This window comes from Heterodontus francisci, chromosome 48, assembly GCF_036365525.1.
Source record: "Heterodontus francisci isolate sHetFra1 chromosome 48, sHetFra1.hap1, whole genome shotgun sequence".
Classification (NCBI taxonomy): domain Eukaryota; kingdom Metazoa; phylum Chordata; class Chondrichthyes; order Heterodontiformes; family Heterodontidae; genus Heterodontus; species Heterodontus francisci.
In genome coordinates this window covers 2,720,947-2,781,894 of record NC_090418.1, presented here as the reverse complement: position 1 = coordinate 2,781,894, position 60,948 = coordinate 2,720,947, and the positions used below count along the sequence as shown (strand labels likewise).

General features: G+C 50.8%; 2 protein-coding genes across 2 annotated transcripts; one reads left to right on the top strand and one right to left on the bottom strand.

Moving 5' to 3' along the window:
* Window positions 1-3,821: 3,821 nt before the first annotated feature.
* LOC137357327 (rhodopsin kinase GRK1-like) lies at window positions 3,822-29,008 on the bottom strand. The gene is made up of 7 exons (XM_068023581.1): window positions 28,310-29,008; window positions 26,614-26,741; window positions 19,855-20,012; window positions 18,533-18,616; window positions 12,893-13,017; window positions 6,761-6,962; window positions 3,822-4,102 (listed from the first exon to the last, which is right to left on the bottom strand). Exons 1-7 carry the CDS (start codon window positions 29,006-29,008, stop codon window positions 3,822-3,824), a joined length of 1,677 nt encoding a protein of 558 aa, XP_067879682.1.
* Window positions 29,009-46,134: 17,126 nt separating this feature from the next.
* Window positions 46,135-59,910, top strand: LOC137357326 (sodium/potassium-transporting ATPase subunit beta-2-like). Its single transcript, XM_068023580.1, has 5 exons — window positions 46,135-46,350; window positions 57,366-57,494; window positions 58,632-58,736; window positions 58,866-59,071; window positions 59,815-59,910. Exons 1-5 carry the CDS (start codon window positions 46,242-46,244, stop codon window positions 59,908-59,910), a joined length of 645 nt encoding a protein of 214 aa, XP_067879681.1. The 5' UTR covers window positions 46,135-46,241.
* Window positions 59,911-60,948: the final 1,038 nt, after the last annotated feature.

The following is a 60,948-nucleotide window of genomic DNA, read 5'->3' as shown; positions in this document are numbered from 1 at the left end:
CTCTACACTGTCCCCATCAAACACTCCCAGGACAGGTACAGCACGGGGTTAGATACAGAGTAAAGCTCCCTCTACACTGTCCCCATCAAATACTCCCAGGACAGGTACAGCACAGATTAGATACAGAGTAAAGCTCCCTCTACACTGTCCCATCAAACACTCCCCAGGACAGGTAGAGCATGGGTTACTTCATTTGAGTTTTGTTTTATTTATCTCTTATAAGAATGAAAAAAAAAACAGGGTATAAAAAAAAACGGGGTTAGATACAGAGTAAAACTCCCTCTGCACTGTCCCATCAAACACTCCCCAGGACAGGTATAGCACTGGGATTGGCTCCTCTGTGATTGGGAATACTGAGTGCCTCAACGAGGTGTAGCTGATAGTGCTGCAGTCAGTTGCTGGAGAAGGAGTGTTGAGGAGACACTGCAAAAACTTTTCAACAACTTTTGCTGCAGAGGAGGAAAGACTTTTGGATTAAGCCTGTATTTCGAGGTGGGTGTTGAGCACCAGACTCTTACTTTATTTGGACTGTTGTGGGAGGTGGAAGAGGCCAGAAGAACAAGGGGTGGGGGCTATACAATTCTGCAGGGAGCTGTGCAGTTGCGCTAAAGTTGCAGGGAAGCTCCCTCTCCACCCCAATTGCCCAGCCTGAGTCAGCTGAAGCTGCCTGGCTAATATACAGAAGGGGATAAATAGTGCCTGGGCAGCTTCAGCTGACCCAGGTGAAGACGACTCCCCCAACCAGAAGACCAGGAGTGTTTACAGTGCTCAGGGTACCACCCTTTAAGGAGGAAAAAAAAAGCAAAGCCATTGCTTTCAGCCTGTCTTTCCCCTTTCCTGTATACCCTCAGCCTCTCCCCAAACCTCCTAGTTGGTTTGTTTGTTTGTTTGCCTGCAATTTGGGGGTGGGTTTGGCTCTTGAGCCATGGCAAGCCCATCATCACCGGTGGCAGGGCCTTCTCATACCTATGCGGCTGTAGCCTCTGTGGCCACCCGTGTGAACCTGTCCCCTTTTAAATTAATTACTTCAAACCATGGGGTAAAGAGCTATCCCCACCCCAATATGTCTATAGAGGCCTGTGTAAAGGCAATGGCCGAGGTTGTCGGCCCCTCGGCCATTGTGGCAGCCTCAAAAATGTATGGGAAGGCTGTGTTCTTCCTGAAGACCGAGCGGGCCGTGTCCCTGGCCCTGAATAAAGGGCTCACTGTGGGTGGGACTTTCCTGCCGGTGGACACTCCAGGGGCCACTGCGCAGCGGTTAATGTTATCAAACGTCCCGCCCTTTATTCCCAGTGAGCTCCTCCTTCCCCACCTGCCCCACATGGGGGAGGTGAGGTCAGGGATCGCCCCAGTCCGGCTTGGTCTTCGGGAGCACAGCCTCCAACATGTTTCCTGTACGGGCTGCTCCTGCACACTCTCCACTTCCTCGCCCTCGTCAGCCGGCCGGACACGCCCTGGCAGTCTGCGTTGCCATCTGGCGGTGAGGGGAAACCCCGATGGAGGTCTCTCTACGCGGGCATCTTCCCCCTTTTACATTGGGGACCTGGGGTGGAGGGTGCTGCATAGAGCAGTCCCGTGCAATAGACTTTTAAGTAGGTTCACGGACTCCCAGGCCGCCTGTACTTTCTGTGGCCTGGACGAGTCCGTGTTCCACGTTTATACGGAGTGTGCGAGGTTGCAGCCCCTGTTTGAGTATCTGAAGGGGCTGCTCCTCAAATTCTGGCTGCACTTCAGTCCCACGCTCCTGATCTTTGGGCACCCGGTGCGGAGGGGCTTGGGCCGGGAGGAGGATCTCCTCGTCGGTCTGCTCCTGGGCCTGGCCAAGGTGGCAATTCACAGGTCCAGGTTGCGGGCTGTCGGGGGTTCCGTCCTCCCTGATTGCCTGCCCCTCTTTCACGGTTACCTTCGCGCCCGGGTGTCCCTGGAGAAGGAGCATGCAGTGTCCGCTGGTACGCTTGAGGCCTTCCGCGACCGGTGGGCACCGCAAGGACTGGAGTGCATCGTCGACGCCGAGAATGGCATTTTAATTTGAGTTTTGTTTATTTATCTGGTTTTAATAAAGTTATTTTAACATTATGTATATAAAGGGGGCCTGAGGAATAAAGGCCCCTTCGATATAGATTTTAAAATAAACGGGGTTAGATACAGAGTAAAGCTCACTCTACACTGTCCTCATCAAACACTCCCCAGGACAGGTACAGTACGGGGGTTAGATACAGAAAAAAAAACAGGGTTAGATACAGAGTAAAGCTCCCTCTACACTGTCCTTATCAAACACTCCCCAGGACAGGTACAGTACGGGGGTTAGATACAGAAAAAAAAACAGGGTTAGATACAGAGCTCCCACTACACTGTCTGATTCTCACACCAGCATGAAATTTTTTGCATTGCTCACACCAACTATCACACAAAAAAAAAGATTTAAAAAAAGAAAGAAAAAAAAACGGGGATTAGATACAGAATAAAGTTTCCTATAAACTCCCACATCAATGTATGTCTCTCTCAACTGTACCAGCAAGAGATCCTTCCAAATGGATTATCCTGTGTCCACAGGGCTTGGACTGTCACTGGCCCACATCACTTCAGGTAGCCCCAGCACAGTGGCTGTAGGATGCAACTGATGGTGACTGAGTGGCTGTGGGACTGGACTTGGCTTTGACACTGACAGCCGTGATGAAAAATATTGGCAACAACACAAGACACAGAAGAGAGTGGGAACAATGTAATTTTATTATTAACAACAGACTTTTGTGCCTTGGAGCTTAGTGCACTTAGAAAACTGAGCTCGCCTCAATTGGGACTGATCTCACCAGTTACTCTATAGGTTGTGAGTTGGAGTTTCACTCCAGAGATTTAAAGACAAACTCCAGGACAAAACTCCCAATACTGCAACTGAGGGAGCGCTGCACTGTCGGAGGGTCAGTACTGAGGGAGTACTGTACTGAGGGAGTGCTGCACTGTCAGAGGGTCAGTACTGAGGGAGTGCTGCACTGTCGGAGGGTCAGTACTGAGGGAGCACTGCACTGTCGGAGGGTCAGTACTGAGGGAGCGCTACACTGTTGGAGGGTCAGTACTGAGGGAGCACTGCACTGTCGGAGGGTCAGTACTGAGGGAGCACTGCACTGTCGGAGGGTCAGGACTGAGGGAGCGCTGCACTGTCGGAGGGTCTGTACTGAGGGAGCGCTGTACTGTCGGAGGGTCAGTACTGAGGAAGCACTGCACTGTCGGAGGGTCTGTACTGAGGTAATGCCACACTGTCAGAGGGTCAGTACTGAGGTAATGCCACACTGTCAGAGGGTCAGTACTGAGGGAGCGCTGCACTGTCAGAGGGTCAGTACTGAGGGAGCGCTGCACTGTCAGAGGGTCAGTACTGAGGGAGCGCTGCACTGTCGGAGGGTCAGGACTGAGGGAGTGCTGCACTGTCGGAGGGTCAGTACTGAGGGATTGCTGCACTGTCGGAGGGTCAGTACTGAGGGAGTGCTGCACTGTCGGAGGGTCAGTACTGAGGGAGCGCTGCACTGTCGGAGGGTCAGTACTGAGGGAGTGCTGCACTGTCAGAGGGTCAGTACTGAGGGAGCGCTGCACTGTCGGAGGGTAAGGACTGAGGGAGCGCTGCACTGTCGGAGGGTCAGTACTGAGGGAGTGCCGCATGGTTGAGTAATATTATGAGGCTTGAGTTAAGGGATTGGGCCTATTGACTGTGTAATTATGTTGAGAGTTTTTGGCCACCAGCACAGATCATTTCCCTGTAGAGTCCATGTGTCTGTTTGTCTGTCTCCCTCTTTCTCCCACTCGTTCTTCCTCGCACTGAAAACTGCACCTTAGATGAGGACGCAGATCCCAGAATTACTGCGTTCAGAATCCTCGTGATCACTTGGGAGTATCCCTTTGTCGCCCCAGACATTCAGTTCCTCAAACACGCCTGTTTCTATCATCTCTTCCTGCCATGGGATAGGCATTTTGCCAGAGGCAAACTCCTGATAAAAGTCCTTGTCGCTGTCTGTGAGGACAACGCCCTTGATGGTGGAGAATGTGCCCACATCAGCTATGTCCTTGGCATACACTATTTTCGGATCAGGGATAAATGGTGCATCGACAAGACCTACACAAACAAGAAGATTTCTTTAGTGCTGTCAACATCCGGTGTCATGGTACAGCTCTGATTCTGAAAGGCAATCCATGGCTCCCAGTCAACGCCAGGTGACACATTGAATTACATTGAGACTAAAGCACAGAAACAGGCCATTCAGCCCATCTGCTCCGTGTTGGTGTTTATGCTCCACACGAGCCTCCTCCCACCCCTCTCCATCTCACCCTATCAGCATATCCTTCTATTCCTTTCTCCCTCATGTGTTTATCCAGCTTCCCCTTAAATGTATCGACACTATTCACCTCAACTACTCCCTGTGAGAGTGAGTTCCACATCCAAGTTTCTCCTGAATTCCCAATTGGATTTATTAGTGACTATCTTATATTTATGGCCTGAGTTCAAGTCTTCCCCAGAAGTGAAAACATCTTCTCTATGTCTACCCTATCAAACCCCTTCATAATTTTACAGACCTCTATCAGGTCACCTCTCAGCATTCTCTCTTCTAGAGAAAGGAGCCCCAGACTGTTCAGTCTTTCCTGATAATCTGTGTCACAAGATCTACAAAATAATATTTGCTTTTAGAGCAAATACAACAGATGCTGGAAATCTGAAATAAAAAACAGAAAATGCTGGAAACACTCAGCAGGTCTGGCAGCATCTGTGGAAAGAGAAACAGAGTTAACGTTTCAGGTCTGTGACCTTTCAGCAGAACTGGAAAGAAGCAAGTCTTATATTTCTATAGCGTTCTTCACACCATATATGGCTACCACCTGATTCATTAATCTTTGAAAAGTGGCTGGGGCATTTTTTAGCCTAAATGGCATCACCTGGCATTGATAAAGACTGTCAGGTGTTACAAAAAGCTGATATCTCTTTGGCTCAAGGAGTCAAAGGGACTCACCAATATCCCTTTAACAAGCCAATCTCGGGAAGAAACCTAGCACCGCCCACTCTGTCAATACAGTCTTCTAATCGAGGAATTGGGTCGGAGTCTGCCTTTGATACCGCATTAACTTTTCTGTAGTCTATACAAAACCGGGTTGACCCGTCAGGTTTAGATACTAGAACTATTGGTGAACTCCAGCTGCTTTGACTAGGTTCAATCAAATTGCTTACCAGCATGCACTGGGTCTCCGCTTTCACTTGGGCCTGTTTGTCCAGACTTAAGCGGTAAGGACGTTGTTTTAAAGGGCCAGTTCCCCCTATATCCACATCATGTGTGTCTAAGGTTGTACATCTTGGCTTATCCCTACAAACTCTTTTAAATGTTGTGAAAAGCCTGGTTTGGTCTTCACGTTGTTTTGCCTGTAAATGCAAAAGCATGTTGTCCGATTTTTCTCGCCATTCTGAATTCATTAATCTGATAGTTGGAGGTTCAATCTGAGAATTGTCTAGGCCTCCTTCTGCCTCATCCTCACAATCCTTTTCCCTCTCAACATTCCCCATTACCTGACATACCTGGACTGGCTTATCCTCCTCCCTGCGGTAATATTGCTTTAACATATTGATGTGACACAACCTGTTCTTCTTCTGGCGATCAGGAGTGTCAATCAAGTACTCCACCTTACCCACTCTTTTGATCACCATATATGTTACGACCGAGGTGGGAGCAATGCACTGTCAATTCAGTCCCGTCACTCCATAGGTCGCAGCATATTATAAAAGTGTTCCCACCTAACCGAAAACAGCCAAATTAAACACTCTAGTAACCCCCAGAATAAAACAGCCTAACCAGGTATCTCTAGTCAGCAACAAATTAATTATTTATTAAAACTAAATCTTAAACACTATTAAAGTAAACCTATGTCTAAAGACCTGATAACTTCCTATTTTAACCAAACTCCCTCATTCACACACATACACTCAAAAATAACAGCAGTTAACTGGTTTTAAAAGTGGTGTTTTTAACATAAGCTGTTTCTTAAGAATAAATAAACAACTAAGTCTTTGTGGGTTACGTTCCTGATGGATGAGGTATTCTAATGTGGAAATAATCAAATGCTACTCGAAGTCTTCCCTTGGATTTGATGAAGCAGTCTGTTTTGATAGGCATTCAAACTCTTCAGCTGCAGCAGGCATCAACAGTTCCTTCAGCAATACCAAATGGTCTCTTAAAAGGGTTATTTCCTCTTTAGGCAATTAATTTGGCCTGTAGCTCCTTGTAGAATTTCTGCTGAGAGAGAATGGACAGCACTTTTCTCTTCAATACACTTCGCTGGTAAGTCTGGTTCATACCGGTTTTTGCCAATTTTACACACAGTCAAATCAAAACATATACCATGTGACATCTCTCTCTCCTGCTGTTGTCTAGGTAACAAAATGCAGCTGTGGCTCACTGTTCTCAGAAATTTAACTTCTCTCCCTGTCTGAAAGGTGCACTTTTTTTTTAACAGTGTCTTAAAGACACACTGTTTCAATCCGAAGAGAAAAATAATTGCAGTTCCTTGACACTCAGTACTGACCCTCCGACAATGCAGTACTCCTTCAGTACTGAAGCTGTGACAGTGCGGCACTCCCTGAGTACTGCTCTGGGTGTGTTGACCTGGATTATGTGCTCATGTCTCTGGAGTGGAACTCAAACCCGCAACCTTCTTACTTAGAGGTGAGTGTTACCCATTGAACCACACCCTACACAGAAATGCCAAGTCTTTCCTTATCTCTATCTGTTACCTGCTTCCAGCCTCCCCCAGTTGAAGTTTTTAAAGAATTGGTGGTTCTTCACCTCCACGCAGTTTCCGTCTTTAAAGCCAAGCCGCTGTGAGGCATCTTTGGCCATCAAGGCCTCACACAGAGCCTTGCAATCCATGCTGAATGTCTTTGAATATTGCACTGGGTCATTCAGGATTCGCCTGCTCACTTCCTCATTGTCCACCTTTAAACACAAGGAGGAAATCTTACTGTTCCACAGCACTGAGGCACAGCCAGGACAATCAAATAGGGGCAATTTATCAGGCAGAGTTTCTGCTCCTTATCATGACCACACAACTCACAATTATATAGGATCTTCAACGTAGGAAAACATCCCAAGGCACTTCACAAGAGTGCAAATGAGACAAAAATTTGACACCGAGCCACATGAGATATTAGGACAGGCGACCAAAAGCTTGGTCAAAGAGGTGGGTTTTAAGGAGTGTCTTAAAGGAGGAGTGAGAGGTGGAAAGGTTTAGGGAGGGAATTCCAGAGATTAGGACTCAGGCAGCTGCAGGCACGGCTGCCAATGGAGCGATGGGAATCGGGGATGCTCCGAAGGCCAGATTTGGAGGAGAGCAGAGATCTCGGAGCGATGTCGGGCTGGAGGAGGTTACAGATATAGGGAGGGGAAAGGTCACGGAGGGATTATCGCATTCCTGTTTGTTAACACTTCACACCCACAAGTTTGCTGCTGCATTTCCCACATCATGAAACAGTGACGACACTTTAAAAATATTTAATTGGCTGTAAAGCACTTTGGGATGCCCTGAGGTTGTGAAAGATGCTATATAAATGTAAATCTTTCTCTTTTTATTTGTACATATAAACCTCCCAAGCCCCTTGATTAGATTTCAGCCTGCAACTCACTCCTGGGTATCAGAGAGTAGGAATAAACAGGACATTCTCAGGATGGCAGACTGTTATTAGTGGGGTACCGCAAGGATCATTACTGGGGCCACAGCTGTTCACAATCTATATAACTGATGTGGCGGTGGGGACCAAATGTAATATTTCCACATTTGCTGATGATACAAAACTAGGAGGGAATGTAAGTTGTGAGGAGGATGCAAGGAGGCTTCAAGGGGACTTGGACAGGCTAAGTGAATGGGCGAGAACAAGGCAGATGGGCGGCACAATGATTAGCACCGCAGCCTCACAGCTCCAGTGACCCGTGTTCAATTCTGGGTACTGCATGTGTGGAATTTGCAAGTTCTCCCTGTGTCTGCGTGGGTTTCCTCCGGGTGCTCTGGTTTCCTCCCACATGCAAAAGACTTGCAGGTTGATAGGTAAATTGGACATTATAAATTGCCCCTAGTATAGGTAGGTGGTAGGGAAATATAGGGACAGATGGGGATATGGTAGGAATATGGGATTAGGATTAGTATAAATGGGTGGTTGATGGTCGGCACAGACTTGGTGGGCCGAAGGGCCTGTTTCAGTGCTGTATCTCTAAATATAAAATAAATAAAAATAAAAAGAATGTGAATAAGTGTGAAGTGATCCATTTTAGTAGAAAAAACAGAAAGACAGAGTATTTTATAAATGGTGAGGGGTTGGGAAGTGTTGATGTCCAAAGAGACCTGGGTGTCCTTGTTCATGAGTCACTAAAAGCTAGTACGCAGGTGCAGCAAGCAATTAGGAAGGCAAATGATATGTTGGCCTTCATCGCAAGGGGATTTGAGTACAGGAGTAAAGATGTCTTGCTGCAATTGAATAGAGTCTTGGTGAGACTGCACCTGGAGTATTGTGTACAGTTTTGGTCTCCTCATCTAAGGAAGGATATACTTGCTGTAGAGGGAGTGCAACAGAGGTTCACCAGACTAATCCCTGAGATGGCGGGATTGTTTTATGAGGAGAGATTGAGGAAACTGGGCCTGTATTCTCTGGAGTTTCGAAGAATGAGAGGTGACCTCATTGAAACTTACAAAATTCTTACAGGGTGTGACAGGGTAGATGTGGATAGGATGTTTCCTCTAGTTGGTGAGTCTAGAACCAGGGGACACAGTCTCAATAAGGGGCAGGCCATTTAAGACTGAGATGAGGAGGAATCTCTTCACTCAGAGGGTGGTGAATCTTTGGAATTCTCTACCCCAGAGGGCTGTGGAAGCTCAATCATTGAGTATGTTCAAGACAGAAATTGATAGATATCAAAGGATATGGGGATAGTGCGGGAAAGTGGCATTGAAGTAGATGATCAGTCACTATCTAATTGAATGGCAGAACAGGCTCAACAGGCTGAATGGCCTACTCCTGCTCCTATGTTCCTATGTCCTAGGCCCACGGCAACGCAGGTCCACGGCAACTCAGGTCCACGGCCACGCAGGTCCATGGCCACGCAGGTCCATGGCAACGCAGGTCCATGGCAACGCAGGCCCATGGCAACGCAGGCCCATGGCAACACAGGTCCATGGCAACGCAGATCCATGACAATGTTCAAGACAGAAATTAATACATTTCTGGATATACGAATAACATCAAAGGATATGGAGATAGTGGGGAAAAATAGCGTAGAGGTAGATGATCAGTCATGATCTGTCTGAATGGCGGAGCAGGCTCGACGGGCCGAATGGCCTACTCCTGCTCCTATTTCCTGTGATACTTCTTTGGCCTCCTTGTCTTGAGAGACAATGGGTAAGTGCCTAGAGGTGTTCAATGGTTTGTGAAGCAGATCACTGTGCAACTATGATCTATTATTCTATATATAAACCCCCCAAACCCCTCGATTAGATTCCAGTCTGTAACACACTCCCGGGTATCTGTTATTCTATATATAAATCCCCCAAACCCCTCGATTAGATTCCAGTCTGTGATACACTCCCGGGTATCTGTTATTCTATATATAAACCACCCGAACCCCTCGATTAGATTCCAGTCTGTAACTTACTCCCAGGTATCTGTTATTCTATATATAAACCTCCCGAACCCCTCGATTAGATTCCAGGCTGTAACTCACTCCCGGGTATCTGTTATTCTATATATAAACCCCCCGAACCCCTCGATTAGATTCCAGTCTGTAACTCACTCCCGGGTATCTGTTATTCTATATATAAACCCCCCGAACCCCTCGATTAGATTCCAGTCTGTAACTCACTCCCGGGTATCTGTTATTCTATATATAAACCCCCCGAACCCCTCGATTAGATTCCAGTCTGTAACTCACTCCCGGGTATCTGTTATTCTATATATAAACCCCACGAACCCCTTGATTAGATTCCAGTCTGTAACTCACTCCTGGGTATCTGTTATTCTATAGATAAACCCCACGAACCCCTCGATTAGATTCCAGTCTGTAACTCACTCCCGGGTATCTGTTATTCTACATATAAATCTCCCAAACCCCTCGATTAGATTCTGGTCTGTAACTCACTCCCGGGTATCTGTTATTCTATATATAAACCCCTTGAACCCCTCAATTAGATTCCAGTCTGTAATTTATTCCCGGGTATCTGTTATTCTATAAATAAACCCCTGAACCCCTTAAATTGGATTCCAGCCTGTAACTCACTCCCGGGTATCTGTTATTCTATATATGTACCACCCCGAACCCCGCGATTAGATTCCAGTCTGTAACTCACTCCCGGGTATCTGTTATTCTATATATAAACCTCCTGAACCCCTCGATTAGATTCTAGTCTGTAACTCACTCCCGGGTATCTGTTATTCTATATATAAACCCCTTGAACCCCTCAATTAGATTCCAGTCTGTAATTTATTCCTGGGTATCTGTTATTCTATAAATAAACCCCTGAACCCCGCGATTAGATTCCAGCCTGTAACTCACTCCCGTGTATCTGTTATTCTATATATAAACCACCCCGAACCCCTCGATTAGATTCCAGTCTGTAACTCACTCCCGGGTATCTGTTATTCTATATATAAACCACCCCGAACCCCTCGATTAGATTCCAGTGTGTAACTCACTCCCGGGTATCTCTTATTCTGTATATAAACTCCCCGAACCCCTCGATTAGATTCCAGTCTGTAACTCACTCCCTGGTATCTGTTATTCTATATATAAACCCCCCGAACCCCTCGATTAGATTCCAGTCTGTAACTCACTCCCGGGTATCTGTTATTCTATATATAAACCTCCCGAACCCCTCGATTAGATTCCAGTCTGTAACTCACTCCCTGGTATCTGTTATTCTATATATAAACCCCCCGAACCCCTTGATTAGATTCCAGTCTGTAACTCACTCCCGGGTATCTGTTATTCTATATATAAACCACCCCGAACCCCTCGATTAGATTCCAGTCTGTAACTCACTCCCGGGTATCTGTTATTCTATATATAAACCACCCCGAACCCCTCGATTAGATTCCAGTCTGTAACTCACTCCCGGGTATCTGTTATTCTATATATAAACCCTCAAACCCCTTGATTAGATTCCAGTCTGTAACTCACTCCCGGGTATCTGTTATTCTATATATAAACCCTCAAACCCCTTGATTAGATTCCAGTCTGTAACTCACTCCCGGGTATCTGTTATTCTATATATAAACCCTCAAACCCCTTGATTAGATTCCAGTCTGTAACTCACTCCCGGGTATCTGTTATTCTATATATAAACCACCCCGAACCCCTCGATTAGATTCCAGTCTGTAACTCACTCCCGGGTATCTGTTATTCTATATATAAACCCTCAAACCCCTTGATTAGATTCCAGTCTGTAACTCACTCCTGGGTATCTGTTATTCTATATATAAACCGCCTGAACCCCTCGATTAGATTCCAGTCTGTAACTCACTCCCGGGTATCTGTTATTCTATATATAAACCCCCCCCCCGAACACCTCGATTAGATTCCAGTCTGTAACTCACTCCCGGGTATCTGTTATTCTATATATAAACCCCCCGAACCCCTCGATTAGATTCCAGTCTGTAACTCACTCCCGGGTATCTGTTATTCTATAAATAAACCTCCCGAACCCCTCGATTAGATTCCAGTCTGTAACTCACTCCCTGGTATCTGTTATTCTATATATAAACCACCCCGAACCCCTCGATTAGATTCCAGTCTGTAACTCACTCCCGGGTATCTGTTATTCTATATATAAACCCTCAAACCCCTCGATTAGATTCCAGCCTGTAACTCTCTCCCGGGTATCTGTTATTCTATATATAAACCCCCGAACCCCTCGATTAGATTCCAGTCTGTAACTCACTCCCGGGTATCTGTTATTCTATATATAAACCCCCCGAGCCCCTCGATTAGATTCCAGTCTGTAACTCACTCCCAGGTATCTGTTATTCTATATATAAACCACCCCGAACCCCTCGATTAGATTCCAGTCTGTAACTCACTCCTGGGTATCTGTTATTCTATATATAAACCACCCCGAACCCCTCGATTAGATTCCAGTCTGTAACTCACTCCCGGGTATCTGTTATTCTATATATAAACCCCCCGAACCCCTTGATTAGATTCCAGTCTGTAACTCACTCCCAGGTATCTGTTATTCTATATATAAACCCCCCGAACCCCTTGATTAGATTCCAGTCTGTAACTCACTCCCGGGTATCTGTTATTCTATATATAAACCCCCTGCCTGAACCCCTTGATTAGATTCCAGTCTGTAACTCACTCCCGGGTATCTGTTATTCTATATATAAAGCCCCCGAACCCCTCGATTAGATTCCAGTCTGTAACTCACTCCCGGGTATCTGTTATTCTATATATAAACCCCCTGCCTGAACCCCTTGATTAGATTCCAGTCTGTAACTCACTCCCGGGTATCTGTTATTCTATATATAAAGCCCCCGAACCCCTTGATTAGATTCCAGTCTGTAACTCACTCCCGGGTATCTGTTATTCTATATATAAAGCCCCCGAACCCCTCGATTAGATTCCAGTCTGTAACTCACTCCCGGGTATCTGTTATTCTATATATTTACCCCCCCCCCCACCCCGAACTCCTCAATTCGATTCCAGCCTGTAACTCAGTCGCAGAATCACAGAAAGTTGAAGGCACAGAAAGAGGTGTCTGTGCCTGCCGTAAAAAGATCCACATATTTTAATCCCACATAGTCCCAGGTATCTGTACCCTGCCTCCTGCCTGCCTTCACCCACTGTTGTGTTTAGTCTGGATTTAGTCTGTGTTTATTCTGTACCTTCTCTCCGCGGACTCGGAACGCCCCCTTGGCTGCTATCATCTCATACAGCGTGACGCCAAGCGTGAAATAATCCACACTGAAGTCATAGGGTTCCCCTTTAAGCATTTCTGGTGCCATGAAACCTATTGGAATGAAGACAACAGAGTCAATGTTTAAGAATTCAGATCAAAATGTTGGAAATATTCAGCAGATCGGGCAGCATCTGTGGAGAGAGAAACAGAGTTAACGTTTCAGCTCTGTGACCTTTCGACAAAACTGGAAGAAGTTAAAGTTTTAACAGGTTTTAAGTAAATGCAGAGCCAGAGAGAAAGAATCAGGAGAGATTAAACAATAAAAGGGAAGATGGTGCAAGGTTGAAAGGAGATGGAAGTGGGGCAAGTAAAGATGTGTTCAGAGAGGTTTTAGACTCATAGGAAAATTGGGACAGGGGGAGGCCATTCAACCCCTCGAGCCTGTTATACTGGAACATGAGAAGACCATTCAGCCCCTCAAGTCTGTTCCGCCATTCATTGAGATAATGGCTGCAGCAATCACATGGGCTGGAAATGTTGGCCAAGACACATTACTACTTTCCTCATCTCTTGGATCAGATGATAACTCTCAGTCCCCGTCTGCCCTCTCGGGTGGATGAGTTTCCTACATTACGTTACGACCAGCTGAGAAAGGGGTCTAGGGTTCCCTTTCAACCTTCACCTGGTCTTACCCTAACAGGGTTTAATTTTAAACATACCATTTTTTTTTTGGTTCCCCCTCAGTGACTCCTTGTTCACTAACTTCCAATTATAAGGCAAAGAAACTAGCCAAACAGGTTTTCTAAGGTTAAAAGAAAAAAGGTTGTACTTTATTAAACTTACACTCTAATTCGGTTAACGCCTATGGATATGTGACGCGCCCATGCTAGCATGTATATGCTATACACGCATGCAGATAGAGACAGAAAAGAACAGAAGAAATAAAGTGAAAAAGTTTGAGGCAATATCTGAAGATGGTTTTTGTTACTGTTCTTCGAACTCGCTGTAAAGTCCTTGATTGTAGGTCTTGCTTTTCGTTGGGGCACAGTATTCTTCTTAAAGCTTGTTCGATGTTGGAGACTTTTCTCTCTTGCGGTTCATGTGTCCTCAGTGGGTCCACAGGCTTGTGAGAAAGAGATGGGAACAGACAGGAGAGGTCTTCTCAGTCCAGGAGAAAACAGTCTTTCTTAGTTCAAAAACTCTGTGGCTAGTTCAAAAAACCCTGGACCAGCCAGTTAGTCATGTGATCAGCTGGTTTAACCAGTCTTGGCTTTTGTGAATTGTATCACCTTAGCAGTCTCTGGAATGCTCTTCCTTACACCTTCAATGTCTGATGATCAGTATATTCTGAAGGGGAAGGGTGGACAGTCAGAGGCTGTGGTACACATTGGTACCAACGACATAGGTAGAAAGAGGGATGAGGTCCTGCAACAAGAATTTAGGGAACTAGGTCTCAGAGTAAAAAGCAGGACCTCAAAGGTTGTAATCTCTGGATTACTCCCGGTGCCACGTGCTGGTGAGTATAGGAATAGGAAGATAGAGGAGATGAATATGTGGCTGAGGAGATGGTGCAGGAGGGAGGGCTTTAGTTTCCTGGATCACTGGGTCTGTTTCTGGCAAAGGTGGGACCTGTACAAGTTGGACAGGTTGCACCTGAACCGGAACGGGACCAACATCCTTGTTGGGAGGTTTGCTAGTGCTGTTGGGGGGGGGGGGTTTAAACTAATTTGGCAGGGGGATGGAATACAGAATGGAGTTACAGTAGGGGTGATGCACAGTCAAATATAGAAGAGAAACTGAGTCAGTCTGAAAGGCAGAGAAAATATCAAACTGTTAACGCACAAGTGTAAAATGCAAGGCTGGATTGCAACGATTTTAATGCAAGGAGTCTTACTAGTAAGGCAGATGAATTGAGGGCGTTGATTAGCACATGGCATTGTGATATTATTGCTATCACAGAGACATGGTTGAGGGAGGGGCAGGACTGGCAGCTCAATATTCCAGTGTATAGAATCTTCAGGCATGACAGGGGAGGGGGTAAAAGAGATGGTGGTATTGCACTGTAGCGTACATTAATGATTTAGACGTGAATTTAGGAGGTATAGAACATAGAACATAGAAAATACAGCACAGAACAGGCCCTTCGGCCCACGATGTTGTGCCGATCCTTTGTCCTCTGTCAAGGACAATTTAATCTATACCCCATCATTCTCCTTTATCCATATACCTATCTAAAAGCCGTTTGAAAGTCCCTAAAGTTTCTGACTCAACAACTTCCCCAGGCAAGGCATTCCATGCCCCGACCACTCTCTGGGTAAAGAACCTTCCCCTGACATCCCCCTTATATCTCCCACCCTTCACCTTAAATTTATGACCCCTTGTAACGCTTTGCTCCACCCGGGGAAAAAGTTTCTGACTGTCTACCCTATCTATTCCCCTGATCATCTTATAAACCTCTATCATGTCACCCCTCATCCTTCTCCGTTCTAATGAGAAGAGGCCTAGAATGTTCAGCCTTTCCTCGTAAGACTTATTCTCCATTCCAGGCAACATCCTGGTAAATCTCCTCTGCACCCTCTCCAAGGCTTCCACATCCTTCCTAAAATGAGGCGACCAGAACTGCACACAGTACTCCAAATGAGGCCTTACCAAGGTCCTGTACAGCTGCATCATCACCTCACGGCTCTTAAATTCAATCCCTCTGCTAATGAACGCTAACACCCCATATGCCTTCTTCACAGCCCTATCCACTTGAGTTGCAACTTTCAACGATCTATGCACATAGACCCCAAGGTCTCTCTGCTCCTCCACATGCCCAAGAACCCTACCGTTAACCCAGTATTTTGCATTCGTGTTTGTCCTTCCAAAATGGACGACCTCACACTTTTCAGGGTTAAACTCCATCTGCCACTTTTCAGCCCAGCACTGCAACCTATCCAAGTCCCTTTGCAGACGACAATAGCCCTCCTCGGTATCCACAACTCCACCAACCTTTGTATCATCTGCAAATTTACTGACCCACCCTTCGACTTCCTCATCCAAGTCGTTAATAAAAATCACAAACAGGAGAGGACCCAGAACTGATCCCTGTGGCACGCCACTGGTAACTGGGCTCCAGGCTGAGTATTTACCATCTAAGACCACTCTCTGCCTTCTATCAGTTAGCCAATTCTTAATCCAACTGGCCACATTCCCCACTATCCCATGCCTCCTGACTTTCTCCATAAGTCTACCATAAGTATGATCAGTAAATTCGCAGATGACACGAAAATTGGTGTCGTAAATAGTGAGGAGGAAATCCTTAGATAACAGGACGATATAGATGGGCTGGTAAGATGGGTGGAGCAGTGGCAAATGGAATTTAATCCTGAGAAGTGTGAGGTGATGCATTTTGGGAGGACTAACAAGGCAAGGGAATATACAATAGATGGTAGGACCCTAGGAAGTACAGAGGGTCAGAGGGACCTTGGTGTACTTGTCCATAGATCACTGAAGGCAGCAGCACAGGTAGATAAGGTGGTTAGGAAGGCATATGGGATACTTACCTTTATTAGCCAAGGCATAGAATATAAGAGCAGGGAGGTTATGATGGAGCTGTATAAAACACTGGTTAGGCCACAGCTGGAATACTGTGTACAGTTCTGGTCACCACACTATAGGAAGCATGTGATTGCAATGGAGAGGGTGCAGAGGAGATTCACCAGGATGTTACCTGGGCTCGAGCATTTCAGCTATGAAGAGAGACTGGATAGGCTAAGATTGTTTTCCTTAGAGCAGAGAAGGCTGAGGGGGGACCTGATTGAGGTATACAAAATTATATGGGGCATTGATAGGATAGATAGGAAGAGCCTTTTTCCCTTAGCAGAGGGGCCAATAACCAGGGGGCATAGATTGAAGGTAAGGGGCAGGAGGTTTAGAGGGGATTTGAGGAAAATAATTTTCACCCAGAGGGTGGTTTGAATCTGGAACGCACTGCCTGAAGAGGTGGTAGAGGCAGGAACCCTCACAAAATTTAAGAAGTATTTAGATGAGCACTTGAAACACCATAGCATACAAGGCTATGGGCTAAGTGCTGGAAAATGGGATCAGAATAGTTAGCTGGTTGATGGCCAGCACAGACACGATGGGCTGAAGGGCCTATTTCTGTGCTGCATAACTCTATGACTCTGACTCTATCCAAATCCATTGTGGGTTGAATGGTCCTTTTGACTTCACAAACACTGTCTGTTAGTAGGCAAATGTTTTTCAGCTAAGTGTCTGGCAGCCCTTGTAACAGGCCTTCCCTTCCTCCCAGCAAGTTTAAAATCAATGTTGATATGACAAAATTAATATGCCTCATTCTTGGCAGGTGCGGCCCGCATGACAATTACAACAGTGACTACACCTCAAAAAGAGAAGTACTTCATTGGCTTTGAAGCAACTTTGGACATCCCTAGGTGGTGAAAAGGCTGTAGCGTAAAGGTGTGTCTTTCCTTTACAGACCCACGTCCCATCATCGTGTGGGGGAATCACAGACACAGACCCACATCCCATCACCATGTGGGGGAATCACAGACACAAACCCACGTCCCATCACCATGTGGGGGAATCACAGACACAAACCCACGTCCCATCACCATGTGGGGGAATCACAGACACAAACCCACGTCCCATCACCGTGTGGGAATCACAGACACAGACCCACGTCCCATCACCGTGTGGGAATCACAGACACAGACCCACATCCCATCACCGTGTGGGAATCACAGACACAGACCCACATCCCATCACCGTGTGGGGGGAATCACAGACACAAACCCACGTCCCATCACCATGTGGGAATCACAGACACAGACCCACGTCCCATCACCATGTGGGGGAATCACAGACACAAACCCACGTCCCATCACCATGTGGGGGAATCACAGACACAAACCCACGTCCCATCACCATGTGGGGGAATCACAGACACAAACCCACGTCCCATCACCGTGTGGGAATCACAGACACAGACCCACGTCCCATCACCGTGTGGGAATCACAGACACAGACCCACATCCCATCACCGTGTGGGAATCACAGACACAGACCCACATCCCATCACCGTGTGGGGGAATTACAGACACAGACCCACATCCCATCACCGTCTGGGGGAATCACAGACACAGACCCACGTCCCATCACCATGTGGGGGAATCACAGACACAAACCCACGTCCCATCACCGTGTGGGAATCACAGACACAGACCCACATCCCATCACCGTGTGGGAATCACAGACACAGACCCACATCCCATCACCGTGTGGGGGAATTACAGACACAGACCCACATCCCATCACCGTCTGGGGGAATCACAGACACAGACCCACATCCCATCACCATGTGGAGGAATCACAGACACAGACCCACGTCCCATCACCGTGTGGGGGAATCACAGACACAGACACAGACCCATCATCGTGTGGGGGAATCACAGACACAGACCCAGGTGCAATCAGGGTGGTGCAGTGTTTGAGCGTTTTAACGATTCTGTGACAAGGGGACTGAATCTCACTGGGGAACAGCTCGCTCGCTGCCAGCAGCTCTCCCCGCTTTGATTTAATTTCCCCATTGATCAAGTGAATGTGCATTCTGTTCATTAGTTACCTGGGGTCCCTGCATAGCCCTTTGTCTGATTACATCCATCCTTCAGCACCGTTGCCAGTCCCAGATCTGATATCCTCACGTGACCTGGGCAGAGTAATATGGATGGTGAGATGAAAAAGAGAAACACAGGCAGCAGAGAGGGAAATAGTGACAGACAGAAATAGCGGAGAGAGTGAATGGGGGAGACTGGAAGAGGCAGAGAACATGAGAGGCTATCAGAGAGATGGACGGAAGCGAGAGAGAGAGAGGGGGGGAGGGGTAAGAGAGAGAAACCAGAGACAGACAGATGAAGAGGGGTGATAATGGATGAATCTCTTTATTCTGGTTTAGGAGTTTGTTGCTAAAGGAACATCACAGACTGCAACCTATTCCAGAAAGTTAGAACAAACCTGCCAGTTAGTGTATTTAAAATGTTTTGAATGTACCCCAGTTAACTCTCTTTCCTGTCAGCAGCTTCTGTACCCCACACCAGGGTACAATGGGCACAAGACTGTCCCCGGTCTAACACTGAATCAGGGTTCAGTTCTGTTCACAAGGCCACAGTACAGACAGGGAGCAGAGAGGAGCAACAAGAACTGATGTTTTATTCCCAAAAGCCAGTTGGTGAAGGATAGAACTGGAGCCAATCTTTGCACACACCTCTATAGTTCTTTACAGATACAGCATGGGGTTAGATACAGAGTAAAGCTCCCTCTACACTGTCCCCAACAAACACTCCCAGAGTAGGTACAGCACGGGGTTAGATATAGAGTAAAGCTCCCTCTACGAAGAAAAAAAACGGGAAAAAAAACGGGGTTAGATACAGAGTAAAACTCCCTCTACACTGTCCCCATAAAACACTCCCAGGACAGGTACAGCACGGGTATACACTGTGCCATCAAAAAAAAAAACGGGGTTAGATACCGAGTAAAAATCCCTCTACACTGTCCCCATAAAACACTCCCAGGACAGGTACAGCACGGGTATACACTGTGCCATCAAAAAAAAAACGGGGTTAGATACAGAGTAAAGCTCCCTCTACACTGTCCCATCAAACACTGCCAGGACAGTTACAAAAAAAAAAAAAACGAGGGTTAAAAAAAAACGGGGTTAGATACAGAGTAAAGCTCCCCCTACACTGTCCCATCAAACACTCCCAGGACAGGTACAGCACGGGGGTTAGATACAGAGTAAAGCTCCCTCTACACTGACCCCATCAAACACTCCGAGTCTGCTAATCATTGGATTGTAAAGCACAGGAATGATGGGCCAAATGGCCTCTTTCTGTGCTGTATGATTCTAATAGTGTAATGGTCACCTGGGTCTAGCCCCCTATGGTTTACCATCATCATTGAGCAGCACGTTCTCTGGCTTCAGGTCACGGTAGATGATGCGGTTCTGATGTAGGTGCTCCAGGCCACAGGTGATCTGTGCTGTGTAGAAACATGCTCGCAGCTCATCAAACCCTGGATCCTTCTCATTGACGTTGTAGATGTGATACCTGTGATCAGGAGTCACGGATTCATTTACAGGAATTAAACAGGGGAGGACAATAGGTGCTGCATTACCCTAAGCCTTCGTACACTTGACCACATTCCAAACCAGTTCACCCTGGGTGTTTTCAGGCCCTGTTTACATTCGGTCTTCCCTGGGCAATTCTTATCTCGCTCATGGGTCAGCCTTGGCACAGTGCACTCCAGAGACTTGAACATAAAATGCAGCCCGACACTCCCGGGAAAACACCGCACTGTCGGAGGGTCAGTACTGAAGGAGCACTGCACTGTTGGTGGGTCAGTACTGAGGGAGGGCTGCACAGTCAGAGGGTCAGTACTGAGGGAGCGCTGCATTGCTGGAGGGTCAGTATTGAGGGAGCACTGCACTGTCGGAGGGTCAGTACTGAGGGAGCACAGCACTGTCAGAGGGTCAGTACTGAGGGAGCACGACACTGTTGGAGGGTCAGTACTGAGGGAGCACTGCACTGTTGGAGGGTCTGTATTGAGGAAGCACTGCACTGTCGGAGGGTCAGTACTGAGGGAGCACTGCACTGTCGGAGGGTCAGTACTGAGGGAGCACTGCACTGTCAGAAGGTCAGTACTGAGGGAGCACTACACTGTTGGAGGGTCAGTACTGAGGGAGCACTGCACTGTTGGAGGGTCTGTATTGAGGAAGCACTGCACTGTCGGAGGGTCAGTACTGAGGGAGCACTGCACTGTCGGAGGGTCAGTACTGAGGGAGCACTACACTGTCGGAGGGTCAGTACTGAGGGAGCACTACACTGTGGGAGGGTCAGTACTGAGGGAGCACTGCACTGTCGGAGGGTCAGTACTGAGGGAGCACTGCACTGTCGGAGGGTCAGTACTGAGGGAGCACTACACTGTCGGAGGGTCAGTACTGAGGGAGCACTGCACTGTCGGAGGGTCAGTACTGAGGGAGCACTGCACTGTCGGAGGGTCAATACTGAGGGAGCGCTGCACTGTCGGAGGGTCAGTACGGAGATGGCGCTGCACTGTCGGGGGTTCAGTACTGAGGGAGCGCTGCACTGTCGGAGGGTCAGTACTGAGGGAGTGCCGCACTGTCGGAGGGTCAGTACTGAGGGAGCACTGCAGTGTCGGAGGGTCAGTACTGAGGGAGCACTGCACTGGAAGAGGGTCAGTACTGAGGGAGCACTGCACTGTCGGAGGGTCAGTACTCAGGGAGCACTGCACTGTCGGAGGGTCAGTACTGAGGGAGTGCCACACTGTCGGAGGGTCAGTACTGAGGGAGAGTTGCACTGTCTGAGGGTCAGTACTGAGGGAGCACTGCACTGTCGGAGGGTCAATACTGAGGGAGCGCTGCACTGTTGGAGGGTCAGTACTGAGGGAGCGCATCACTGTCGGTGGGTCAGTACGGAGATCGAGCTGCACTGTCGGAGGGTCAGTACTGAGGGAGCGCTGCACTGTCGGAGGGTCAGTACTGAGTGAGCACTGCACTGTCAGAGGGTCAGTACTGAGGGAGCACTGCACTGTTGGAGGGTCAGTACTGAGGGAGGGCTGCACTGTCAGAGTTTCAGTACTGATGGAGCACTGCACTGTTGGAGGTTCAGTACTGAGGGAGAGTTGCACTGTCGGAGGGTCAGCACTGAGGGAGAGTTGCACTGTCGGAGGGTCAGTACTGATGGAGCACTGCACTGTCGGAGGGTCAGTGCTGAGGGAGTGCTACACTGTTGGAAGGTCAGTACTGAGGGAGTGCTGCACTGTCAGAGGGTCAGTACTGAGGGAGTGCTGCACTGTTGCAGGGTCAGTCCTGAGGGAGCACTGCACTGTCAGAAGGTCAGTACTGAGGGAGGGCTGCACTGTCAGAAGGTCAGTACTGAGGGAGTGCTGCACTGTCGGAGGGTCAGTGCTGAGGGAGCACTGCACTGTCAGAGGGTCAGTACTGAGGGAGTGCTGCACTGTTGGAAGGTCAGTACTGAGGGAGTGCTGCACTGTCTGAGGGTCAGTACTGAGGGAGTGCTGCACTGTCTGAGGGTCAGTACTGAGGGAGTGCTGCACTGTCTGAGGGTCAGTACTGAGGGAGTGCTGCACTGTCGGAGGGTCAGTGCTGAGGGAGCACTGCACTGTCAGAGGGTCAGTACTGAGGGAGTGCTGCACTGTCGGAGGGTCAGTACTGAGGGAGTGCTGCACTGTCGGAGGGTCAGTACTGAGGGAGTGCTGCACTGTCAGAGGGTCAGTACTGAGGGAGTGCTGCACTGTCGGAGGGTCAGTACTGAGGGAGTGCTACACTGTCGGAGGGTCAGTACTGAGGGAGTGCTGCACTGTCGGAGGGTCAGTACTGAGGGAATGCTACACTGTCGGAGGGTCAGTACTGAGGGAGTGCCGCACTGTCGGAGGGTCAGCACTGAGGGAATGCTGCACTGTCAGAGGGTCAGTACTGAGGTAGTGCTGCACTGTCGGAGGGTCAGTACTGAAGGAGTGCTGCACTGTCGGAGGGTCAGTACTGAGGTAGTGTTGCACTGTCAGAGGGTCAGTACTGAGGTAGTGCTGCACTGTCGGAGGGTCAGTACTGAGGGAGTGCTGCACTGTCGGAGGGTCAGTACTGAGGGAGTGCTGCACTGTCGGAGGGTCAGTACTGAAGGAGTGCCGCACTGTAAGAGGGTCAGTACTGAGGGAGCACTGCACTGTCGGAGGGTCAGTACTGAGGGAGCACTGCACTGTCGGAGGGTCAGTACTGAGGGAGTGCCACACTTTCGGAGGGTCAGTACTGAGGGAGAGTTGCACTGTCGGAGGGTCAGTACTGAGGGAGCACTGCACTGTCGGAGGGTCAGTATTGAGGGAGCGCTGCACTGTTGGAGGGTCAGTACTGAGGGAGCGCATCACTGTCGGAGGGTCAGTACGGATATCGAGCTGCACTGTCGGAGGGTCAGTACTGAGGGAGCACTACACTGTCGGAGGGTCAGTACTGAGTGAGCACTGCACTGTCAGAGGGTCAGTACTGAGGGAGCACTGCACTGTTGGAGGGTCAGTACTGAGGGAGGGCTGCACTGTCAGAGGGTCAGTACTGATGGAGCACTGCACTGTTGGAGGTTCAGTACTGAGGGAGCACTGCACTGTCGGAGGGTCAGCACTGAGGGAGAGTTGCACTGTCGGAGGGTCAGTACTGATGGAGCACTGCACTGTCGGAGGGTCAGTGCTGAGGGAGTGCTACACTGTTGGAAGGTCAGTACTGAGGGAGTGCTGCACTGTCAGAGGGTCAGTACTGAGGGAGTGCTGCACTGTTGCAGGGTCAGTCCTGAGGGAGCACTGCACTGTCAGAAGGTCAGTACTGAGGGAGGGCTGCACTGTCAGAAGGTCAGTACTGAGGGAGTGCTGCACTGTCGGAGGGTCAGTGCTGAGGGAGCACTGCACTGTCAGAGGGTCAGTACTGAGGGAGTGCTGCACTGTTGGAAGGTCAGTACTGAGGGAGTGCTGCACTGTCTGAGGGTCAGTACCGAGGGAGTGCTGCACTGTCTGAGGGTCAGTACTGAGGGAGTGCTGCACTGTCTGAGGGTCAGTACTGAGGGAGTGCTGCACTGTCGGAGGGTCAGTGCTGAGGGAGCACTGCACTGTCAGAGGGTCAGTACTGAGGGAGTGCTGCACTGTTGGAAGGTCAGTACTGAGGGAGTGCCGCACTGTCGGAGGGTCAGTACTGAGGGAGTGCTGCACTGTCGGAGGGTCAGTACTGAGGGAGTGCTGCACTGTCAGAGGGTCAGTACTGAGGGAGTGCTGCACTGTCGTAGGGTCAGTACTGAGGGAGTGCTGCACTGTCGGAGGGTCAGTACTGAGGGAGTGCTGCACTGTCGGAGGGTCAGTACTGAGGGAGTGCTGCACTGTCGGAGGGTCAGTACTGAGGGAGTGCTACACTGCCGGAGGGTCAGTACTGAGGGAGTGCCGCACTGTCGGAGGGTCAGCACTGAGGGAATGCTGCACTGTCAGAGGGTCAGTACTGAGGGAGTGCTGCACTGTCGGAGGGTCAGTACTGAAGGAGTGCCGCACTGTCGGAGGGTCAGTACTGGGGGAGTGCCGCACTGTCGGAGGGTCAGCACTGAGGGAATGCTGCACTGTCAGAGGGTCAGTACTGAGGGAGTGCTGCACTGTCGGAGGGTCAGTACTGAAGGAGTGCCGCACTGTCGGAGGGTCAGTACTGGGGGAGTGCCGCACTGTTGGAGGGTCAGTACTGAAGGAGTGCTGCACTGTCGGAGATGCTTTCTTTGCAATGAGACATTAAACCAACGGCCCGTCTGACTTTTCAGGTGGATGTAAAAGATCCCAAGGCCCCTATTTTGGAGAAGAGGAGTTCTCCCCGGTGTCCCGGCCAATATTTATCCATCAATCATTATCGCTAAAAGAACAGATCAGTTGGTCATTATCACGTTGCTGTTTGTGGAATCTTGCTGTGCACAGATTGGCTGCTCCATTTCCAACATTATAACACTGACTACACTTCAAGAAGTACTTCATTGGCTGTGAAGTGCTTTGGGATGTCCTATGGATGTGAAAGGCGTTACAGAAATGCAGGCTCTCCCTTTGTCCTGAATTTTTCATTTTCTCCCTCCCTGGTGCCTGTCAGTGTGTCATCTCCACAGGACAATGGAGGAAGATTCAATAATAACTTGCAAAAGGGGAATTGGATGAATGTTTGCTGGGAAATGTTGTCAGGGCGATAGGGCAGGAGCAGAGGTTGAGAGGGGAGTGAGACTAATCGGATAGCACTTTCAAAGAGCCAGCACAGACACAATGGGCCGAATGGCCTACTTCTGTGCTGGATCATTCCAGTGATTCTCAGATCTACCAAGAAACACGCAACATCTTCAAACAAATCGGTTTGTGGCTGCATTAAATCCTACAGATGGAATTTATGTAAACGTATTAAAGGTGGGATTTAAGGCTATAAAAAGTCTAGCTTTGTCCTGCCAAATCCCGTTTAATCTGCTTCAGAGTTAAGCAGCGTGACAATCCACAGCTGAGGCAGAGATTTAAACATCAACATTTCAAAACCATCTCCTTCAGTTGGTTCATTATCGGAAGACAGCTTGGTGAAAACATCACATTGTGTTCCATTCTCCAGCGCACCATCTCTCTTACTATAGGCAGACTAGAGGAACTTCCCCTTTTGAAGTGTAGTCACTGTTGTAATGTAGGAAACTCGGCAGCCAGCTTGTGCACAGCAAGATCCCACCAACAGCAATGTGATCATGACCCAGATCATCTGCTTTTTTTTTAGTGATGTTGGTTGAGGGATAAATATTGGCCCCTGGACACTGGGGAGAACTCCCCCCTGCTCCCCGGGACACTGGGGAGAACTCCCCCCTGCTCCCCGGGACACTGGGGAGAACTCCTCCCTGCTTCCCGGGACACTGGGGAGAACTCCCCCCTGCTCCCCGGGACACGGGGGAGAACTCCCCCCCCCCCCCCCTGCTCCCCGGGACACGGGGGAGAACTCCCCCCCCACCCTGCTCCCCGGGACACGGGGGAGAACTCCACCCCCCCCCCCTGCTCCCCGGGTCACCGGGCAGAACTCCCCCCTGCTCCCCGGGTCACCGGGCAGAACTCCCCCCTGCTCCCCAGGACACCGGGGAGAACTCCCCCCTGCTCCCCAGGACACCGGGGAGAACTCCCCCCCTGCTCTTCTTCCAAATAGTGGCCGTGGGATCTTTTACACCCACCTGGGAGAGCAGACATAATAATCAAAACGGCTAATGGAATGCTGGCCTTTATATCTTGTGGACTAGAATACAAGAGGGTAGAAGTCAAGCTTCAGCTATACAAAGCCCTGGTTAGACCACACCTGGAGTTACTGTGAGCAATTCTGGGCACCATACCTTAGGAAGGATACGTTGGCCTTGGAGAGAGTGCAGTGTAGATTTACCAGAATGATACCTGGACTGCAAGGGTTAAATTATGAGGAGAGATTAAACAAACTAGGGTAATCCCTGGAATTTAGAAGGGTAAGGGGTGATTTGACCAAAACGTATCAAGATATTAGAGGGAACTGATGGGGTAGATAGAGAGAAACTATTTCTGCTGGTTGGGGAGTCTAGGACTCTGGGGCAGAGTCTAAAAATTAGAGCCAGACCTTTCTGGAGTGAAATTAGGAAAAACTTCTACACACAAAGTGTGGTCGGAGTTTGGAACTCTCTTCCACAAACGGCAATCGATTCTGGATTAATTGAAGATTTTAAATCTATTAGGGGACATGGGGCAGAGGCGTGAATATGGAGTTAGGTCACAGGTCAGCCGTTGAATGGTAGAACAGGCTGGAGGGGCTGAATGGCCTCCCCCGTTCCTGTGTTCCAAATAATTAATCGGAAAGACAGAAAATAGGTTGAGGATTAAATGCAGATGCGGTGTAGGTCAGCGAGGATATGAGTGATGGGGCAGTGGGATACGGAGAGGTACAGGATCCAGGAAGCTGAGTTTTGGACCTGTTAGAAGCTGAGGAAGGTGGATGTCAGAGAAATCAAGGAAGGAAATTTTGCAGGGTTGGGTGCGAGGCATTGGGCGGAGGTGGGGGAGGTAGTGGAGATGGACAAAGTTTTATCTCCATTTAACACTTGTATTGGGTTGACACCCCATGAGCCTTCTTACCTAAGGTCACCTCCGTTCATTAAGGTCATAACGAGGCACAACTCATACTTTGTCTGAAAGGCATAGGCCAGGGACACAATGAAACGACTGTGAATCTTGGCAAGAATCCATTTCTCAATGATAGTAGCCTAGAGAATGAGGGAAGGAAATTAGAGTGAGACATGGAGGAACTGATGCAAAGTGCAACACCAACTTGCATTTATATAGCGCTTTTAATGTAGTAAGGCATCCCAAAGCCCTTCACAGGAGCGCAATCAGACAAGAATATGTCACCGAGGCAGGTTTTAAGGAGTGTCTGAGGTGAGGAGAGAGAGGCGGAGAGGTTCGGGGAGAAAATTCCAGGGCTGCCATCCCAGTCTGACAGTTGCTAGGGAGAGGGATGGAGTCGGTAGCCAGGGAATGGAGTTTGTGACGGGGACCGAAGACAATGGCTGCGGTCTTTGCAATATTTAATTGGAGGAAATTTCTACTCGTGCTGTACTGGATGTCAGATGTGAAATGTGACTGTTTAGAGACAGTGGAGGGGTGAAGAGAGGCGCTGGTGAAGTCGAGCTGGGTGCGGTCAGTGCACATACAGAGTATATTGTTTATAATCTTGACAGTCACTGTACTACAATCTTCTTTCTGACATAACCCTGTAATAAATGCTCTCCCTGTAACTCACTTGTGTATAATAGAGAGATTGTATATCTTAGTGCTGCTTGTGGGATATTGTACACAGATTGTTACAACAGTGACTACACTTCAAAAATGACTCCATTAACTGTGAAGCCCTCCTGGGGGGTCCTGATAACATGACAGAGAGAGAGAGAAATAGAGATAGAGAGAACCGGCACTATAGAAATACACATTCATTTCTTTCTTTCTTCCATTCTTTTCCTTTTCTCTCTATCTCTATTTCTCTCTCTCCGTCCCTGTCTGTTTCTATCTCTCTCAGTCACTCACCTTACATATCACCTGCTGTCAGGGGCTTTTTGGCTCTTGAAAGCAGGTCGAACCCAGCACAGGACAACTGAAAAACAGATCCCTCCCTCGGCTGCATTTAAATCCCCTGCAGGAAATGACTTTGAGAGAGAAATAGAGACTTGCAGTCACAGCTCAAAATGCTTCACATTCGCTGAAATATTTTCAAAGTGTCGTTGCTGCTGTAATGCAGGAAACACAGCGGACAATTTGTGCGCAGCAAGATCCCACAAACAAGCAATGTGAGAATGAGCAGAAAATCTGCTTTTGTGATGTTGGTTGAGGGATAAATATTGGCCACAAGGTGAACTCCACCCCCCCCACCCCCCTCCCATCTTCCCCCCAAATAGTGGCTGTGGGATCATTTACAGCAACTCAACAGAGAAGATTAGCTTCTCCCCTGTAAAGCAGCACCTTCAACAGTGCAGGGCTCCCTCAGTACTATGCTGGGAGCACCAGCCAAGAACCCACAAGCCCTCTCAGTCAAAGGCAAGTGTGCTACCCATTGAGCCATAGCTGACAACGTGGGGTAGCTGCAACTCAAATCCTATTAGGGCAAACTTGCAGAACACAAGCTGCCTGGATTTCAGCAACGGTGGGCAGTCTCAGAGGCTACATGAATACTCAGTGTGGACGCTGGGTTTGGGATCCAACAAACCTATTGGCTATTTTTGTACACATAAAGAGCAGAGGAAACCCTTGGCTATGGTATTGGGATCTCCAAGCTGCCTACCTCGTGTCCCTTCCGTTTCTTCAGTCTCTTCTTGTTTAGCTTTTTGTTGGCGTACATTTTGCCCGTGGCTGTCATCTGGCAGGCACACACCTCCCCGAAACCCCCCTTGCCCAGGACCCTGAAGTCCATGAACCATTCCTCCCCAACTGGCTGAGCTTCCAGCCCCTTGAACTGCAGGAAGCGCAGGAAGGAAGTGCTGCCTTTGTAGCTCTCCGAGGCCTGGGATTCCAGATACCTCAGCAGCTGCTGCTCTGATTCCTGGAAGAGCTCGCTGCGCCCAGTCCCGTGGTCCTCCTTGAGCCGAATGACAGTCTTCTCGTCCAGGAAGGAGCAGAAGTCCTGCGAGTTGGAGTCATAGTATTTGTTGATGATGTTCTGCGCGAGTGGGGCACGGTCTGCCTCCTCCGAGGATTTGTACCCCTCCAGGTCCTGCCACAGTGCAGCAGCTGCCTTGAACTGATCCGTGTTCCTCAAGTACTCCTGGAACAGCTTCTTCCCAATTGGCTGCTTGCAGCAAATGCTCTCGAACGCCAAGTCCATCTCCTCCTTCAGGTGCTCACACTGCGCCACGGGAGGCAGTTTCAGGCGGGCACGCATCCTTCGATCCCGCGTTGCGAAGGCTGAGCTACTGTTGATGCTGCCTCTGGCCAACATGTAAACAGAATTTGCCACAACCGTCTCCAAACCTCCAAAATCCATCGCCCACCTTTAAGAGACAGACAGGTCAGGGGTCAGAGAAAATAAACATGCATTTCTCGAGCGCCTTTCACCAGCTTAGGACATCCCAAAGTGCTTCACAGCCAATGAAGCAGTTTCTGAAATAAAGTCACTGTTGTAAAGCAGGAAACACAGCAGCCAATGTGCGCACAGCAAGATCCCAGAAACAGTAATATCATAATGACGAGATAATCTGTTTTAGTGATGGTGGTTGAGGGATAAATATTGGCCCCAGGGCTCCGGGGAGAACTCCCCCCTGCTCCCCAGGGCTCCGGGGAGAACGCCCCCCCTGCTCCCCGGAACTCGGGAGAGAACTCCCCCCTGCTCCCCGGAACTCGGGAGAGAACTCCCCCCTGCTCCCCGGGACACTGGGGAGAACTCCCCCCCCCTGCTCCCCGGGACTCAGGGGAGAACTCCCCAATACTCCCCCCTGCTCCCCAGGACACCGGGGAGAACTGCCACCCCGCTCCCCAGGATTCCAGGGAGAACTGCTCCCCGGGACACTGGGGAGAACTCCCCCCTGCTCCCCGGGACACTGGGGAGAACTCCCCCCTGCTCCCCGGGACACTGGGGAGAACTCCCCCCTGCTCCCCGGGACACTGGGGAGAACTCCCCCCTGCTCCCCGGGACACTGGGGAGAACTCCCCCCTGCTCCCCGGGACACCGGGGAGTACTCCCCCCTCTTCCCCGGGACACAGGGGAGAACTCCACCCTGCTCCCCAGGACTCGGGGAGAACTCCACCCTGCTCCCCAGGACTCGGGGAGAACTCCACCCTGCTCCCCAGGACTCGGGGAGAACTCCACCCTGCTCCCCAGGACTCGGGGAGAACTCCACCCTGCTCCCCAGGACTCGGGGAGAACTCCACCCTGCTCCCCAGGACTCGGGGAGAACTCCACCCTGCTCCCCAGGACTCGGGGAGAACTCCACCCTGCTCCCCAGGACTCGGGGAGAACTCCACCCTGCTCCCCAGGACTCGGGGAGAACTCCACCCTGCTCCCCAGGACTCGGGGAGAACTCCACCCTGCTCCCCAGGACTCGGGGAGAACTCCACCCTGCTCCCCAGGACTCGGGGAGAACTCCACCCTGCTCCCCAGGACTCGGGGAGAACTCCACCCTGCTCCCCAGGACTCCGGGGAGAACTCCCCCCTACTCCCCGGAACACCAGGGAGAACTCCGCCCTGCTCTTCTTTGAACTTGGGACTGCGGGAACTTTTACATCCACATGAGAGGGCAGACAGGGCCTCGGTTTAACATCTCATCTGAAAACGGCACCTCGGTACCGACCCTCCGACATTGCGGCGCTCCCTCGGTACCGACCCTCCGACATTGCGGCGCTCCCTCGGTACCGACCCTCCGACATTGCGGCGCTCCCTCGGTACCGACCCTCCGACAGTGCGGCGCTCCCTCGCTACCGACCCTCCGACAGTGCGGCGCTCCCTCGCTACCGACCCTCCGACAGTGCGGCGCTCCCTCGCTACCGACCCTCCGACAGTGCGGCGCTCCCTCGCTACCGACCCTCCGACAGTGCGGCGCTCCCTCGCTACCGACCCTCCGACAGTGCGGCGCTCCCTCGCTACCGACCCTCCGACAGTGCGGCGCTCCCTCGCTACCGACCCTCCGACAGTGCGGCGCTCCCTCGCTACCGACCCTCCGACAGTGCGGCGCCCCCTCGCTACCGACCCTCCGACAGTGCGGCGCTCCCTCGCTACCGACCCTCCGACAGTGCGGCGCCCCCTCGCTACCGACCCTCCGACAGTGCGGCGCTCCCTCGCTACCGACCCTCCGACAGTGCGGCGCCCCCTCGGTACCGACCCTCCGACAGTGCGGCGCTCCCTCGGTACCGACCCTCCGACAGTGCGGCGCCCCCTCGCTACCGACCCTCCGACAGTGCGGCGCTCCCTCGGTACCGACCCTCCGACAGTGCGGCGCTCCCTCGGTACCGACCCTCCGACAGTGCGGCGCTCCCTCGGTACCGACCCTCCGACAGTGCGGCGCTCCCTCGCTACCGACCCTCCGACAGTGCGGCGCTCCCTCGCTACCGACCCTCCGACAGTGCGGCGCTCCCTCGCTACCGACCCTCCGACAGTGCGGCGCTCCCTCGCTACCGACCCTCCGACAGTGCGGCGCTCCCTCGCTACCGACCCTCCGACAGTGCGGCGCTCCCTCGCTACCGACCCTCCGACAGTGCGGCGCTCCCTCGCTACCGACCCTCCGACAGTGCGGCGCTCCCTCGCTACCGACCCTCCGACAGTGCGGCGCTCCCTCGCTACCGACCCTCCGACAGTGCGGCGCTCCCTCGCTACCGACCCTCCGACAGTGCGGCGCTCCCTCGCTACCGACCCTCCGACAGTGCGGCGCTCCCTCGCTACCGACCCTCCGACAGTGCGGCGCTCCCTCGCTACCGACCCTCCGACAGTGCGGCGCTCCCTCGCTACCGACCCTCCGACAGTGCGGCGCTCCCTCGCTACCGACCCTCCGACAGTGCGGCGCTCCCTCGCTACCGACCCTCCGACAGTGCGGCGCTCCCTCGCTACCGACCCTCCGACAGTGCGGCGCTCCCTCGCTACCGACCCTCCGACAGTGCGGCGCTCCCTCGCTACCGACCCTCCGACAGTGCGGCGCTCCCTCGCTACCGACCCTCCGACAGTGCGGCGCTCCCTCGCTACCGACCCTCCGACAGTGCGGCGCTCCCTCGGTACCGACCCTCCGACAGTGCGGCGCTCCCTCGGTACCGACCCTCCGACAGTGCGGCGCTCCCTCGGTACCGACCCTCCGACAGTGCGGCGCTCCCTCGGTACCGACCCTCCGACAGTGCGGCGCTCCCTCGCTACCGACCCTCCGACAGTGCGGCGCTCCCTCGGTACCGACCCTCCGACAGTGCGGCGCTCCCTCGCTACCGACCCTCCGACAGTGCGGCGCTCCCTCGCTACCGACCCTCCGACAGTGCGGCGCTCCCTCGCTACCGACCCTCCGACAGTGCGGCGCTCCCTCGCTACCGACCCTCCGACAGTGCGGCGCTCCCTCGCTACCGACCCTCCGACAGTGCGGCGCTCCCTCGCTACCGACCCTCCGACAGTGCGGCGCTCCCTCGCTACCGACCCTCCGACAGTGCGGCGCTCCCTCGCTACCGACCCTCCGACAGTGCGGCGCTCCCTCGCTACCGACCCTCCGACAGTGCGGCGCTCCCTCGCTACCGACCCTCCGACAGTGCGGCGCTCCCTCGCTACCGACCCTCCGACAGTGCGGCGCTCCCTCGCTACCGACCCTCCGACAGTGCGGCGCTCCCTCGCTACCGACCCTCCGACAGTGCGGCGCTCCCTCGCTACCGACCCTCCGACAGTGCGGCGCTCCCTCGCTACCGACCCTCCGACAGTGCGGCGCTCCCTCGCTACCGACCCTCCGACAGTGCGGCGCTCCCTCGCTACCGACCCTCCGACAGTGCGGCGCTCCCTCGCTACCGACCCTCCGACAGTGCGGCGCTCCCTCGCTACCGACCCTCCGACAGTGCGGCGCTCCCTCGCTACCGACCCTCCGACAGTGCGGCGCTCCCTCGCTACCGACCCTCCGACAGTGCGGCGCTCCCTCGCTACCGACCCTCCGACAGTGCGGCGCTCCCTCGCTACCGACCCTCCGACAGTGCGGCGCTCCCTCGCTACCGACCCTCCGACAGTGCGGCGCTCCCTCGCTACCGACCCTCCGACAGTGCGGCGCTCCCTCGGTACCGACCCTCCGACAGTGCGGCGCTCCCTCGCTACCGACCCTCCGACAGTGCGGCGCTCCCTCGGTACCGACCCTCCGACAGTGCGGCGCTCCCTCGCTACCGACCCTCCGACAGTGCGGCGCTCCCTCGCTACCGACCCTCCGACAGTGCGGCGCTCCCTCGCTACCGACCCTCCGACAGTGCGGCGCTCCCTCGCTACCGACCCTCCGACAGTGCGGCGCTCCCTCGCTACCGACCCTCCGACAGTGCGGCGCTCCCTCGCTACCGACCCTCCGACAGTGCGGCGCTCCCTCGCTACCGACCCTCCGACAGTGCGGCGCTCCCTCGCTACCGACCCTCCGACAGTGCGGCGCTCCCTCGCTACCGACCCTCCGACAGTGCGGCGCTCCCTCGCTACCGACCCTCCGACAGTGCGGCGCTCCCTCGGTACCGACCCTCCGACAGTGCGGCGCTCCCTCGGTACCGACCCTCCGACAGTGCGGCGCTCCCTCGGTACCGACCCTCCGACAGTGCGGCGCTCCCTCGGTACCGACCCTCCGACAGTGCGGCGCTCCCTCGGTACCGACCCTCCGACAGTGCGGCGCTCCCTCGCTACCGACCCTCCGACAGTGCGGCGCTCCCTCGCTACCGACCCTCCGACAGTGCGGCGCTCCCTCGCTACCGACCCTCCGACAGTGCGGCGCTCCCTCGCTACCGACCCTCCGACAGTGCGGCGCTCCCTCGCTACCGACCCTCCGACAGTGCGGCGCTCCCTCGCTACCGGCCCTCCGACAGTGCGGCGCTCCCTCGCTACCGACCCTCCGACAGTGCGGCGCTCCCTCGCTACCGGCCCTCCGACAGTGCGGCGCTCCCTCGCTACCGACCCTCCGACAGTGCGGCGCTCCCTCGCTACCGGCCCTCCGACAGTGCGGCGCTCCCTCGCTACCGACCCTCCGACAGTGCGGCGCTCCCTCGCTACCGGCCCTCCGACAGTGCGGCGCTCCCTCGCTACCGACCCTCCGACAGTGCGGCGCTCCCTCGCTACCGGCCCTCCGACAGTGCGGCGCTCCCTCGCTACCGACCCTCCGACAGTGCGGCGCTCCCTCGCTACCGACCCTCCGACAGTGCGGCGCTCCCTCGCTACCGACCCTCCGACAGTGCGGCGCTCCCTCGCTACCGACCCTCCGACAGTGCGGCGCTCCCTCGCTACCGACCCTCCGACAGTGCGGCGCTCCCTCGCTACCGACCCTCCGACAGTGCGGCGCTCCCTCGCTACCGACCCTCCGACAGTGCGGCGCTCCCTCGCTACCGACCCTCCGACAGTGCGGCGCTCCCTCGCTACCGACCCTCCGACAGTGCGGCGCTCCCTCGCTACCGACCCTCCGACAGTGCGGCGCTCCCTCGCTACCGACCCTCCGACAGTGCGGCGCTCCCTCGCTACCGACCCTCCGACAGTGCGGCGCTCCCTCGCTACCGACCCTCCGACAGTGCGGCGCTCCCTCGCTACCGACCCTCCGACAGTGCGGCGCTCCCTCGCTACCGACCCTCCGACAGTGCGGCGCTCCCTCGCTACCGACCCTCCGACAGTGCGGCGCTCCCTCGCTACCGACCCTCCGACAGTGCGGCGCTCCCTCGCTACCGACCCTCCGACAGTGCGGCGCTCCCTCGCTACCGACCCTCCGACAGTGCGGCGCTCCCTCGCTACCGACCCTCCGACAGTGCGGCGCTCCCTCGCTACCGACCCTCCGACAGTGCGGCGCTCCCTCGCTACCGACCCTCCGACAGTGCGGCGCTCCCTCGCTACCGACCCTCCGACAGTGCGGCGCTCCCTCGCTACCGACCCTCCGACAGTGCGGCGCTCCCTCGCTACCGACCCTCCGACAGTGCGGCGCTCCCTCGCTACCGACCCTCCGACAGTGCGGCGCTCCCTCGCTACCGACCCTCCGACAGTGCGGCGCTCCCTCGCTACCGACCCTCCGACAGTGCGGCGCTCCCTCGGTACCGACCCTCCGACAGTGCGGCGCTCCCTCGCTACCGACCCTCCGACAGTGCGGCGCTCCCTCGGTACCGACCCTCCGACAGTGCGGCGCTCCCTCGCTACCGACCCTCCGACAGTGCGGCGCTCCCTCGGTACCGACCCTCCGACAGTGCGGCGCTCCCTCGCTACCGACCCTCCGACAGTGCGGCGCTCCCTCGGTACCGACCCTCCGACAGTGCGGCGCTCCCTCGGTACCGACCCTCCGACAGTGCGGCGCTCCCTCGGTACCGACCCTCCGACAGTGCGGCGCTCCCTCGGTACCGACCCTCCGACAGTGCGGCGCTCCCTCGGTACCGACCCTCCGACAGTGCGGCGCTCCCTCGGTACCGACCCTCCGACAGTGCGGCGCTCCCTCGGTACCGACCCTCCGACAGTGCGGCGCTCCCTCGGTACCGACCCTCCGACAGTGCGGCGCTCCCTCGGTACCGACCCTCCGACAGTGCGGCGCTCCCTCGGTACCGACCCTCCGACAGTGCTGCGCTCCCTCGGTACCGACCCTCCGACAGTGCGGCGCTCCCTCGGTACCGACCCTCCGACAGTGTGGCGCTCCCTCAGTACTGGCACAAAATTGTTGGCCTGGAATATTGGTTCAAGTCTCTAGAGTGGGACTTGAATCTGTGACCATCCGACTTCTCATCCTTGTTTTCAAACCCCTCCGTGGCCTCACCCTCTCCCTATCTCTGTAACCTCCTCCAGCCCCACAACCCTCCGGGATCTCTGCGCTCCTCCAATTCCGGCCTCTTGCACATCCCCGATTTTAATCGCTCCACCATTGGCAGTCGTGCCTTCAGCTGCCTTGACCCTAATCTCTGGAATTCCCTCCCTAAACCTCTCCGTCTCTCTCTCCTCCTTTAAGACGCTCCTTAAACCCGACCTCTTTGACGAGCTTTTGGTTGCCTGTCCTAATGTGGACTCAGTGTCGAACGTGTGTCTAGGCAATGCTCCTGTGAAATACCTTGAGGAGTTTGACTATATGAAAGGCGCTATATAAATGCAAGCTGTTGTTGAAAGTTTTTTTACATGAGTCAGGCAATTCTGCTGGTCAAATAGAAAGAAGAGCCAATGCCTTGAAGAAAAAGGATGTGGGGATTTGGGGAGTGATCATAGAAAGTTTGCAGCACAGAAAGAGGCCACTTAGCCCATCGTGTTGCGCTGGCCAAAAAACGAGCCATTGAGCCTAATCCCACCTTCCAGCATTTGGTCAGTAGCCCTGTAGGCTATGGTGCTTGATATGCATATACAGACACCTTTTAAATAAGTTGAGGATTTCTGCCTTAACTACCCTGTCAGGCAGTGAGTTCCAGACCGCACCACCTTCTGAGTGAAAAAACATTTCCTCATCTCCCCTCTAATCTTTCTACTAATCATTTTAAATCTATGCTCCTTAGTCACTGACCTCTCTGCTAAGGTAAATAGGCCCTTCACATCTACTCTATCCAGGCCCCTCACAACTTTGTAGATTTCAATCAAATCTCCCCTCAGCCTTCTCTGTTCCAAGGAGAACAACCCCAGCCTATCCAATCTTTCTTCATAGCTGCATTTTTCCAGTTCTGGCAACATCCTCGAAAATCCCCTCTGTACCCTCTCTAGTGCAATTATATCCTTTCTGTAATGAGGTGACCAGAACTGCACACAGTACTCAAGTTGTGGCTTAACCAATGATTTAGACAGTTCCAGCATAACTTCCCTGCTCTTGTATTCTATTCCTCGGCTAATAAAGGAAAGGATTCCATCTGCCTTCTTAACCACCTTATCGACCTATCCTGCTACCTTCAGGGATCTGTGGACATTCACTCCAATGTCCCTCATTTCCACTACACTTCTCAGTATTTTCCCATTAATTGTGCATTCCTTTGCCTTGTTTGACCTCCCCAAATGCATCACCTCACACTTCTCCGGGTTGAATTCCATTTGCCACTTTTCTCCCTTCTGACCAGTCCACCAATAAATATCTTCCTGCAGCCTACAGCTATCCTCCTCACTATTAACCACACAGCCAATTTTTATGTTGTCTGCAAACTTCTCGATCATGCCGTCTACGTTTACGTCCAGATCATTAATATATACCACAAAAAGTACTGAGCCCTGCAGAATACCACTGGAAACAGCTTTCCAGTCGCAAAAACACCCACCCACAACGACCCTTTGTTTCCTGCCACGGAGTCAATTTTGTATCCACCTTGCTACATTTCCCTGGATCCTATGGGCTTTTATTTTTATAACCAGTCTGCCATGTGGGACCTTGTCAAAAGCCTTGCTAAAATTCATGTAGACCACATCAAATGCACTACCCTCATCAATCTTCCTTCTTACTTCTCATAAAATGCAATCAAGTTAGTCAGACACGACCTTCCCTTAACAAATCCATGCTGACTATCCTTGATTAATGGTAGAAAATGTCACAGAGTAAAGCAAGGTTCAAACATGAGATTAGATCAATGAAACTTACAGATCAGCCTCAGAACCCTAACACCACCACAGATAGTGACTCCCAAGCAGAACCTTCGCCTCTCGTTCTCTTTTCCCTAGGACAGTCTCTTCATCCCAGGCTGTCAGCACCGCCCTCCCAAGAGGCTGCTCTGCATTGCTTGTTCACTGAGGATACGGGATTACTAGCTGTAGTTAGAAGAAGGAGCCTTGTCAAGTGACATTAAGGAAATCCATCAGCAGCTGACTTCTCCCATCTTCAGACGGAGATTATTTGAAAAGTCAGACGATGCAACTCAAAGCTCCTTCACCAAAACCCACGTGACCTTTCATCACCAGAAATCCTGGCCTCAGAGTATCGATACATGAGCTTCTTTTAAAGAACCAATTTGGGAATCACAGGGAAAAAATTGAAAGGAAACTGAGTCACAGAAACATTTGCATTTCTATAGCACCTTGCACCTCCTCAAGACGTCCCAAAGTGCTACCCAGCCAATGAAGTGCAGTGACTGTTGTAATGTGGGAAACATGGAAGCCAATTTGTGCAAAGCAAGCTCCCACAAACAGCAATGTGATAATGACCAGATCATCTCTTTTAGGGCTTTGTTGAGGGATAAATATTGTTCCCAGGACACCGGGGAGAACTCCCCCCTGCTCCCGTTCCAAATAGTGGCTGCGGGATCTTTTATATCCACCTGAGAGGGCAGACGGGGCTTCGGTTTAACGTCTCATCCAAAAGATATCACCAACAGTGCAGCACACTCTCAGTACTGACCTTCCGACAGTGCAGCACTCACTCATTTACTATCCAGTTTGAGGGCAGATAACCTGAGTGGCCAATGTCATTTGAAAGTTGTCTGTATCATATAATTACATTACGTTAAAAGTGCACCTTTGCTCATAGGTAAGAGATTTGGCTTGAACATAAATTGGTTAGTCTGGAGTACAATCTTACAGATAGTGACTAAACATTTTGTAACATGCAGTAACAACTTCTCAACCTTTTGCAGAAAAACTTTTTGTTCATAAGTCAGAGCTGAATCGGAATCGACAGAGATAGAGTGAGACATAGCCACAAGTGAATTTAAGAGAATCGCTTTATTGGAGGATCTGAAGGTTGCTCTTTATTTGTAATTGTGATTCTCTAAACTTCTCACTAGCTTTGTTGGGCAAGTGACATTTTGTCCATGAGAGATTCTGTTAAATCCTGTATTTTAGAATCCAGGACCTAGATTAACTGTCAAGATGAATGAACTGGTCTTGGCTACCTACTGTTAATCTTTCTGTCCATTCCTGTCCCACTTTGCTTTTCTGTTTTACATGACTCTTCTGAAGTACTATCTGCTTCATCCTATAAAATCCTCCTGATTTGGAGATCACTGCCCTCTTGTTGTCTTCCGATACATGTTACAAGGAGGTGGAGAGGTTACATAAACATTGACCATCACAGGTTAAATTGTCTTGTGACAACAGCAGTGTGAGAAATGGTCCGTCTTCCCATTGCTGATTTTTCAACTGTCTCACCTCAATAACCACAATTACAATCCTCTCCTAGAGTTTCATGGTTTATTGGATGCATTTGAACTCCTGACACAGTGTGAATCCATAGAGGTCATCCGACAAGGTCCATCTACTGCTCTGTGACATGGTGTAGCTAGCTCTATTCTGTCAACAAAAGTAATTCACAGTGGCATTGCACACTATTTTACTTGCTAGCTAGCTAATACCATTGTGCTGCTCTCCATTAATGTTTGTATGCTTAGCTACTTTATTTATAGGAGAAATGCATTTTAAATCAGACTGTGTCTTGATGGCATTAGATTGGCTATACATGTTATATACAGATTAATTAACCCATGTCCATGGCTGAGTCAATAATTTAATCGAATGTCCGTGATGTAACATATCAGTGGCTAGCCCCGTACAACAGTGACTGCATTTCAAAAAGCACTTTGGGACGTCCTGAGTTTGTGAAAGGTGCTATAGAAATGCAAGCCTGTCTTTCTTTTCACTGGAACCTTGGTGAGGGTTTGCAGACAGTCTCATTATTGAAGTTTCTAAATTAGAAGCAATTTTATTTTTCCTGTTTTGTTTCTGTGTCTTGTGATGTGTTATCGAAGAAGATTTACGTTAATGCAGCAAAGCACACATATTGTAAATTAGAAACAGGACAGGGCCATTCAGAGACTTGGGTCTGTTCTAGAATCACAGTATCATAGAATGGCTACAGCACAGAAGGAGGCCATTAGGCCCGTCATGTCCGTGCTGGCTCTCTGCAAGAGCATCTCACCTAGTCCCATTCTCTCATCCTTTCCCCGTAGCCCTGCAATTTTTTTCCTCTTCAAATAATTATCCAATTCTCTTTTGAAAGCCTCGATTGAACCTTCCTCCACCACACTCTCAGACAGTGCATTCCAGATCCTAAACACTCACTGAACCTGCCTCCACCACACTCCCAGACAGTGCATTCCAGATCCTAAACACTCACTGAACCTGCCTCCACCGCACTCTCAGACAGTGCGTTCCTGATCCTAAACACTCACTGAACCTGCCTCCACCGCACTCTCAGACAGTGCATTCCAGATCCTAAACACACACTGAACCTGCCTCCACCACACTCTCAGACAGTGCATTCCAGATCCTAAACACTCACTGAACCTGCCTCCACCACACTCTCAGACAGTGCGTTCCTGATCCTAAACACTCACTGAACCTGCCTCCACCGCACTCTCAGACAGTGCATTCCAGATCCTAAACACTCACTGAACCTGCCTCCACCACACTCTCAGACAGTGCATTCCAGATCCTAAACACACACTGAACCTGCCTCCACCACACTCTCAGACAGTGCATTCCAGATCCTAAACACACACTGAACCTGCCTCCACCACACTCTCAGACAGTGCGTTCCTGATCCTAAACACACTGAACCTGCCTCCACCGCACTCTCAGACAGTGCATTCCAGATCCTAAACACTCACTGAACCTGCCTCCACCACACTCTCAGACAGTGCTTTCCAGATCCTAAACACACACTGAACCTGCCTCCACCACACTCTCACACAGTGTATTCCAGATCCTAAGCCCTCACTGAACCTGCCTCCACCGCACTCTCAGACAGTGCATTCCAGATCCTAAACACACACTGAACCTGCCTCCACCACACTCTGTGTATTCCAGATCCTAAACACTCGCTGCGGAAAAACGTTTTTCCTCATGTTGCCATTGGTTCTTTTGCCAATCACTTTAAATTGGTGTCCTCTCTTTCTTGACCCTTCAGCCAGTGGGAACAGTTTCTGTCTGCTCTGTCCAGACACTTCATGATTTTGAACACCTCTATCAAATCTCCTCTCGACCTTCTCTTCTCCAAGGAGAACGGTCCAGGCTTCTCCAATTGATTTCTCATCCCTGCAACCATTCTTCGAAATCCTCTCTGCAGTCTCCCCAATGCCTTCACATTGTTCCGAAGGTGCAGTGCCCAGAACTGGACACAGTACTCCAATTGTGTTCCACCATTCAGTTAGATTGTGGTGGATGTGTATCTCAACTCCATCTACATACCTAACAACGTAAAGCAGGATCTCAACCCCTCACCTAGTGCAGTCTGATCTCACCCCGTCTGTTTTTGGGACTTAGGAAAAGATGCTAGACCTATATCACAGGATGCAATGTATTTCACCTGAATTTTACAGGCCATTGGAAAACACACAGTTTATCAGAATGAGGGCTAAAATATTTTGAATTTCTTTTATCCACCATGATTTTTTTTGGTAAGGCATGCAGGAAAATATTCTGGAAAGTACAGGACAAGCTTCATTGTGTCAAAGGGGAAATCAGCTCACTAATGATCCCGGGATAAACAGACTGGGGAGAAACAGTGGAACAATTAAAATTGGGATGTGCAAGAGGCCAGAATAGACAGCTCAGCTCTGACACCTGCTGGTCATTGAAAAAATATCAGTCCCTTGCTTGACAAGAAAGAACTTGCATTTCATTAGCACCTTTCACTACCTCCGAAAGTGCTTTCTAGCCAATGAAGTGACTTTTGAAGTGTGATCACTGTTTTAATGTAGGAACTTCAGCAGCCACTTCAAACACAGCAAGATCCCACAAACAGCAATGTGATCATGACCCAGATCATCTGTTTTTCAATGATATTGGTTGAGGTATAAATATTGGCCTCAGGACACCGTTGAGAACTCCCCTGCTCTTCTTCCAAATAGTGGCCGTGCGATCTTTTACATTCACCTGAGAGAGCAGACAGGTCCTCGGTTTAACATCTCTGACAGTGCAGCACTCCCTCAGTACTGACCCTCCGACAGTGCAGCACTCCCTCAGTACTGACCCTCCGACAGTGCAGCACTCCCTCAGTACTGACATTCTGACAGTGCAGGGCTCCCTCAGTACTGACCCTCCGACAGTGCAGCACTCCCTCAGTACTGACCCTCAGACAGTGCGGCACTCCCTCAGTACTGACCCTCTGACAGTGCGGCACTCCCTCAGTACTGACGCTCCGACAGTGCGGCACTCCCTCAGTACTGACCCTCCGACAGTGCGGCACTCCCTCAGTACTGACCCTCCGACAGTGCGGCACTCCCTCAGTACTGACCCTCCGACAGTGCGGCACTCCCTCAGTACTGACCCTCCGACAGTGCGGCACTCCCTCAGTACTGACCCTCCGACAGTGCGGCACTCCCTCAGTACTGACCCTCCGACAGTGCGGCACTCCCTCAGTACTGACCCTCCGACAGTGCGGCACTCCCTCAGTACTGACCCTCCGACAGTGCGGCACTCCCTCAGTACTGACCCTCCGACAGTGCGGCACTCCCTCAGTACTGACCCTCCGACAGTGCGGCACTCCCTCAGTACTGACCCTCCGACAGTGCGGCACTCCCTCAGTACTGACCCTCCGACAGTGCGGCACTCCCAAGGTACTGACCCTCCGACAGTGCGGCACTCCCTCGGTACTGACCCTCCGACAGTGCGGCACTCCCTCGGTACTGACCCTCCGACAGTGCGGCACTCCCTCAGTACTGACCCTCCGACAGTGCGGCACTCCCTCAGTACTGACCCTCCGACAGTGCGGCACTCCCTCAGTACTGACCCTCAGACAGTGCGGCACTCCCTCAGTACTGACCCTCAGACAGTGCGGCACTCCCTCAGTACTGACCCTCAGACAGTGCGGCACTCCCTCAGTACTGACCCTCTGACAGTGCGGCACTCCCTCAGTACTGACCCTCCGACAGTGCGGCACTCCCTCAGTACTGACCCTCCGACAGTGCGGCACTCCCTCAGTACTGACCCTCCGACAGTGCGGCACTCCCTCAGTACTGACCCTCAGACAGTGCGGCACTCCCTCAGTACTGACCCTCAGACAGTGCGGCACTCCCTCAGTACTGACCCTCTGACAGTGCGGCACTCCCTCAGTACTGACGCTCCGACAGTGCGGCACTCCCTCAGTACTGACCCTCCGACAGTGCGGCACTCCCTCAGTACTGACCCTCCGACAGTGCGGCACTCCCTCAGTACTGACCCTCCGACAGTGCGGCACTCCCTCAGTACTGACCCTCCGACAGTGCGGCGCTCCCTCAGTACTGACCCTCCGACAGTGCGGCGCTCCCTCAGTACTGACCCTCCGACAGTGCGGCGCTCCCTCAGTACTGACCCTCCGACAGTGCGGCGCTCCCTCAGTACTGACCCTCCGACAGTGCGGCGCTCCCTCAGTACTGACCCTCCGACAGTGCGGCGCTCCCTCAGTACTGACCCTCCGACAGTGCCGCGCTCCCTCAGTACTGACCCTCCGACAGTGCGGCACTCCCTCAGTACTGACCCTCCGACAGTGCGGCACTCCCTCAGTACTGACCCTCCGACAGTGCGGCACTCCCTCAGTACTGACCCTCCGACAGTGCGGCACTCCCTCAGTACTGACCCTCCGACAGTGCGGCACTCCCTCAGTACTGACCCTCCGACAGTGCGGCACTCCCTCAGTACTGACCCTCCGACAGTGCGGCACTCCCTCAGTACTGACCCTCCGACAGTGCGGCACTCCCTCAGTACTGACCCTCCGACAGTGCGGCACTCCCTCAGTACTGACCCTCCGACAGTGCGGCACTCCCTCAGTACTGACCCTCCGACAGTGCGGCACTCCCTCAGTACTGACCCTCAGACAGTGCGGTACTCCCTCAGTACTGACCCTCAGACAGTGCGGCACTCCCTCAGTACTGACCCTCAGACAGTGCAGCACTCCCTCAGTACTGACCCTCCGACAGTGCGGCACTCCCTCAGTCCTACACTGGAAGTGTCAGCCTGGATTATTGGCTCGTCTGTGTCGGGTGGATCTGCCGTGTCGGCAGAAGGTGCCCACTTGTTTACTGGGTGCAATCTGCAGCCAGTTGAAGCCTCTTCAAATCTGATCTGATGATTATTAATTCAGGTACTGTATGTTTTCTTTCGTGTTATAATTTGAAGAACTCATCTGTAATTTATGGTTCCTTCCTCCTGATTGTTCAGGGGGAGGGAGGCCAGGGGTCACTGGCATTGCCCAGGAGGGAGGCCAGGGGTCACTGGCATTGCCCAGCCCTTTAATGTCAGTTTGTGCAAAGTAGGCACTGCTTGGAACTCATTCAATAACACTAACTTGAATTTATATAGCGCCAGTAATATTGTAAAACGTCCCTAAGTAAATCACAGGAATGCTACCAGATAAAATTTGACATTTAACCACATAAGGAGATTTAGAACCAAAAGCTTGGTCAAAGAGGGAGGTTTTAAGGAGAACGGAGAGGTGGAGAGGGTTTAGGGAGGGAATTCCAGAGCTTGGGGCCCCAGGCAGCTGAAGGCACAGCCGCCAATGGTGAAGCGATGGAAATCGGGGGATGGTCAAGAGGCCAGAATTGGAGGAGGGCAGGGATCTCGGAGGGTTGTGAGGCTGGAGGGTATTACAGAGATAGGGAGGGGGCGAGGCCATGGAGAGATTTGAAAGTGAGGATGAGAATTTTTAAATTGAGGTGTTGCCGGACCGGGAGCCGATGTAGCTTGTGGGGGGTGTCAGCAGGGTAGTGGAGTTAAGGCCACAATCAGATCAGCCATTGTCTTATTGAATGGTGGGGCAGGCTCGAGGGGCCGAATGGCCTACTCCTGCTCCTATTTCTGATGTTCTTAGGTCAGCGAGCACACTGGGTGATGGGTGAACGGGACTCGGTGCGAGTCAGGACACGGGGCAGCAGAGTTTTGGACGAGCTGAAGTTTATGGAGGGGAGAAGATGGGAGGCTGGTCAGGAGTGCATTGGAATAGTCGAGTCTGGAGGTGACAAAGGAATGAGTGAGGGCTTCAGCAGCCAATCAGCATTTGATGATCCAGTCCCAGGACAGAATATCTCCTGCGTATTTTCACAAGCTTCTCAAGTCCCCCAGTTTGAGTAAACGGCGCTGAATCATTTATTGGGTTCACTGCTTTGACACACGTCATTCTGAAAGGAAATGGTTAGGCTGCTCTCAATGCCATGACAATGAAAGCTAACTTTGCTGCAGTGTTAGTGAGGTGAGCATGTCCAGTCTCCTGGATGGCATCATAATGCTGACCACAACATCAATTGGTCAAACATCAGTTGCCGTGGCAGCACTTATACACCTTCCCCAAGAGCCATTCCCCAATGAGTATCGTATTGTTCTTTTGAAGTGAGATGTATATTTCTCTCTCTCTCTCTGTCTAATAATAACTTAATATTCATAATTCTATTCTGGTCTCAGAGAGCGAAGGGACAAAGTCGAAAGCATCTGCCCAATTGCACCGACCAGGGTTTGACCAGGAGTTTGGAGAAAGTACAAACAGGCCTGAATGTAGTCTCCAGTGTTACCTATTACTGGACATTCATTCACAGGCCCCATGCAGTGTGGAACCCGCTGAAAGACCGAAAACACCTAACAAAAGGGGGCGCCTGTTAAACAAAAAGGTAAACTCAATTTACATAGTTCTCAAAAGTCAAAGCGAGGAAAGCTGGTCGTCTCCAACACCCAGAGTGCTTCGCAGCCAACTTGTTATTTTGCAGTCTAGCCACTGTTGTGGGAAACGCAGCAGCCAATTGGCGCACAGCAAGATCCCACAAAGCAGCAATGTGATAAGGACCTGGATAATCTGTGTTTTTAAATAGTGGCCGGGGGATTGTGCTAGATCAGGCTTTCCTGGGAATGCCATTGATGGCGGGAGAGAAGATTAAGGGGTGATCTAATCGAGGGGTTTAAGATGATTAAAGGAGTTGATCAGGTCAATAGAGAGAAACTATTTCCTCTGGTGGGGGGAGTCCAGAACAAGGGGGGCAGAACCTTCAAATTCGAGCCAGGCCGTTCAGGGGTGATGTCAGGAAACACTTCTTCACACAAAGGGGAGTGGAAATCTGGAACTCTCTCCCCCCAGAAAGCTGTTGAGGATGGGGGTCAGTTGGAAATGTCAGCACCAAGAGTATTTTGTTGGGGAAGGGGATTAAGGGTCACGGAACCAAGGTGGGTAAATGGAGTTAAAATACAGATCGGAGATGATCTAATTGAATGGAGGAACAGGCTAGAGGGGCTGAATGGCCTCCTCCTGTTCCTAATTCTTCCTACGTTCCTATTGGACAGGTGCGTGGGCGTGTGGGCATCAGGCAGGGACAGGATTGGGCTTTGATGTGCTGCCTCTTGCAGTCGATTAGCCTGCCACCCTTTCCACTGTGTGGGGTGACTTGCTGTGGCATAGGAGGTGCTTGTGGAATCTCACCTAGACCCCATACACCTTTGGAGGGGAACTGGGTGGGTGGAAATGTTGAAATTGATTTCAATACAAGATAATATATGGATAAATTAATATTAATAAGGAGAGGGGGTGTGATTTGCATTCATGAATATTAAGTAGGAGGAGGATTATAAAGCCTTCGGAGTATTAAGTGCATCTTTCTTGCAACTGGTCTGGCTGCATCGCAAAACCTCTGTTTCAGTGCTTTGAACTGTATTTATCAGGGGAACCTCTTGTACTAAAATATCATTCTCTTTTTGATCACCTCTAGTTAGAGTGAAGATGGCCCCAAAAGACAAAAAATCCTGTGGTCAAGTGATGGACGAGTGGAGAGAGTTTCTGTGGAACCCGAGGACCCAGGAATTTATGGGCAGGACTGGGTCGAGCTGGGGTAAGTGAGTGAGCAAGTGAGTGAGCGAGCTAGTGAATGAGTAAGGGAGTGAGTGAGTGAGTATGTGAGTGAGCAAATGCGTGAGTGAGTGAGCAAGTGAGCCAGTGCATAAGTGTGGGTGTGAGTGAGTGATGGAGTGAGTGAGTGAGCGAGCACGTCAGTGAGTGAGTGAGGAATCCTTGCAGTTCCGCCAGCGGCAGTGTCTGGGTTCATTGCAATGGAGATTCAAAGTTAGAGTCAAGTTTCCAGCCTTTGTGTCTCTGACCCAGATCGATTTGCCGGTCGTTTTTTCAATTTCCAGGCTGTCTTTGTAAAGGGGCTTTGACCTGTACAGGAGCTGCTGGAGGCTGAGTTAATGGCTGGGGTGGTGGAGATAGGGGAAGGGTCTCTCCTGGAGTTCCCTGCATGGGGATATATTGGCAGCATTCCCTGATACACTCTCATTCCCCACTTCTAAGGGAGTTTCTGAGCTGCCACTGCTGATGTTTGGAGGGAATGTCTTGCATCAGAAAGAAGGGGCTGTACCCCCAGAGGCAGGGGCTTACCCCCCCCCCTCCCGAATACAGGGGCTAGGCCCCCTCTCACCCCCCCCCCCCACCCTCCCGAATACAGGGGCTAGGCCCCCTCGCACCCCCCACCCTCCCGAATACAGGGGCTAGGCCCCCTCGCACCCCCCACCCTCCCGAATACAGGGTCTAGGCCCCCTCGCACCCCCCAGCCTCCCGTAAAGAGGAGTTAAATACTTGACTGGAAAACACACCGAAGACTGTCAGGGTGCTGGGCACCTCCTGGGCAGGGATCTGGCGATTTCCCCTCACCCTCGGATCTTGACTTTCAGGATCCCCAGGCTGAGACGGGATGGTGACCGGAATACCTGCAATGTTCTGCGTTTGCTTCCTTGTGGAATAATGAGGCAGCTGACTGTAATTGCCCTCTAAACTGGTCATTCAAACCCTGGTCAATGAGCACTCTGCAGGGTGGGGGGGGGTGGGGGGCGGGCGGCTGGTGTTCTCTGTTGCTGTGTGTGGTTTTCAGTATCCTCAGATTGTACCTGAACTGGTTCTGCAGCTCGACGTGTGAGTACGTGTGTATGTTTAATAATCCAGCAGCTGCTGGACGGCCCAGAGATTTCTCTGCTTATAAGAATTAAAAATACTCCTGGACACCTCCCATAAAGCTCAGTGGTGTTTGGGAGGTGAGGGAGGGAGGGAAGGGGGTTGAACAGACTGGAGGTTGCCCTGGAGGGGACGGATAGGAAATGGATTTGTCCCATCTTCTGTGCTCAGCTCTCCAACCTTTACAAGAGAAGAGAAGTAACAAACCAGAAACAGTCTGTCAGTGTGTAACCCAGCAGATGGTAGATAGGCTTTAATCCTGCATAGACCTAAATCTTTCCTGTGTCCTCGCACAAAGTACAAATTTATCGCAGTTTTGAACGTTATTGATTCTTGTCTGCCTGATTGGGGCTTTGTGAATTCAGTTTAATTTGTGTGTTTGTTGGGGGTAGGTGGAATTGATGTTGTATATTAAAGGATACAAAGTTAGGTCACAGATCGGCCATGATCTCACTGAATGTCGGAACAGGCACAAGGGGCTGAATGGCCTCCTCCTGTTCCTGTGAGATAGCCCCTTCAAGAGAAGCTGGATGTGGCCACGGTTAAACATTACTCGGCCTGGGTTGGATCATTGCCAACCCAGGCTGTTCAATAAATATAATGCATATTATTACAGCTGAAATGGTTATTCATTAGTGTATTAATCTGTGTGCTGAGGCTGTGCTGAGCTACAATGCACTGTATTGTACAGTTCAGCAAAGTAAATGCATTGCTTGGCAGCTGCAGTGTTATAACCTGGACAATCCTCTCCCTCTCACTTCAACCTCCCCCCTCCCCACCACAATTGACACTATTGCTGCTTCTCAGGGTAGGGGGGGGGGGGCATTTCGTGAACTTGTGTTGGAACCACACAGAGCAGATCATCCAGCCTCCTGTACACCACAGTGTGGTTTGGTTCAGACCACCACGTTAATGAGAATTACAGACCCGGTTTGATGGCGAGTCTTTTCAAAATTCATTCTCAGAATGTGGGCATCACTGGCCAGGCCAGCATTTATTGCCCATCTCGAATTGCCCTTGAGAAGGTGGTGGTGAGCTGCCTTCTTGAACCACTCCAGTCCATTTGGGGTAGGTATTAGAATTAGAACATTACAGCACAGTACAGGCCCTTCGGCCCTCGATGTTGCGCCGACCTGTGAAACCATCTGACCTACACTATTCCATTTTCATCCATATGTCTATCCAATGACCACTTAAATGCCCTTAAAGTTGGCGAGTCTACTACTGCTGCAGGCAGGGCGTTCCACGCCCCTACTACTCTCTGAGTAAAGAAACTACCTCTGACATCTGTCCTATATCTATCACCCCTCAACTTAAAGCTATGTCCCCTCGTGTTTGCCATCACCATCCAAGGAAAAAGACTCTCACTATCCACCCTATCTAACCCTCTGATTATCTTGTATGTCTCTATTAAGTCACCTCTCCTCCTCCTTCTCTCCAACGAAAACAACCTCAAGTCCCTCGGCCTTTCCTCGTAAGACCTTCCCTCCATACCAGGCAACATCCTAGTAAATCTCCTCTGCACCCTTTCCAAAGCTTCCACATCCTTCCTATAATGCGGTGACCAGAACTGCACGCTATACTCCAGGTGCGGTCTCACCAGAGTTTTGTACAGCTGCAGCATGACCTCGTGGCTCCGAAACTCGATCCCCCTACTAATAAAAGCTAACACACCATATGCCTTCTTAACAGCCCTATTAACCTGGGTAGCAACCTTCAGGGATTTATGCACCTGGACACCAAGATCTCTCTGTTCATCTACACTACCAAGAATCTTCCCATTAGCCCAGTACTCTGTATTCCTGTTACTCCTTCCAAAGTGAATCACCTCGCACTTTTCCGCATTAAACTCCATTTGCCATCTCTCAGCCCAGCTCTGCAGCCTATCTATGTCCCTCTGTACCCTACAACATCCTTCGGCACTATCCACAAGTCCACCGACCTTAGTGTCATCCGCAAATTTACTAACCCACCCTTCTACACCCTCTTCCAGGTCATTTATAAAAATGACAAACAGCAGTGGCCCCAAAACAGATCCTTGCGGTACACCACTAGTAATTAAACTCCAGGATGAACATTTGCCATCAACCACCACCCTCTGTCTTCTTTCAGCTAGCCAATGTCTGATCCAAAGCTCTAAATCACCTTCAACCCCATACTTCCGTATTTTCTGCAATAGCCTACCATGGGGAACCTTATCAAACGCCTTACTGAAATCCATATACACCACATCCACTGCTTTACCCTCATCCACCTGTTTGGTCACCTTCTCGAAAAACTCAATAAGGTTTGTGAGGCACGACCTACCCGTCACAAAACCGTGCTGACTATCGCTAATGAACTTATTCTTTTCAAGATGATTATAAATCCTATCTCTTATAATCTTTTCCAACATTTTACCCACAACCGAAGTAAGGCTCACTGGTCTATAATTACCACGGCTGTCTCTACTCCCCTTCCTGAGCAAGGGGACAACATTTGCTATCCTCCAGTCCTCCGGCACTACTCCTGTCGACAATGACGACATAAAGATCAACAACAACGGCTCTGCAATCTCCTCCCTGGCTTCCCAGAGAATCCTAGGATAAATCCCATCTGGCCCAGGGGACTTATCTATTTTCACACTTTCCAAAATTGATAACACCTCCTCCTTGTGAACCTCAATCCCATCTAGCCTAGTAGCCTGAATCTCAGTATTCTCCTCGACAACATTTTCTTTCTCTACTGTAAATACTGACGCAAAATATTCATTTAACACTTCCCCTATCTCCTCTGATTCCACACACAACTTCCCACTACTATCCTTGATTGGCCCTAATCTAACTCTAGTCATTCTTTTATTCCTGATATACCTATAGAAAGCCTTAGGGTTTTCCCTGATCCTATCCGCCAATGACTTCACGTGTCCTCTCCTTGCTCTTCTTAGCTCTCCCTTTAGATCCTTCCTGGCTAGCTTGTAACTCTCAAGCGCCCTAACTGAGCCTTCACGTCTCATCCTAACATAAGCCTTCTTCCTCCTCTTGACAAGCGCTTCAACTTCTTTAGTAAACCACGGCTCCCTCGCTCGACAACTTCCTCCCTGCCTCACAGGTACATACTTATCAAGGACACGCAGTAGCTGCTCTTTGAAGAAGCTCCACATTTTGATTGTTCCCATCCCCTGCAGTTTCCTTCCCCATCCTACGCATCCTAAATCTTGCCTAATCGCATCATAATTTCCTTTCCCCCAGCTATAATTCTTGCCCTGCGGAATATACCTGTCCCTGCCCATCGCTAAGGTAAACCTAACCGAATTGTGATCACTGTCACCAAAGTGCTCACCTACATCTAAATCTAACACCTGGCCGGGTTCATTACCCAGTACCAAATCCAATGTGGCATCGCCCCTGGTTGGCATGTCTACATACTGTGTCAGAAAACCCTCCTGCACACACTGGACAAAAACTGACCCATCTAAAGTACTCGAACTATAGTATTTCCAGTCGATATTTGGAAAGTTAAAGTCCCCCATAACAACTACCCTGTTACTCTCGCCCCTGTCGAGAATCATCTTCGCTATCCTTTCCTCTACATCTCTGGAACTATTTGGAGGTCTATAAAAGACTCCCAACAGGGTGACCTCACCTCTCCTGTTTCTAACCTCGGCCCATACTACCTCAGTAGACGAGTCCTCAAACGTCCTTTCTGTCGCTGTAATACTCTCCTTGATTAACAATGCCACCCCCCCCCCCTCTTTTACCATCTTCTCTGTTCTTACTGAAACATCTAAATCCCACAGTGCTGTTAGGAAGGGAGTTCCAGGATTTTGACCCAGTGACAGTGAAGGAACGGCGATATAGTTCCAAGTCAGGATTGTGTGTGACTTGGAGGGGAACTTGCAGGTGGTGGTGTTCCCATGTATTTGCTGCCCTGGTCCTTCTAGGGTTTGGAAGGTGCACTGAGTTCAGATGTCTGCTCTTGGGCTGCTGTAATTGGCCTCAGATCCTGCAGAGGGTTGGAGGGAGAGTCAGCCCAGGTTTGCCCAATCACCACATTGGATGGTGGCGTCTCTAAACTTCCACTCTCACTCACTAGTCCCACTTAGATCACGTACCAGAGGAGACGCTCCCCTGCTCTGAAATCAAAATGTGAGTGGCTGTTATTTTGAGGATAGACTTTTCCCCGATTGTACAAAGAGGCCATTCAGTCCATTTCACCCATGCTGGCTGCACACTGAAACTAGCTCCACTGCCTCCATTCCCCAGCTCTTCCCCTGTGCTCATTTTCATATTTATCTTCTTCAACATATTTGTCTAACTATCCCACAACATGTGATTGACATTAGCCACTTGCAGTAAAGTATTCAGTCTTGGGGTCCTTTGCTGTGGGGGAATACACGCTAACTTTCTGTACTCATCATAACTTCATGTTCCTTTGGAGAAGGAGCTGTGGGGAGTGACCTCCCTCCTGTTTAAACAGAGGTTTAACAGAGAGTGTTGTAGTGATTGATTTTGATCGGAAGAATGAGGAGATGCAATGTAAACTAAATACTATTTTAAAGAGAGTGCAGGAACAGAGAGACCAGGAATTGTTTCTCCCCGAGTCTTTGAAGGTTACAGGAGAAGTTGAGAAGACAGTTAAGAAGGTATACGGAATCCTTGGTTTTGTAAATAAAAAAAACAAGGAAGTTATGGTAAACCATTGGTTCGGCCTCAGTCGGAATATTCTGTTCAATTCTGGGCCTCGCTCTTTAGGAAGGATGTCAAGGCTGTGGAGAGGGTGTGGAAGAGATTTACTGGAATGGTCCCAGGGATGAGGGACTTCGGTTAATGTGGAGAGACTGGAGAAGCTGGGATTGTTCTCTCTAGAGAAGAGAAGGTTAAGGGGAAATTTAATAGAGGTGTTCAAAATAATGAGGGGTTTTGATGGAGTAAATAAGGAGAAAGTGTTTCCAGTGACAGGAGGCTCGGTAACCAGAGGGACACAGATTGAAGATAATCAGTAAAAGACCCAGAGGGGGAGATGAGGAGAATGTTTTTACACAGTGAGTTGTTGTGATCTGGAACGCGCTGCCTGAAAGGGCGGTGGAAGCAGATTCAATAGTAACTTTCAAAAGGAAATTGGAGAAATAGTGGAAGAGGGGAAATTTATAGAGCTGTGGGGAAAGAGCAGGGGGGAGTGGGACTGATTGGATAGCTCTTTCAAAGAGACAGCACAGACACAATGGGCTGAATGGCCTCCTTCTGTGCTGTAGGATTCTATGATTAACTTATTCATTAAGTGAAAAGATGGCTGTGAATCTTTTTGGAATTCTCTGCCCCAGAGGGTTGTGGATGTTCAATCACTGAGTATATTGAAGACTGAGATCGATAGATTTTGGGGCACTAAGGAAATCGACGGATATGGGGATGGTGCGGGAAAGTGGAGTTGGAGTCAAGGATCAGCCATGATCTTATCGAATTGTGCTTGAGGGGCCGAATGGTCTATTCCTGCTCCTATTGCTTATGATATCAGAACTTTTACCAGACTGAATACCAATGCACCTTTCATGGGTTCGGTGGTTTGGTGACTGGGGAAAGGGTGCTTTCATTGTAGCTGGTGTGGACTTGGATTGTAGCAGCATCAAATATTACCAAACAGAGCAGTTACCGAGCTAGTTTGGCCCGGGGGAGCTTCCCGATCGAGTCTGGAGGTTACCGTATCTCGCCGGAGAGAGGGCAGCGTACATTTAGAGAGCCGAAACCTAACCAGTTGAGCAACTGTTGGTTTCTGTGTGTCATATTTAAATTTTTGTTGGGGATGGGGAAAAGGATCGCAGACACTCAGAACAAAAAAATGTTTCAGCTCAATTCACAATCTGTATTATAATTTCTCCAACATCGTTGGATCTCAAAGCTGGTCCCTGCCCCCACGCCCTGCCCCCACGCCCTGCCCCCACGCCCTGCCCCCACGCCCTGCCTCCATTCCCTGCCTCCACTGACCCTCACAAAATCCCAGCCTGAGCAGAAAAAGACTTGCATTTCTATAGCAACTGTCACACTCTCAGGAAATCCAAAAGTGCTTCACAGCCAATGAAGTACAATTTGAAGTGTAGTCATTGTTGTAATGTAGGAAACACGGCAGCTAATTTGTGCACAGCAAGCTCCCACAAACAGCAATGTGATAATGACCAGATCATCTGTTTTAGTGATGTTGGTTGAGGGATAAATATTGGCCCCGGGACACCGGGGAGAACTCCCCCATCTTCTTCTTCCAAATAGTGGCTGTAAGTTATTTTTATGTCCAGCTGAGGACAACTGGAGCCTTGATTTAACATCGCAACCAAAATATGGCCACCAACAGTGCAGCCCCTCTGACAGTGCAGCACCCCCTCAGTGCTGCCCCTGCGACAGTGCAGCGCTGCCTCAGTGCTGATCCCCCGACAGGGCAGCGCTCCCTCAGTACTGACCCTCTGACAGTGCAGCACTCCCTGAGTGCTGCCCCTGCGACAGTGCAGCGCTCCCTCAGTACTGACCCTCTGACAGGGCAGCGCTCCCTCAGTGCTGATCCCCCAACAGGGCAGCGCTCCCTCAGTGCTGATCCCCCGACAGGGCAGCGCTCCCTGAGTGCTGATCCCCCGACAGGGCAGCGCTCCCTCAGTGCTGATCCCCCGACAGGGCAGCGCTCCCTCAGTACTGACCCTCTGACAGTGCAGCGCTCCCTCAGTGCTGACCCTCTGACTGTGCAGCGCTCCCTCAGTGCTGCCCCTGCGACAGTGCAGCGCTCCCTCAGTGCTGATCCCCCGACAGGGCAGCGCTCCCTCAGTACTGACCCTCTGACAGTGCAGCACTCCCTGAGTGCTGCCCCTCTGACAGTGCAGCGCTCCCTCAGTACTGACCCGCTGACAGTGCAGCGCTCCCTCAGTACTGACCCTCTGACAGTGCAGCGCTCCCTCAGTACTGACCCTCTGACAGTGCAGCGCTCCCTCAGTACTGATTCCCCGACAGGGCAGCGCTCCCTCAGTACTGATCCCCCGACAGGGCAGCGCTCCCTCAGTGCTGACCCTCTGACAGTGCAGCGCTCCCTCAGTGCTGACCCTCTGACAGTGCAGCGCTCCCTCAGTACTGACCCTCTGACAGTGCAGCGCTCCCTCAGTACTGACCCTCTGACAGTGCAGCACTCCCTCAGTACTGATCCCCCGACAGGGCAGCACTCCCTCAGTACTGATCCCTCCGACAGTGCAGCACTCCCTGAGTGCTGCCCCTGCGACAGCGCAGCGCTCCCTCAGTACTGATCCCCCGACAGGGCAGCGCTCCCTCAGTACTGACCCTCTGACAGTGCAGCACTCCCTGAGTGCTGCCCCTGCGACAGCGCAGCGCTCCCTCAGTACTGATCCCCCATCAGCGCAGCGCTCCCTCAGTACTGACCCTCTGACAGGGCAGCACTCCTTCAGTACTGATCTTCCCTCAGTATTGCACTGGGAGTTACAGCATAGATTTTGTGTTTAAGTCTCTGGGGTGGGATTTGAACCTGCAGCTTTCTGAGGCCCAGGTGAAAGTGCTACCCACCAAGCCATGCTTGACATTGCAGAATGAGCTGGAAGTGTAGTGACTTTTGTTCAGGCAAATGCAACAGCCATTGTTCCCTGAGGTGAGTTTCCACCAATGTTGGCAGTGGTTGGCTGAAGAAGGAATGTTGACCGGAATGCAAACATCACACATTGAATCCAAACCTTAGACTGACTGAAACCCTCACCTAATGGTGCAGACTGCAAACTGTGGTGAGATATTGTATTCCATTGTTGGTGTGACTGTGTGGACTATGGACAAGCAACATTCCGTTCCAGGAGTTCCTTCACTCTCTTCAGTGTCAATCTTCTGCCCAATCTGGGGTTGCCAACTTTGATTGCAAATACTCCTGGAACTTTCATCATTGGACGTCCTGTCTTCTACTGGCCTGCCCCCACTCTCACACCACTGGTAGGTCAATGTGTCAATCATCACTGCCTTTCCCAAGGTCAATTTGAAAGACAATTGGATGATTCTTGCATGTCAGTCAAAAAATAATTTCCCGCACCCCCCCCCCCTCCCATCTCAACATTTTTACAACTAAAACAAGTGTTTTCATTTAAAACTCAGACAGAGAATTAATGGTTTAAATTATGGGTGTGAATTACTTTTGGGGAGGGGATTTAGTTGGTGGCAAATTTCTGGTGAAGTCTTAAATATACTTTTAGATGTTGCTACAAATAGGGTCTGTGGCACTCGCCCCTCGGTTACGCCCTTGGTCACAATGGACCAATATTATTTGTGTAATTACACACAAAAGCTGCAATATTTTTCACTCAGGAACATAGGAACAGGGGGAGGCCATTCAGCCCCTCCAGCCTGTTCCACCACTCAGTTAGATCATGGCTGATTTGTATCTTAACTCCTTCTACCCGCCTTGGTTCCGTAACCCTTAATCCCCTTCCCCAACAAAAATCTATCAATCTCCGTTTTGAATTTCTGATTGACCTCCAGCCTCAACAGCTTTTTTTTGGGGGAGAGAGTTCCAGATTTCCACTCGCCTTTGTGTGAAGAAGTGTTTCCTGACATCACCCCTGAACGGCCTGGCTCGAATTTGAAGGTTCTGCCCCCCTTGTTCTGGACTCCCCCCACCAGAGGAAATAGTTTCTCTCTATTGACCCGATCAACTTTTTGTTATTATATGTTCATGGGATGTGGGCTTCGCTGGCCAGGCCAGCATTTATAGCCCTGGAGAAGGTGGTGGTGAGCTGCCTTGACTCCTTCAATCAGACTAAGCACCTCCATTAGATCACCCCTTAATCTTCGATACTTGAGGGAATACAAGCCAGGTCAGGGCAACCTGGCCTCATATTTTAACCCTTTCAGCCCCGGTATCATTCTGGTGAGTCTGCACTGCACCCCCTCCAAGACCATGGATTTTTGTCTGGATAGATTTTACCCCTTGTTGAAACATGACTGCTGGAAATGAAGCACTTTTTGCCCCTTTGATCACCCAGTGTCGGTGCTTCGAGATTCCACATTGAAACCAACCAAATTGCACTGGGCCTACCCACAGTCCATGGGAAAAGAATGAGCAGAGAGCTCACAATTTCATGCCCCTGGATGAGAAAGGTTTGGGAATGTTTCTAACTGAGCAACACTTGGGTTCTAACAATTCCCTCTGATTCCGTCTGGTCATTGTGCAGTAAACAACTTGAAGAAGCATCAGAAAAGGTGCAAAAAAAAATTTACCAGAACGATAGCAAAAGTGAAAGGTGTTAACTATCAGGAACGATTGAACAGGCTGGAACTCAGCCTCTAGGAGAGAGAAGGCTGAAGGGTGAACTGATAAAGGCCTTTAAAATTAGGAAAGGGTTTGAGAGGGTAGACGTAGAGAAGATGTTTCCACTTGTGGGGGAGACCAGAACCAGGTGCCATAAATATAAGACAATCACTAATAAATCCAATAGGGAATTCAGGAGAAACTTCTTTCCCCAGAGAGTGGTGAGAATGTGGAACTCGCTATCACAGGGAGTGGTTGAGGTGGATAGTATCGATACATTTAAGGGGAAGCTGGATAAAAACATGAGGGAGAAAGGAATAGAAGGATATGGTGATAGGGTGAGATGAAGAGGGGTGGGAGGAGGCTCATGTGGAGCAGAACCACCAGCATGGAGCAGATGGGCTGAATGGCCTGTTTCTGTGCTGTACGCTCTATGTAAAGGCACGCACAACATTCCATGGGGAATTCCGAGGAGAGGAAGTTGTGCCAGGTTTGTTTACAATGTCACAACAGCCGGCATCCAGAGAACAACACCATTCCAAGTTTTGTACAGACCCCTGTCACTAAACCTGAATGGGGAAAGTATTAAAGCAGCAGTAAAGATCTCCTCCACGAACACACTAACACTGTGCTTGGTCTGTTCTCTTCCAGCGCTGATTCTGCTATTTTATGTGGTCTTTTACACCTTCCTGACTGGTCTCTTCAGCCTGACCATGTGGGTGATGCTCCAGACTGTGAATGAATACACACCAAAATATCAAGACCGAATCACAAACCCAGGTAAACAGTCGGGAATATGGGCAGTGAATGAAAGTTGATACAACAGCGAATGAGAACACATTCTCAACACTATATTATAACCCAATTACATTCTGTTCTTTTCACCGACATTTTGGAAACAGAAGGAGGCCATTCAGCCCTCAAGCCTGCTCTACCATTCAATTAGGTTGTGGCTGACCTGTACCTCAACTCATCAGTCTGCCTTATCTCTGTATCCCTCGATGCCCTGACCCAACAAAACTCTATCATCTCAGTCTTAAATTTCCAACTGACCCCCGGCCTCAACAGCCTTTTGGGGAGAGAGTTCCAGATTTCCACTCCCCTTTGTGTGAAGAAGTGCTTCCTGACATCACCCCTGAACGGCCTGGCTCTAAGTTCTGCCCCCTTGTTCTGGTCTTCTCCCACCAGAGGAAATAGTTTCTCTCTATCGACCCGATCAACTCCTTTAATCATCTTAAACACCTTGATTAGATGACCCCTTAATCTTCTACACTCGAGGGAATACAAGCCTAGTCTGTGCAAACCTGTCCTCGTTATTTAACCCTTTTAGCCCCGGTATCATTCTGGTGAATCTGCACTGCACCCCCTCCAAGGCCAATATATCCTTCCTGGGGAACTGAACACAGTTACTACAGTTGGAGTCTGACCAAGGCTCTGGTACAACTGAAACATCTGATGAAGGGTCACTGACCCGAAACGTTAACTCTGCTTCTCTTTCCACAGATGCTGCCAGACCTGCTGAGTGGTTCCAGTATTTCTTGTTTTTATTATGAAACATCACTTCCTCCTCTTTATATTCCAGCTCACTTGAGTTAAAGGCCAACATTCCATTAACCTTGTGATTGCTCTCCATACCAGTCTGCAAGTTTGAAATGACCCCTAGATCTCTTCCCACTGCCTTACTATGTCCCTGACCATTCCAAATGACGACCATTGTTTTCTTCCGTATTTTGTTAAAAGCTCTGTTGACGGGGTTGGAGGAGGCTCGTGTGGAGTTTAAACACAGGCCAGCATCGTCCAGTTGGGCTGAATGGCCTGTTTCAGTGCTGTAAATGCTTTGTAAGATGTCCAATAGCAATTACACCAATATTCTTTGGCAAGTGAATCGTCTTGTACTGAGTGACTTTCTTATTGTAGGTCTGATGATCCGCCCAAGGACAGCAAGTCTTTTTGTTGGCTTCAATGTGTCGCATGAAACAACCTGGCAGAGTTACGTCCATGCCCTCAGTACTTATCTAGACTGTGAGTAGATGTCGCTGAGCAACCCTTAATAACTTTACCTCACGCTTTCTGATCGCTCTCCCAAGTTTGGATTGGTTCATCTTGCAGCAGGGAGGAAGGTTTTATGGTGGAATATTTTTGTTCCTCTAGCCTACAATGACAGCATCCAAGTTTCGACCAATGACCAGTGTAAACCGGGGAATTACTACCTGCAAGAGGATAGCGGGAATGTGAGGAACACGCCAAAAAGATCGTGCCAGTTTAATCGAACCATGCTGGGCCAATGCTCGGGCCTAGAGGACAAGACCTATGGATACAGTGAAGGGAAACCTTGCATTCTCATCAAGATGAATAAGGTGTGTTTGTGGGATTGCATCAACTAGATTCATACACGACCATGTTGAATTGTTGAGGGTCAGTGCTGAGGGAGTGCTGCACTGTCGGAGGGTCAGTGCTGAGGGAGTGCTGCACTGTCGGAGGGTCAGTACTGAGGAGTGCTGCACTGTCGGAGGGTCAGTACTGAGGGAGTGCTGCACTGTCGGAGGGTCAGTACTGAGGGAGTGCTGCACTGTCGGAGGGTCAGTACTGAGGGAGTGCTGCACTGTCGGAGGGTCAGTACTGAGGGAGTGCTGCACTGTCGGAGGGTCAGTACTGAGGGAGCGCTGCACGGTCGGAGGGTCAGTACTGAGGGAGCGCTGCACGGTCGGAGGGTCAGTACTGAGGGAGTGCTGCACTGTTGGAGGGTCAGTACTGAGATATTAAACCAAGCCAGTGTCTGCCCTCTTGAATGAGTCGTTTACAGAAGGAGGCCATTTGACTCATCAAGTCCATGATGGCAGGAAGAGCAGGAGAGTTCTCTCCAGTATCATTGGCCAAAATCCCTCAACCAAGATCACTAAAACAGATGATGTGGTCGTTAGCACATTGTTGTTTGTGGGATCTTGCTGTGCGTCGCTTGGCTGCTGAGTTCCCTACATTACAATGGTAACTACATTTCAAAAAGCACTTAATTGGCTGAAAAACACTTTGTGACATTCTGAGGCAGTGAAAGGCGCAATAGAAATGCAAGATATTTTTACTTTTCTTTTTTTCCTTTCAGATTATTGGGTTCCTGCCTGGTGAAGGGAAGACTCCATACGTGTCCTGTGAAGGGAAGGTTAGTGATTTGCAGAACCTTTGTTGCCTGTTACATTGACCATCTCTCCACCTGGGAGCTTTCATCCTCAATTCAGCTAACCATCCCTGTTTCATTTCATCCCTTCTGCTCTCATCCAATCCATTGCTTCGGAATACAATAGGGAAAAAATAACCAGAATGAGTGGGTAAGTTATTTAATAGTTACCAGGATAAACTAGATCACAGAAAGTTCGCTTGCTTTGCCAATGAGTCATTAAAGCATATCCTGTCAGCTGTGAGTCGCTGTTAAGCAGTTGACCCTTGACCTGTAGATAATGTGGTCTCAATACCATGTCCGTCACATCTGAGTGAGGGACCATGCTGGCTTCTGGACTGCTACATAGATTGTAGCTGACTGCACAAATCCCGCTTCCTAAACGAATCCTAATACTTCTCACCTTAACTCCACTGCATCGACATTGCTGCCTTAGCCCTCCCAGGTTCCAAAGAGGCCGAGGACCCAGTATTGTGTTGTAGTATGTTTCAGGAATGTAGGGGAAGAACTTCATTCCAAGAAAGTTTAAGTGAACTGAACTGTAGAGCAGCCAGAGAGGGTTATGTCTTTTTTAGGGGTTAAGGGCTTGTCAACAACAACAACTTTCATATATATAGCACCTTGAACATAGTAAATTGTACCAAGGTGTTTCACAAGAACACAATTAGACACCCAGACACATAAGGAGATATTAGGACAGGTGACCAAAAGCTTGGTCAAAGAGGTCGGTTTTAAGGAGATTCTTAAAGGAGGAGAGAGAGGTGGAGGGAATTCCAGAGCTTAGAAAGCAGGCAGCTGAAGGCACGGCCATTAATACGATTAAAATCGGGGGATGGTCACGAGGTCAGAGTGAGAGGAGTGCAGATATCGCGGAGGTTTATAGGGGCTGGAAGAGAACTTGATATTATTTATTGAATATGAAGTTTGCTTTTGCTTGTTTGAGTAGGATATATTGAATCAAATCTTTGGCTTTCCCCAACTTGACAAAGCTTTAGGAGATTGCAGCAGAGTTCTCCTGAGATCACAAGATGGGCTCAGAAGACAGAGATTCTTAGCTCACTT

Bases quoted from the DNA above. Each gene is read 5' to 3' on its own strand.
- LOC137357327 (XM_068023581.1), bottom strand. From the start codon at position 29,008: ATGGATTTTGGAGGTTTGGAGACGGTTGTGGCAAATTCTGTTTACATG. The intron at 18,617-19,854 runs GTAAACCATAGG...TACTCTGCCCAG, and splicing joins CGTGCTGCTCAATGATGATG to GTCACGTGAGGATATCAGAT. The intron at 13,018-18,532 runs GTAACTAATGAA...TCATTCCAATAG, and splicing joins GGGCTATGCAGGGACCCCAG to GTTTCATGGCACCAGAAATG.
- LOC137357326 (XM_068023580.1), top strand. From the start codon at position 46,242: ATGGCCCCAAAAGACAAAAAATCCTGTGGTCAAGTGATGGACGAGTGG. The intron at 57,495-58,631 runs GTAAACAGTCGG...TTCTTATTGTAG, and splicing joins AGACCGAATCACAAACCCAG to GTCTGATGATCCGCCCAAGG. The intron at 59,072-59,814 runs GTGTGTTTGTGG...TTTTCCTTTCAG, and splicing joins TTCTCATCAAGATGAATAAG to ATTATTGGGTTCCTGCCTGG.